Source organism: Sylvia atricapilla, chromosome 21 (genome assembly GCF_009819655.1).
Source record: "Sylvia atricapilla isolate bSylAtr1 chromosome 21, bSylAtr1.pri, whole genome shotgun sequence".
In the NCBI taxonomy this organism is placed as follows: domain Eukaryota; kingdom Metazoa; phylum Chordata; class Aves; order Passeriformes; family Sylviidae; genus Sylvia; species Sylvia atricapilla.
The window spans coordinates 3311829-3382395 of record NC_089160.1 but is presented as its reverse complement, the minus strand read 5'-3'; the positions used below and the strand labels follow the sequence as shown (position 1 = coordinate 3382395).

Sequence of the window (70567 nt, the reverse complement as noted above, 5' to 3'; positions counted from 1 at the left end):
CCTTTGTTTGCAGATTTGGGAAACTTTGCTTGCTGATTCCATCTGTGAAGGCACCAGTGCTGTGTGTTTATGTGTCAGCTGCATTTGCACGGGGAAAATGCTGAGCTGGGAGAGAGATTTGTCTCTGCCTGGGTCTCGGAGCTCCCGTGAGATCCTGCTCAGGGCTGCAGGGTGCATTTTTTGGTCTCTGCTGCAATGAACCTTCCTACATCTTGTGCTGTGGTGCATCATGGAATTCACCACATTGGATGAATGATAAAATATCCTTTAGCCTCAGTTGCTTTGGTGACTGCTGGTGCTTTGTGTAGACACTGGTCCCACTGGGAGGGTGGCAAGCCCTCATCTCTGGCCTCCACAGAGCTCTGTGGGGTTTAGTGCTGCACCAGGGCAGTACAAGGACAGCTGCCTGTGGGCCTGAGGGATTTTTAGCCTGCTGGCAGCTGCTAACCTTTTCCCAAGGAAAAATTTCTCAAGAAAGCTTTTTCTTAAAACTATCTTGACAAACAACTCTCCTTTCTCAAAACAATCCTTCTCCAGCTGCTGTTTGCCGTTTCTCTGGTTTAACCAATGGCATTAGAGAGGGGTTGTTCCTATTCACCAACCATGTTAAGTCTGTATGGGAATACCTTATAAAAGATAGTAAGAATTTAGACAATAAAGCCTTCTTTTTCTATGCTCTTTGCCTTCTGAAATATTTGGAGTCTTTTGTGTCCTATGGTGACACCTGCCCAGCTCCTCTGTTGGGCTTTGGGAGTCTCAAATAATGACAAGGTAAGGAAAGGACTGGAACAGGGAGGCAAAGGCAGGTCCCTGCTCATCCCTTCAGCCCTGTTTGCATCCCGCAGGCACCAGAGGCTTGGCCTGGCCCAGGCTGAAGAGTCTGTGCTGTGCTCCACCCCTGTCCTGCCGAGCAGGTCCCCTGCTCCTGGGGACAGCCACCTGCTTTCTCATGGCCTGAACCCTGCTGCTGTGGGGGGCTGTGGAATGCCCAGCACCACGGAGCCACGGAGAAAGTGTGTGCCACCAGGTGCCTGCCTCTCTCCCGCGGGCTCAGCAGGAACCTCACGCTTTGGAATTAATTTCAGGATTTCATTTTTTCCCCCCCCCCCCTTGCCGATTTATCTCTCGAGTTTTCTAGGCCAGCTGTCCTCTTTTATTATCCTCACGCTACCTATTTATCTCGCCCGTCCCTTCTCCTCCCTGCTGCTCTCCCTTTGCTTCGCCTGTCCGTGGCTGAGCTGCTGCCCGCCAGCAAAAACAAGGCACGGCGGCGGAGTGTGACAGCTCCTGCTGGAGCCACCTCATCGCGACTGGAGCCGCCTCATCGCGACAGCCGGGGCCGACTCAGCAGCGCCGGTCCCCGCCCGGAGCGGCAGAAGGTGCCCCAGCACCTCGGACAGCGCTCGCTGCTGTAATAAATACATGTTTTATGACTGGCTTTTCGCGAATAGTGAAATGAATACTCTGTGTGTGTTGTGTTAGGAAGTTGTGTTTTGTATTAATAGAGTGTGTTATTAATGTATGTTGTATTGATATAGTGTGTATTGACATAGTGTGTTATAAATGTATATTGTATTGGCAGTGTGTTATTAATGTATATTGTATTGATATAGTGTGTATTAACATAGTGTCTTATTAATATATATTATATTAATATAGTGTGTATTGACTTAGTGTGTTATAAATGCATATTGTATTGATATAGTGTGTTATAAACGTGTATTGCATTGACAGAGTGTGTTATAAATATATATTGTATCGATAGAGTGTGTTATAAATGTATATTACATTAATATATATTAATATTACTATTTAGTGTGTATAAATGTATATTGTATTGACATACTGTGTTATAAATGTATATTGTATTGATATACTGTGTTATAAATGTATATTGTATTGATATAGTGTATTATAAATGTATATTGTGAAGTTGGCTTCTTGCAAATGTTTAAGTGAATGCTATATGTATAAAGATACCGTTTTCATTCCTACTATTAGCAAACCCTATACATGGCAGTGATATGTAGCCATAAACAGCCTGTTTGGTTAAAATAACACCCAGCAACCATCTGGTGGAGACCCTGCTGCTGCCATGCCAACTCTCAACACCGAGTGTCTGGGGAAGGTGGGGCCAAGGCCCGAGCTGGAGGTGATAACAAAGACACAGCCAAGAAACAGGCATGCTCCAAAAAGGCAGACCCAAGGAGGTCCAGTTCCTGGAATATAGAAACTAGTTTGTGGAAAAGTTCTAATCTACAACAGACTGATGCAATAAAAAGGGTATTTAAAAAGGCCTCTTAAATAGCAGGGTGTGCACTTGGCCAAGTCACCGGGCCTGGTCATGCTTTGCTTTTTTCTATCTCCTAATTGTCTTATTATTTTATTTAACCTATTTCTTAAAATTTACTTAGAAATTTAACCTTGATTTTCACACTGTGCTGCTCAGCTGGGGCTAAAATTGAGGGGAGGAAAGAGGTGCCAGCCTCTCTGCCTGGCTGTGTGCTCAGGACAGCTTGTCCCTGTGTTGGAGGTTTGTGCAGAAATGAGACAGGACTGCTGGGAGACCTTCCTTTGAGCCTTTATTGCACCATCAGCCTCATAACAAATTGGGATAACTGAAAGATGGCAGCGGCTCATGTCTTGCCAGCAGTAGCCAAAGATCTCATTGTTACAGGGCATTTTAAAAGTTTTCCAGCCAACAGCACATTGCTAATTACAGACATTGTTCTAGCCAGTCACTAAAAGCACACGTACACCTGTTTGAAACAATGCCTGCTTGTGTGCTTTCTATTAACAATACACTACACTCTTATTCAGCTTAAAACTTTCTACTATCTTGCTAAACGTATTTTTCTGCTTTCTTAAGGTTTATTCTAGCCAAAACCAAAACTCAAACTATTGTTTCATGTCCTTGCTTGCTGTACTGTTGTAACTTTTCAAACTTTGCAGCTGCAGCCAGTTTTGAGTCCTCTGATCTTTCTGTTTCTGCTTTCACAGCTTTCTGAAAACCTTTTTACCTTTAGTATTTCCCCACAGTCCCCACCCAGGCTCCTCTGACAACCCCAGGGGCAGAGCCAGGGCAGTGCTGGCCCCAGTGGACCCTGCAGAGCATCCTGCCTGAAAAGTCCCTGGTTGTGGTCACTGTGCCTCTACAAGTGGGTGCAGTGGTGATGGGGCAACCTTGTTTGCTCCAATTATTATTAATAATAATAATAAAAACGACAATGATAACATTCTGCAGTTTTGTCTTCTGTCCTGAGCATTGTCTGTTCAGAGAGATGGGTGGAAGGGGTGGGGTGGAGGAGATGAAAGTCCTGGCCAAGAGTGGCTGTGGGTACAAGGCAGATCCCAGGGGCTGATAGATGGCCAACCAACAGCAACAACAGCAACAACAAAACCCCCAAAACAAACAAAAATCCCCCAAACCAACCAATTAAAAAAAAACCCAAAACCCCAGAAACCCCCCCAAAAGCCCCAACACACACACACACACAAAACCCCACCAAACCCCTCCACCCCAAAAAGCCAAACCAACCAACCAAAAAAAAAACCACCCCAAAATTCCCCCCGCTAAAACACAACAACAAAAATATCCAAACTCAGCTAGCAATAATAATAATTTTTATTAAAAAACCCTTCCCAAAAAGTCAGTCTCTTGTAGCTGCATGTGTTTTAAACACAGCCTTTGCAGCACCCTGCTTTAACCCTTACTCCTCCTTCTGCTGCCCTCCAGCCCCTGTGCCCAGCCATGAACAAACCAGATGGAGCCTTCAGGCAGAGCACGACAATGGAAGTGGGTGTAGGAAACCCTGCACCAAAATATCCTGTGTATGATTTTATTCCCTCTTATCCCACATGCCAGCTCTACCCCACAGCAGAGCTCTCATCTGAGATCAGACCTGCTGAGCAGAAATAGCCTGATGCTTCAGAGATGTGCCTTCAGAGCCTGCAGAGGAACTAACCCTTCATTGCCCACAGCTGTAGGACACAGATGTGCCTCAGCCTGGCCTTTTCCAGATCCATCTTGTGCTTGTTTTAGAGCTTCTGGGGAGCCCCAGGCTTGCGTGTGTATTGTGTGCCAAGCCAGCAGCACAAGCAGGATGCCAGAGGGCTGATGTAGGTGAGATGTTGTTGTGCAGCTGAGTTACAAGCTCCAGGCCTCTGGGGCAGGGCTGTGCACAGCCACAGCTCTGCCTCCAGATGTGCAGAACATCCCCAACCCCTCTGGCAAGGGGAGCAGGAAGGAGATTGGGATTGAACTGCATTTTCCCAGTCACACGGACTCCTTCTCCTTCATGCTGGCTCTGACAAACCGTGTCATGATCCTCCTGATGAGCTTTTGGAGTAGAGGCAAGGGAAAACAAGCAGTCAAATCTGTTTTAACTTCTGGAAGCAACAGGAAGGTGGCAGAGCCTTTGATGCCTTGCTCAGCTTAGCAGGCAGAGATGTTCCAAAAAGGCTCTGACTCAGCACAGCTGGAGAGCTTTATGAGCCACATCTGGAGTGTTCGGTGAGGCCCTCCATGGAGACCACAAAGGGCTGTGGGCTGTGTCCCACCTGCTTGGGGACTTAGAGAGGTAGAGGAAGGTATCAGTGTGAATCCCATTGGAAAAAAATAAATTCAACAAAAGCCGTTTGGCAAAGGCCTAAATGGTGGTTTGGAAATGTGAATGCCTCCCTTGGATGGGCAGAGAGGGTGTGGGAACTCCCGAAGCATTTGGAGATCTGAATTGTCCAGCGGGAAAAGGACAGTCCAAGCCAAAAACGTCTGGAGGGGAAGGTGACCTTGTTGTGCTTAAATCTGCCGGGATGCTAGAAGTAGAGAACAGGGCAACTGTGCTTCTACCTCCCAAAACAGAAGAAAATTTAAGATCTGGAGGGAGAGAGAAAGAGAGCCAGAGGGGGATTTTTGAGAAGGAACAACCTTAAGCTGAGGGAGGGTAGATTTAGATCAGACATTGGGAAGAAATTCTTCCCTGTAAAGGTGAGGAGGTCCTGGCACAGGTTCCCAGAGAAGCTGTGACTGCCCCAGATCCCTGGGAGTGTCCAAGGCCAGGCTGGATGGGACTTGGAACAACCCGGGACAGTGGAAGGTGTCCCTCCCCATGGCAGAGGACCTGGACCAGATGGTCTTCAAGGTTCCTTCCAACCCAAACCATTCTGTGATTCTCTAAATCTTCAGGTTAGACTGTGCAAATGCAGTGAACCATTCCAGCAGGCAAATTCCCCAGTGCTCCTGATCTTATCTGGGATGCTACAGGAGAAAATCGTCAATGAAATGTGTCTCATGCAATGCAGAAAGCAGGACCTGCACCTTTTTGTGTATGGGAAAAGGTGCCTCCATCTTTGTCCTCAGGGCCTAATTCCATCTCCAGAAAATAGGCTGAGTGCACCAATGAAGACATCATTTTTCAGGAACCTTGCACATAATGGCCTGGTGAAATTGTTATTTTTAAGACAGCCGAACTTTTGGAGAGAAAGATAGCAAATTTTATATTAGCAGGGGACTGCAGAGGCTGTGGGTGACTGCACTGTTTGATGGTGTTGTGCTGGGCTTGGGGCTGGAAGGGACTAGTAACCTTTAGAAGGATTAGACGGAACATGGCAAGGAAAACCCTGAATTTGGATTAAAGATGTTTAAAAGTCTCTTGTATCAGCAAGCTCTTTTCTCCAGCAGAGATTAGGAGTGCAGTTTCTCTCCACAGTTCTGTTAATCTGGTCTCCATGGAAACAGGATGATGTTAGTGGTGACACACTCCCCCAAATGGCTCCTCAGCAGCTGTGTTAAGGGGGGACACTGGCTTTGGTTTGTCACCCACACCTGGTTAGTTTGTCCCCTGTCAGTCCCTGACAGCTGCTGCTGGGGGATTTAATTTTGCTGCTGGTTTTGTGCTGCTGGGACCTGCAGCAGTGCCCTCGTGCTGCAGAGATTTTGCTGGAGGATTCACAGGCTCCACACCGAACCCAAGCAGCCCAGAAAAAGCCACAGGCTTTCACACAGTCGTGGTTTTGCTGGTGTCCCTGGACAGGAGGACAGCTTGTGGCTGCTCTGCAGATGTCTTTCCCGCCCTCCTACTCCACCCAGGGTGACCAAGTGACCTCCTTATTGTGACACCATATGGGGCCTCTGGGCTCTGCTGCAGTGACCACTCCTGGACCCACTCATGGGCAAGGCATTGAGCAAGGAGTTGGGAAATTTGCCGTGTCTTAGAGCAAACCCAACCTTGCAATGCCCAGCCAGCAGCAAACGCTGAGGCAGAGCTGGTGCAGCTTTGCTGTGGCTGTGCAGGGGACAAGAGAAACGCCTGTCCCAGGGATTTGCCTCAAAATGCAGCCTGGACGTGCTCATGTGGCCATCCAGGCTGGGGGTGAAACTGTGGGTGGCTTGTAAACGTTCCCTGCATCTTTCTAAATCCCTTTTCATCCTGAGTCACACGCAGAAGAGCGTGGGTGAGCGCGAGTAGGCAGAGGGAGAGGGGTGGTGGGGCTGCATGAATTTGGATATGCACATCAGCTATCAAACACAGTGCAAAATTGCTGTGAAAGCAATGAAAAAAAGATAAATTTCGTGTCACAGTGAAATGATGATGAGCTACTGCTGTTACTGCTTTCTGTGTTAGTGGAGTTAAAGTGGGACTTGCTTGTTCAGATTAGCAAGGAATCTTCTGCACCTCTTCTCTCCTCTTCCTAACTCTTCCCTTTTTCTCCCCCCACTGCTCCAGTTGCATTTCCCGGTGGATCTCAGCCAGGTGAGTGGGACTGCTGCTGCCTCTAGTCCTTTCAGATCAGTCATGGGTCTGGCTAAAGAAAGTTGAAAGAAAGAAAACAAAGTGTAGATGACCTTTATGTCTGTCTGACTCCAGCTCATGCTTCAAAAATATTTTATGCCATCAGCTAATTCCACTTGGACCTGCAACTGTGTACTTAAAAACATCATGAAACTGAGGAGTCAAGGGAGAGACTTTATTAGTGGTCCTGTTGGCCTCACTTTGAGCTCAGCCCTAAATCAGACCTCAGGGATTTTAACCCCAGAGACTCCACAGCAATCCCAGCTTCCCTGGCTGAGCAGCTCACTGGTTTTCCTGGGGCCACCTGGAACTGCACCAGAGCAAATCCCAGGGTGTTCCCTGTAAATCCCATTGCTTTTTCAGCCTATGTGACAGTTTTCACAGAAAACAGGTCTAGTCCAAACAGCCACTTCAGATTTAATCAATGAATGACTTGAAACAAAAACCAGCTACAGCAGCCCAGTGCAACTAACCCCATGAAGCCTATGGAAACCCTGGTGTGGCTGTGAGTGACAGGGCTCTGCACACCTGCCCAGGGGGCCCTTTCCCAGCTAGAGAGCCCTGGGGAGGGGTCCTGCAGCATCATGGATCATTTAAAGAGCCATTCTAGTCCAGAAAGCAAGCAGCAGCTCCCATGTGGGCTATACCTCAGCAGTCATAATTTGTCTCAGTTCATAAATGAGATGCTTTTTCTGGACTGCCAGGTCCCAGTGACATCTACATGGCGAGCTGTGATCTCTGTGGCCTGTGAATCATCTCTGATAATGGAGATCCTGCTGCCTGGCTCCTACTTTTGTCAGCTGTACAGTGCCAGGGTTTGCCAGAGAGAGCTCCCTGGCACTGCAGGAAAGGAAATGATTTCTTCCCTCTGGAGCAGAGCCCTGGTGGACATCACCTGGGAGGGATGCTCTTAAGGACAGAACAAGGTGGTACTGTTCAGCTTTGCTTTCCCTGAGAGGTATTCCATCCTCCCTGACCCAGCCTGGGGAAGATTCAGCCTTTTCCTTCCTCTCACCTCACATTCATGCCTTTTCCCAGCACTCTCAGGTTTTTTGCTCACCCAAGATTCAGGTGGTTGAGAGTCTTTTGCCCTCTGAAGGCCCTGAGCCAGACATGAGGATGAAACGGAGTCTTCAAGGTCTTGTTTTTCAAAGTTTCTTGTTTCTTATCTTACAGTTCTCTCTGTGCCTGGCCGAGGTCTGTTCAGCTTCTGGGACACAGGACAGCTCTCCCCTCGATGGGAGGTCACAGCCTCTTTATTCAGATGATTACATATCACTTATTTACAATAATTTATATATCACTAATTTACAATAATGTGCCAATATCCATCACCTATACTAAAGGGGTCCCCTCTACTCTGACCCAATCTTGTTGAATTACTTTGTGCCACCATCACAGGAAGAGGTGGAGGCCAAGGGAGAAGAAGAAGAACCCAGAGCACCACCCTAAATCCTCCATCTTGTTCCCCATTCACCTCCATTCTTAGAACCCCAAAACTACAAAATTTTTCACCCTGTGATACACTACACCACTGCCTGTCACACCTCTGTGACTTGTAATTCTTCTCTCAGTGTTGGAGGTTTTTTCCCATGGGCTGAAGTCAAAGGTTGTGTCCTCCTGGGCTCTGTGCCAGGGTCTACAACCTCCCTGTACAGATCCCAGACCCCCTGTACAGATCCCAAACCCTCTTGCTCGGGTCCCAGACTTCTCTGCCGAGGTCTGTGACCTTCCAGGTCACCCAAGGGATGCCCTGGACTCTAACACAGCACCAAGGCCGTATTAAGTCTGAATTTTCCCCTCTCTTGCCCTTGGAACTGTTCAGTGCCTGGCTCATGTGCAATAGCCTGCAGCAATAAGGGGAAAACTTCGGCTCTCAGCATCTACTTGTGCTTCTCCCTCTGGAGCATCAGCATCTTGGCTTCTGTCCCTGGAATGGCTTCAGAACCCAGATAAATCTGCTCACCGGAGTCCTCTTTCCTGTGGTCACAGCAGCGTTGCCCTCTGTCAAAGTGAAGATGGCATCAAACCCCCGGGAATCAGTGAGCTACACCCTGGAGGTGACACCCTGAGAGCCTTTGCCGGGAGCAGCACCCAGGTGACGATGCTGGAGGCGCTGGCGGGTGGGTGAAGTGTCTCGGGTGCTCTGCCTGCCTCCACTCCACCCGTCTGGCACAGCTGACAGGGTGTTGTTTCCTCGCTCTGCATCTCCTTTGCAGCCAGGATAACAACACCTTGTGGGGCTGAGGGTGGATGTTCTCTGGCATTTGTCATCGGCTCGCCTGCGAGCGCCCTGGGGACGCCTATAAATAAGTGAGGGGCTGTGATTCAGCAGCCACTGGAGGAGAAGCAGCTGCCACCGTGTCCATGTCATGATCACTTCAAAAGCCTCCAGTCCTTCTTTGATTTGTGATTTTTGCAATAAATTTGCAAGTGGCCCCAGGTGGAGCAGGGGAAGGCGACCTGCAGTGGCCCTGGGAGGGTGGGAAGGTGTAGGGGCAACCACTGCGGTAACTCTGCAGCCCCTGGGAGTGAAAACCTCCCTCCTCAGTGATGTGCACCTGCTTTTGTGTTTCTCTGCCCTTATGTTTGCTCCGGTGGGTTTTCCTGATGCCTGTTCCTGCTGGGCAGAGAGAGGCAGTGAGAGAAATCATTCAGGCCAGGCTCGTGGGGAGACAAGCAGGTGTCTGGCTGTGTTATCAAGGCAGCAACGCTTTTGCATCTCAGTGATGGGAGCAATATGAGACTGAGTGATCAGAGCAAAAAGCACAACTGTGTTCACCTCGAGGCTCTGAGCAGCAAAACGGCAGCTTGGATTGAGGTTCAGCTTAGTTTTACTTATTTAATTCACCGAGTGCTTTGGGACTTTATTGGCAGTGTGGTTTTGTGGGGCTGTGTGGAGCCAGGACATGTTGGGATGAAGGTCTTTTCCTGTGTGTATGTGAACTTTTGGATGAAACTACGGAACTGAAGCAGCTCTATTTTCTGTAAGATTTCTGTGCTCTGCCCTCTGCTAAAATAGCCTTAATTTTGGCTATTTAAAGGCCTGGCTTTGTCTCTGTTTGGGAGGGAGGATGTTTGTCTGTCCCTTGTGTCAGGGTGGGTTATAATGTGCTGAGCAGGGTTGTCCATTTGCACACTGATGTTCTGTGGGAAGGGAATCACTTGGCCCACAGGGTGATGAACAGTAACCACAGGAGCCTGTCTGCCCTGGGAGATCCTACTGACTCCAGTGGACCCAGAAGCAGCAGCACTGAGCTCCACTGCTGGCTCAAAGCCACCTGAATGTCAATTCTGTCATGTCTCTGCAGCTTGGAGAGTGACAACCCCCTCTGAGCCCGGGATGTGAATGTGGAAACAGCCACAGAGGCACCACAGGCTTCTTCTGGAGGGAAGATCCCTCAGCCCGGTCACCCTGCAGCTCTCCCTGTTTCTAATGAAGCCTCATTCCTGATGGCCACTCAGCCCTTTCTGCTTTCAAGTCAACAAATTACAAATTAAAAAAAAAGGAAAAAAAAAGAATAGGAGGAGAAAAAGACAGAATGATATATTTTTGTTCACTCTCTCTCGCCTTCTTCATTCCTTTGAGCCATTTTTAACCCAAGCTAATTCAGCTGGAAATATTAATAACCCTGTGAGGACGCCACCTCCTTGTAATGAAGTGTAAAGGTCACTTCTGCTCAAATCACACAACTCTTTCATTTTGTTCTCTGCAAGGAACAGCTCCTCTCTTTAATTATTCAGTTTGCTTTTATACTGCAGCCGCTGCTCTCTTGTCTCTAATCCCTGACACTTCCCCATTACCCAAGTCCCCAGGAGGCTGGGGGATGTCACCTGCTGGGTCACCACCAGGGCCTGGACATTGTGAGCAGCAGTTGGGAGGGGAAGGAGAGGCTGGATGTGCAGAAGAAGAGCTGACTCCTGGCTTTCAGTGTTGTTTCTTTGATGGTGTGAGCTGGCTGGTGTTTCTTCAGGGTGTAGGCATTGCAAGAACCTGTTAATTTTTGGTTGGGTTGAATCCTCGTGCATGAGTGCCAGGTGATGAGGTAGAAAGGAGAGAAGCTGGAGGGGAGCTGGGGCATTCCTGTCCTGATTTACCTGATGGGTGGATGGAGGTGGGAGACCGTGGGATGGGAAGTGACCTCTGTGTGGTCACTCCTCACTGAAGAAGGCAATTGCTTGTGAAACCCTGACACGAAGCAAAACCTCTCAGATCAATATCCTCCATTCTCAGATGTCTCTTGGGCAGTGATGTCCACAGCCAGGGAGAAGAGAGGGAGGAATCACAGCAGCACTGCTGCAGACATGAGGGCTGCTGGGACAGCCCACGGGAGTCACCAGCACAGAAAAGGGCAATGGATTTGGAGCAAGTCATTCTCTGGTGATGAATTAAGGGTCACATATAAGTTCTCCCTGGACAGATGCCCGAGAGGGCTGAGAACAGGGCAGTAGGACCTTGCTGGTCAGCCTGGAGGAGGGAAGGCTCAAGGGAGACTAAAGGGGCTCCAAAAGAGCTTAAGAAATAATTTGGACAAGGATTTTTAGTGATGGGGTAAGGGATAATGGCTCTAGTCTGACAGAGGGCAGGTTTAGATGAGATTTTAGGAAGAATTTCTTCCCTGTGAGGGTTGGGAGGCCCTGACACAGGTTTTCCAGTGGCTGCCCCATCCCTGCAAGTGTTCAAGGCCAGGGTGGATGGGACTTGGAGCAACCTGAAAAATGTCCCTGCCCATGTCAGAGGGGTTGGACTGGATCATCTTTAAGGTCCCTCCCAACCTAAATAATTCTGTCATTCTATGAGTTCCGTGGCTGAGGTGATTATCGCACTAATTATCACTGTAGCATCCTAAATAATTAATAACCGTAATTAATTGTCTGGACCCAAGAGAGCAGAAAGAACTTTGGTGGTGGCTGTAACCCTTCCCTCCCTCGAGCACTGCTCACTCCAGAACCTCTCTGCAATATTTTTTTTCTCCCTGAATGTTTAAATGACTTGAGCAATTTGGGGTTTCCTCTGTTTCCCCGTGGGACTCCTCACTCCCTGCTCTAATTATAACCACAGCAGCTGCTAATGCCCACAAACAAACACGGGTCCTGGGGTAGCTGCAATGAGCTAAGGTTTATATAATCATGGGAAGATTTGAGAGCTGAAAAAGCCATTCTCTGTGCACTGCATTAATCATTTAAAAGGAGCCTGACTGATGATTTTTGCATGTGTGTGTGTGTGGTTATTTCCTTTTTTTCCCCCTGTGGAGTCCAGCTGTTGCTGGCTATACGAGGTGTGCTCAGCACCAACCAAACCATTGCCAAAGCCACAGTGGCTTCTGAAAACTCCTGTTCACGTTCATCTGGTGAATTCATTCGTGCAGGACATGGGCTGTGCTGGCAGGGAAGAAACATATCTGGCCTTCTGATGAGGATGTGGAGAAGTTTTGCTTGTTAATGCTGAGATGTGTTCTGTGGTAGGAGAAATCTCACACTGAAAGGGCAGAACTGACACAGTGATTTCCAAATTACAGCTGGCGAATGAGACACAGAGACATGAGAAGTCTAATCAAGAGCATAGCACTGATCAGCTCTTTGGCCCAAGCACGGAGACATCCTTTTCCAAGCTGTGCTGGTGCCAGGGGTTTTCCCTCTCATTCCCCCTCTTGGACATGCTTTGGGAGCAATGGTTAAATGAAGCCACCAGTTTAAGCTTTGGAGCTGTTTTCTCCGATGTTGCCTGAACGCTGGGCAGCCATTCCTCACACAACTGACACCAGAAGGAAAGTGCTGGCCAGTTTTTGTATCAGCACCATCCCTCACTCCCTTCCTTCCCTTCTGTGACCACTCCAGTGGATCAGTACCAGCAGTGCAATCTGCAGGAGCACACACCAGAATGTTTGTTCTGTGTGCAGCCACAACTGCAGCTTGGCTCCATCTTATATGACCTCATATCTATAAAACCTGATCTTAAACATTCATTTGAAAACCTCACATGGACATAAACCCCAGAGTTCACGAGTTGCCACTTTTCAGACACAGGGGAGGGGAAAAAAATAGCTGTGAGGTTTTAGGTTAAAATGCAGAAACACTGAGCTGTGGTTTCGCAGATGTGATTTCCATGCTGCCACCATCAGTGGCAGGGACAGTTCAGCACCTCTACTGCCACCATCCTCCTCCCAAGCCCCTAAGCATGGCTCAAAGTAATGAGATTTAAGGATGTGAAAAAGTCCTGGAAGAGCTAAGGAAAGATAACCAGGGCTAGTGTGCCAACAGTGAGGGAAGAGGCTGAAAGGGGCTACGGACTGGATGGTTGAAATTCCACTTTCCAGAGTGAACATTAAGGCAAATGAAGTCTTCTGGTTGAAGATGTGGCTGTTTTAATCATGCAGACACTGGAATTAGAAAGAGGAGCTAAAACAAGGGGACTTGTTTGGGTCTATGAGTAGCAATGCTGTGGGTGATTGCTGTCCCAGACCTGTTTATTTGAAAGCATCTCTGCAGATACCAGCAGGAATTCACTGGTAACTCTGTGTGCTGCAGCCTTCTGCCCCCACCCAAAGGCACTGCAAGGAAAGGAAAAAAAGTCAGCTTTTCCTCCTGGTTCTCCTCAATCCCCCAGGTGCCTGGAGCAGCGCTGTCCTGCCCTGGGGTGTCTGATCTGTGCTGCCCAGGGACAGCCCTCAGCTGTGTGCAAGCCCTGAGCTCTGGCTGGGCTCTGTGTAACCCAGGAGCAGATGGCACCGCCTGACAAATGCACCCATTTCTTGCACTTCCCTGCTCCTTTCCGCTGCAAATTGGGGCCTTAAAAAGGATTGATGCTGCTAACAACAACCTCATCTAGGAGGACTTTTGGAGGGATTAATGGCTAGTCGCTGGGGAAAGGTTTAATGGTCCGGAGAGATCAGTCTCAAGCCAGTTTATCCATCAGCTGGGGCTAAGGCCATTACCACTTAAAGGCTCAGCCTGGAGGGGGAGAGGAGGGGAGGGGTGGCAGTGATCCATCTCTGCAGGGAAACGAGCCAGAGGGAATGAGGAGATCCCTGGGATCCAGTACATGAACTCACTGGTCTTCATTTGGTGTGGGCAAGGAAATGCACAGAGAAAAAGGAGTAATATCCTGGCTCTATTGACTCCTGAAACACTGCAACCCATCTCCTGCTCTCGTGGCCGCAGCAGCTCCTGAACAAGCCCATGGGCTTCCAGCCAGCTGTGTCTCTAGAAGTGACCATTACACATCCCTAAACCCTGTGCTGTGGCCTGGGCAGTTGAGGACTACTGTTGTGAGAGGAAATTTATTTCTAACACCTTGTTCAGAGATCATTTTTCTGCCCTGGAGCGTGAAAAACTGAGATTCTTAGTATTTTTATCGCAGCAAGTCAAAGTGCAGGAGCTATTCTTACTCATATAAATGTCTAATCCTACTCTGATTCCTTCTGAGCTGTTGCATTTGCTTTGATTACTTTTTTCCAGTTATAGCTAAAATAAAATTTGCAGTGTAATGATCTGCCTGTCCAATAAGCAGGCGCTGAGATGAGGAGATGAGGGTCCTGCCAGAGACCCTCTCCCATTTCAGGGTGCAGGAAAAGCTTGGCTGTGTCCTGGCTGACCTGGATTGTATGGAGGAAAAGCAAAGTGCCTCAGTTTATTCATTTCCTCTTCACTTGAGACCCCTTAGGGGTCATGTGTTGCAGGATGTCTGAATGCAGCACGGGTATAATGTCATTTCCTGGGGCCCGCTGTGGGAGAACAGTAGGATTTCTGGTGAAGGAGACTTGCTCCCAGGTATTGGAGGTTTCTGGAGCAATTTTCCTCTATGCACTGGGACTGTGTAGGGCCAGGCTTGGCTCTGGGAAATGTTACAGCAAGCTGCTGTGGGTGACTTGGGGTCAGGAGGCTTTTTAATTGCTTGAAAGTGAGGTCCTTGTGCTTTATCCTCACAGAGGTTGTTTTGGGCCACCAACAAAGGATCTGATCTTCTGAGGAGAGCTCTGGCTTTGCTCTAGAATCTGATCACAATGAGAAGCTGTTTCTGTTCTGATACATTTTTAGGTGGCTGAAAATCTATATTATTTTTGGATTTTTTTTTCTTGCTTTTCTTTTTTTATTTCCCCCTCCATCCAAAGTCATGAACTACATGTGAGGTGAGGCGAGTTACCTGCATTCATCAGCTGCCTTTTGGAGTAAAACCTCTTCTAAAGTCACATCCTGCTTTTCTTCCTTCTCCCTGCAAACTCATGTATCAGCCATAAGAATTTCTGCTCCTTTGGGACACTGCTCCTGGAGAACCTGGACCTCTGGCTGGCCTAAGATGGCAAAAACCAGCATGGTCCATATACTCCAGAGCTCCAGCACTCCAGGTCTCCCCTCCTTTCTTGGTGTTTTCAAGACAAACCAACCCCCTGGAGAGGAGCTGGGACAATGCAGGTGAAAGCTGTCACTGCAAGAGGTACTTGGTGTGAAAAAAGCAGTTTTGTGTGTGTAGGTGGCTTAGGGAACAAACCCCTGTGTCTTTGGATCATTTCTGCACATCACTTAATATAGATTTTCCAGTCTGCAAGGGCATCAGCCTCGGTGTAAGGATTCACAGAGCAGAAGGGAGGTGGCAGACACCAGGGATGAGCTGAGCTCATGGCATTCCCTGGCCAAGACCTCACTGCTTTTCACCCCTCTTTTCACAAGAGAGATGGTGTGTGTGGACTCAGTTTTCTGCAGTTTTGGATTCCAAGAGTTCCAAACTAGATATTTCTGTTGCTTTAGCTAATGAAAGATGGGGATGGTTTCAACCTGCCAAGTTTTCCCCTAATATACACATAGATACTGACAGTGAATTTGAATTCAGGTCCTAAACACTGTGGGAATGTTGGCCACCTCTAGGTCCACATGGAAATGTGACCTTACAACCCCTAAACCCAGCAACATTTATTAATGGCTTATCTAAAAATCTCTGTGGCAAACATTTCATTCCCTTCAGCCAGGGAGAAGTGGGTTACTTTGTGAATATCAATGCAGATCAAATAAAACATATCTCAAGGACAAATGTATTGGTTCTGAAAATTTGGCCAAAGAAATCAGAAACGGTTCTTTAAAATACAGCAGCCTAGAGCAAATTTTTATCTCCCTTTCTGAGCAGTGAAAGTTGATGATCAAGCTATAATTTGAAATACGTGGTTGGATACAGCAAAACCAATGCCACTGAAATTACCTTGCAGTTTGAACACAGGGATCTGAAGGTTTGACAAAAACACTTTCTTTGTTCTGCAGACATGAGACCATTTTCCATCCTTTCATCTGTAGCACCCCTGGATTGTTTGGCACTGATCACAGCCGCTCTGGTGTTCTCTTTGATGAATCCACTTGTTTGGTTTATTTTGTTTGGATTTTTTTATTGTTGTTGTTGATTTGGTGCTCCTTTTTGGGGGATGGTTGGTGGGTAAGATCTTATTGGGCACGATGGGAAAGGGACAGTTAATTTCTGTCGTGGATTTGGCATAACTGGGCCATCAATCTCAGCAGAGCATGTACAAGGCGTCTGAAGCAGAGACACAAAGATCCAACTGCTGCTTTCTTCCTTTCCTTATGTGAAATGAAAGCAAAAAAAGAGAGCAGGAATAGGTATTTTGGTTCCAGGCTTCATGGAGCAATCCTGAGGCAATCAGCAATACTGCAAAGGGAGAGGGGAAGGAGGGAAGATGATGACTCACCAGAAGTTTCCCTGTCTGTTATGATTTTGCTTCGTCGCTTTGTGTTCTCTGGATGACTTAGGGAGAGACGCTTTTCCCTCATCTCTAATTTGCTGCCAGATGAATATATTGAGTAGCAGGATATTGAGAAGTCATGGGAAACTAATGAGAAATGCCTGAATGAACTCAGCATGTTCCCCCACTCGGCTGGTGAGCTTTAATATCCCAGTGATGCTGGGCAGAGGGGAGACAGGAGCTGTGCAGCTCCTTTTGCTCTTTGGTTTAGTGCCAAACTGGGACCAGGAGTAATGGTTTTACACTAAAAGATGGTAAGTTCACACTAGACACAAGGACAATTTTTTTTAATGCTGAGAGTGGTGAAATCCTGGCATAGGTTGCATGGTAGAAGCCCCAACTTTGAGAACATCCAAGGTCAGGTTCTGAGGCTCTGAGCTACCTGATCTAGAGGAACATTTCCCTGCTCATTGCAGGGAGGTTGGACTGGATTGAATTTAAACATTCCTCCTAACCCCAACTATTCTTCAATCGTATGTTTGTACCTGTTTGGCCAAAGTGTGCTCTTACTTGGAAATTCAGTCACCTAGAATGGTTTTTTACCTGTTATTTTGAGGTGTGACAGTTCTGGCTGACTAAAAATCCCTCCTACAGCTTTTCCTTCTCACACCTTGTCTTGACTTCCTCCCCTGAGCTCCTGATCTCTGTTGGGTGCTGGGGGGGTGACAGAAGGGCTGGTTGGTGAAGGATGTTCCTCATGGAATGTCCTCATGCCAAGGGCCACAGCAGACACTGAGCATTTTCAAGATGCTGGCTATAAACTCTTGGGCAGGGATTCCCTGTCTTTCTGGCCTGGTGAGTTTCTGCTGCTAGAGATACTCTTTAAGGTTACTGGGAGTTTCTGTGGCTAAAATGGGAGGAGACTTTTGGCCCCTTTCCGCCTTAAATTTTGTATCAGAACTGCCTGAACCCGGTCCAGCAGTCAATATGGCAAAGGGCTTTTTCCTTTGTGATGGGCACAGCTGAGAGCACGGCTGCCTGGACTGCATCATCTTAAAAAAACAGATTGCAGTGTGAAGGACTCAATTGCTGCCATGGGTAGTTTTTGACCAAATCTAAAGATATTTCTCCAGGAAGAACGAAGCATAGCAGGAAACTGGTGCTCCAGTCCCAGATGGGCAGCTTTGCCTTCAGCTCTGATTCAGGTAATGTTTTACCCCGAGGAGATGAAAACACCCAGAGAAGCAGGATAATGTGAGGGAGACATCTGTGTTTCACCACACATTTGGCAAGGGGAGGTGGCAGCAAAAGTTCCTGAGGAGGTTTGTCAGGGTCAGTAACACTCCAGAGATGCAAATCAGCCCAATGGCAGCCTGGCAATGACTCAACCTTTCCCTACAGCCTGTTTTTGCCCATGTGTGTGGTACAGGCTGCTGCAAAGATGGGTTTCATTTTTACAGACTTATCACCTTCCTTGGGCCTTTCATACAGCAGAATGATGAAAGGCAGGAACCTTATGGCAGCCGAATAAAATTTATATCCCAGCAGCTGTGAAAATGTCCCTGCCTTGCTTTTCCAGTGAGTCCATGGAGGAGCACAGTGACACCCGTGGCTGCCACCTCCTGTCCACAGTGGCTGCTTTCTCCTGGGGCTCTTCAGACATCCACGGCATGTGCATCCTCCCAAATCCTCACCCAGCACACGCCCTGTGGGTTTCACACCACGTGCAGCTTGTGTTGACAGGATGGGTCTGTGCCTCTTGAGCCCAGCAAAGTGTGGTGTGAGCACAGGAGAGGGGCAGCAGAGCTGTCCAGCAGCCAGGGAAGGGCCCTTCCCTCAGAGATGGCTCTGCCATCTGATTTCACCACTGTCAGCCCTGCCACGTGGAATCCTGCGCCTTGTGAAGGAGGCAGCCGAGAGCCTTGAGCTCTCTCAGATAAATGGCTCAGCCCAGAGCACTGTGGCTTGATGTTCCTGAAGCTGCTAATCCTAATTAACAGGCTTGTTCTGAGTCCGTTTTATACCACTCCAGAAGCCCAAGTGGGCTTTAAAGTGAATGGAAATTACCCCATGGAGCGCTCTCCCTGGAGATGTTGCTATGCCGACCTGCTCAGAGCAACTCTTGAGGCTCCCTTAGCTCTCCCTCATCCTGCATTGTTCTTCCTGTCACAGAGGCTCAGGTGGTGCCAGAAGGGTGGCAGAGAGGGTCCAGAATCTATTAGTTACTTTTTCTGGAAGATGTAGGTAGAAGGGGAAAAAACAAGTAAAGAGGAGTAAAATCGTGTCAAGCATGAGCAACAACAACCTGAAAGACTTGAGAGTCCTTCTGACAGAAAATTGAGTCGATTTTCTCATGCACAACCCTTTAAAAAATTAAAAATGAAAAAAAAAATAATTTCCCCCCTTGGGTTTTTTTTTTTTTATTTTTATTTTTTATTGGAGGTCTGCAGGCAATAGGGCATTTCCCCTGGGTTTCTTCACCCACTCTGATTTCAGCAGTGGGAGACAAGGTGCGGTCTATCTACCCCAGCCCTTCACAGCAGGTGCCTCCTGCCATCTACAGGCTGCCAGAGGCTGTGTGGTGCTGTTGGGTGATAGAGCCTTTTCTCCATGAGGATGTCACTGTCTGGAGCTGTTGGGTGATGGAGCCTTTTCTCCATGAGGATGTCACTGTCTGGAGCTGTTGGGTGATGGAGGCTTTTCTCCATGAGGATGTTGTGTGTGGTGCTGTTGGATGATGGAGGTGATAGAGCCTTTTCTCCATGAGGATGTCACTGTGTGGTGTTTTGTTTGGTGGAGCCTTTTCTCCATGAGGATGTCACTGTGTGGAGCTGTTGGGTGATGGAGCCTTTTCTCCATGAGGATGTCACTGTGTGGTGTTTTGTTTGGTGGAGCCTTTTCTCCATGAGGATGTCACTGTGTGGAGCTGTTGGGTGGTGGAGCCTTTTCTCCATGAGGATGTCACTGTGTGGAGCTGTTGGGTGGTGGAGCGTTTTCTCCATGAGGGAAGGCAGGTCCCATCCCATGCAAGCAGGAGTGTTTGGAGGGGGACAGGGGACAATCTTTACCCTCCTTACAAGGTGCAGACACAGTGGATGGGCAGTGTATAATGTTGTTTATTACGGCTTATAAGAAGCATCCAGAAATCTCAGATGAGGACCAAGCCCCAGAGTGCCAGCCCCTGTACAGCCCCCTCACCCTGAGGCACACAGCTTGGAACATTTTTGGCCACTCTCATTCTCCTTAAATTCAATCTTCCCAAGGCCTACAAATCCGAGGCAATCAGAGGAAGACAAATTATAATGAATGTGTATTAGGAATATAAAAAGTAACGACTTAATATAACTTTCTCTTGTCCCCTTCCCTCCCCCTTCGTGACCTCATGTTTTTTAATATTTTGGGAGCTGCTAAATCTTGGAGGGATACAGAGTGTGCCAGGGAGAGGTGGAGGTGCTCCATTTGTGGGCTGGTGCCTCTGCCCCAGGGCACAGGGAAAGCAGCACCTTCCCTCCCTGTGCCTCAGTGACAGATAACATCTCCACTAGCACTCCAAAGTGGGGCAAGAAAGGGGGACAAAATGATTAAAAGTGCCACAAGTGTGGCTGTGTGGGCTCAGGGTCGCCCTTGAGTGAGGCCATCTCCAGAGCTGGGGTTGTCCTTTGTGTTATGGTGGCTCCAAAAGTTACCAGAAGCAATGAAGATATAGATAGGCTGAAATAAAGCCCACCAAATATTACTGCCAAACCTCCTCCCCGCCAAGACACTTGGGGAAATATAATTTACTTTATTTACAGCATCAACAGACTGAGGGGAACAAGCAAGGCCTTCTCCTGCTTTACAAATAACGACTTTAATTGGCTGAGACTGTTCCTGAGCAGCGCTGACTTGAAGCAACTTTTCCCTTTCTTAAGGCAGAATATGGGGTTTTTAAACCCAGAAATATCCACCACCCATCAAAAACATCAATGACATTTTTCCCTACTTTCCAACAAGACAGTTTTCACTAGGGAAATAAATTAACCAGCTCCAGTAACCCCACCAGGAGAGGGACAGGGGACAATCTTTACCCTTCTTACAAGGTGCAGACGCAGTGGTGAGGATGGGCAGTGTATAATGTTGTTTATTATGTCTAATAAGAAGCATCCAGAAATCTCAGTCAAGGACCAAGCCCCAGAGTGCCAGCCCCTGTACAAACACACAGTAACAGAATCCCTGTCCTGAAAAGCATACAGGCTAAAAATGGTTCCTTTTGCGGCATGATTTGGAGGGGAAGAATAGGAACTGGAGGCAGAGAAATGAAAAATCAACATTTTTCCTGATTTCCTTTTATATTCCAAAGGCCACAAGACATAAACGCTGAGATCATAATTTCCAGTCCCCATCATTAGATATTAGGATAGCAGAGTGATAGAATCATCGAGTCATTTAGGTTGGAAAAGACCTTTTATGATCATCGTGTCCAAATGTAAATCTAACGCTGCCAAGAACTCCATTAAACCATCTCCCCAAGTGGCACATCTGCACGTCTTCTAAACACCTTCAGGGATGGTGACTCCACCACTTCCCTGGGCAGCCTGTTCCACATCCTGACCACCCTTCCAAGGAAGGAATTTTCCCCAATATCCAACCTGCCCTGGCACAACTAGAACATATTCTCTCTTAGCCAGTTTCTTGTTATCTGTGAGAAGAGACCGACCCACCCCTCATCACACCGTCCTGTCAGGGAGCTGCAGAGAGCAATAAGGTCTCCCCTGAGCCTCCTTTTCTCCAGGCTGAGCCCCCCCAGCTCCCTCAGCTTCCCCTCATCAGGCTTGTGCTCCAGACCCTTCCCCAGCTCTCTTCCAAAACTGACCCCAGGAGTTGAGGTGTGGCCTCAGCAGTGCCCAGCAGTGAGGGACAGGTCACTGCCCCGGTCCTGCTGGCCTGGGATGTCCCAAATGTTTGTCCTGACCATGGCAGGGGGATTGTGAGGGCTGGGAATGTGACCTGCTGCTTCCTGGGAAGGGGAGGCAGGAGGTGAGGGAAGCCCAGTGCCCACTTGGCTGGTGAGGCTGACAGCGTGAAAATCCTCCACCAAATCCCTGGAGAGGGGAGGACGTTGAGACCTCCATGAGAGGAGCAGGAGGCAGCACATCCACCCAGGTGTTTGAAGAACCCAAATGCTTCACAGCAGCCCTGGTGCCTCTGTCCTCCGTGCCCAGAGCAGCACATTTCTGTGTCTAATGCAGCCTAGGAGGGCACAGAGGGGCTCGACTCTTAGAGCCACACTGAACAAGACAACTCACAGTTACTGTGTGTCTCTGCGTCCTGGGCTCCATCCCAATAGCTGCAAAACCATTTTATAAGGAAACGGGAGCCTTGTAAAATAATTCCAGAAAGAACAGCAGATTTTTCTTTTTGGCTTTTCTTAGCTTTCTTTTTTTTTTCTTTTGAGATACTATAGAAAATTAAAAAAAAAAAAAACATGATTGAATTTGTACATGCCTTTATTTATTGTGCTGTGGATGATGGGCACAGATTTCCCTAAGCCAAAAAGCCCCCTCCCTCCTCCTTCCCCAGCCTTAGTAATCAGCTTCCTTGTGCTCCAACCCACGCTAGACTATTTTCCTCTGTCAAATCCTCCATCATTGGTTAAATTACCTAGGTGTGTGTTGGCTTTATCTTTTTTTGGTGAAACTGTACAATCTTTCAAGTCTACTTTGTCCGAGTCCCTGTCATCCTCTTACGTTTTTTTTTTTTTTTTTATTTTACACCCTGTTTCTCTCCTGGCTGATTTTGTAAAAGGTCTAATTTCAACAAGTTGCTGCTCTCAGGGCTGAAGTCTGCTCTCCAGTGCCCATGATAATCATATGTGTTCACCAAGAGCTTCCAAGCTCCAGCACATTGCAGCCGGTTTTGGGCTCCATTGCACAGAGCTGTTAATTTTTCCCTTCCACCCTCCCTTTCTCAGCTGCTCCCCCTTCCACATTTTGCTCCCTGTGCTCAGTGCAGCCTCCACTGCCTGCACACCTTTCCAGCCACCATCCTGCTGAGGAGATATCTGGCACAGGCCCTGGTTTGCCGTCGGGGCACACTCCCACACACCCCCCGACAGCTGCCTTGCCAAATGTGAGGACGTGCTTCACTCGGAGTCTGTCGTGTGAGCCAGTTTGAATCCAGGATGCTCTTTCCTTTTGGCTCCCCACAGAGATCACAGGACCCTGGTTAATCCAGCTCCCTGTCGGTGTAGGGCTGAGTCATAGGAGGTTTTTCTGTTGCTACATCTAATAACGCTTTGCTACTGGGAGCAGAACATCAACCAGCTTGGCTGGGAGTCGGCACTGTCACCCAGCAGCTTCCCTTGTCTGCAAGTTGTTTTGATTCTTTTCTTAGACTTCTCCCTCTCTGTGTCTTTCTCTCTAAAACATTAATTTCCTCTAATTAGAGCTTCCTTAACAATTCTTTCCCCCCCCCTCCTCAGTTAATTTCCTCTAATTAGAACCTCCTTAATAATTCTTTTGCTAAATCAATTTCCTCAGTTAGAACCGCCCGCCACAATTTCTTTCCTCCCTTTCAAGAGCTGTCGGAGTAGCTAAGCAAATTATGCTTCTGAGTAACCTTTATCTCTTACTTGGAATTTTAAAAGAACTGTAACAGGTTAGACAGGCACAATTTCCCCTTTCAGAGCTCTGCTGGTCTGACCCCATTAGGTTATACTTAGCTGAGTGTTGTACTATTGTATACTTAATAAGATGCTCTAGCTGTTCATCTGGAACCCAGGTAAGGCTGCATTTGTGAATGAATTAAACATGACACTTCATTATTCAGATCAGATTTAACGGCGTCAAAATCCGTCTTTAAACCAGATCAAATTGCTCTCCAAGAATATGTAAAAAAACTCCTGCTCCTGTTAGCTGTCCTGTGAGCCAGCCTTTCCTAACTTTTCCTCTGCAGCCATGCCAGCTTTCTTCTCCCGACAAGCCTTTTAAGTTCTAATTTATTTTTTTTTCTAAAACATGCTTGTTTTAAAAAAAGATCTTTTCTGTTTCTAATTTACACAGTAAGTAACTATTAACAGCCCACTGCTTTTCACAATCATGCTGTGGGCCACATCAGCAGCTGGTGTAAATGGGGAGGCAGCCAGTTGACACATTATAGACCTTGGGCCTGAGTTTCCTCTCCTTTATTCCTCAGTCACTCCACTGCTGTGACTGTGTTATGCACTTCTCCATCTCTTTAAGATGGGACCAGCTCACTGTGTTTGCCCTTAAAATCCATCAAGGACAACTCACTGCATTTCCTGATTTTAAGAGGAAACAGGCCAAGTGATGATGGCGATTGGGAGGGGTCATCCAGTTAGAGGGAAAACTCTTGTTTTATGCGGTTATGAAAGAAATAAAGAAGGGAACACATCTGAGCAGCAGGAATGCACTGGTAGCTGTGTGTTCCCTTTCCTATACCCCTTCCTCAGTTTGGCACCGACCACCCAGCACAGATCTGATGGCATCAAGGGGTGTCACTGCCCCTCTGTGAGTCAGCCCGTGTGACACAGGCTGAGGAGAACTACCTCACAACAGGCTCAGGAGCCTTCTTCTGGCCTTTCCCACAAGGATTCCTCCCTCTTTTGGCTACACCCAACTGCAGAGCCTGCCCAGAGTCCTGGTCACCCAGCAGAAATGTCACCGTGGGCCCTGCAGAGTCTGCTCCAGTAAGGCAAGTGGGCTCTTGCAGCTTGTGGAGCGCTTTTCATCACTGTCTGAGGGGAATCAGCAGTGCCTGGGTGGGTGGGTGTCCTGGAGTGATCCATGAGGAATGCTTCAGAGATTCTCTGCGGGGAGCTGGGGGAGGCTTGCAGCAACTCCGTCCTCGTCAGTGCCACCAGCATTAGATGTCTGGGCAGGCCCAAAACGTTTTAGCCAAGCCCAGCTTCTGTGGGAAAGCTGCACTGCTTTTCCTTTTCCACACTCTTTCCTTCTGACCTTTCCGAGCTTCTATCGCCCCACAAAGTCCGTTCTGGTGGAAGTGGTGCAGAAGTCATCAGATGTATTTTGTTTCCTCGCAGTCTTAATAACTATGCAGAAAACTCCATTTGCCATCACTTCCCTTGAAGTTTTGAAGTAGGACTGGATGGAAAAATGAAATGCATTAAGGTTTTTGTTTTTGACAAAATCCCTAATGCTTGAGATGGGAATAGGATGTTTTTGGGCAATCTTACAAGGAGTAAAATGCTGGTGGTGTTGGAGAGAGGGTTGTCTGGGGAAGGGTTGATTTTCTAAAAAGATATGTTAGAAGGCTAAAAAAAAGCTGTTTGGTTCTTCTCAGAAGAGATGAGAGCGCAGGAGGAGGGAATCACCAGGTGGGGTTGTTCAGACTGACAGCTGACTACAGCAGGAGAGATGCTGTTCTCTATGCCCCTCGAGAAGCCCCTCTTGCTGGTGCCCAGTCCATTCCAGCTGAAGGAGGGCTAGAGATAGAGATAGGCAATCCAGTAGACGATGTTGAAGAGCAGGAAGGCAGTGGGGAAGAAGACGCGGGAGTAGGAGTCCAGGCGGGATATGTGGATGCGGACCCGCCCCTCCCGCCACATCCCCGTCTGGCAGTCCTCGATGCAGCAAAAGAACCTCTCACATTCCTTCCCCTCCAGGCACGGGGAGCCAGGGTCGTCATCCTCATCCTCCTCCATCTCCGGGGGCCAGTGCATGATGTGGTTGATGTTGATGGTGGTGAAGGTTGGCATCACCTGTGCACCAGAGGGTGGCTGGGAGGGGGGGACACAGGCAGGTTAAAAGAGAGGAAAAGGCAAAAAAACCCACCAAACCCTGTTCCCCACCCGACTGGCAATAGATCAGATCATCATGGGTGCAGTTCAACGGAGAGGGATGACTGATCATCCCAAATCTCTGCACCTGGTTGTGAATCACCACTTTTGAGTGCTGGGGGAACTGGCAGCTCCCTGCATGACTGTGAGTGTTCTTCCTGGCACCCCAGGGCACAGCCCTACTCAGCAAAGGTCTGATTGCCCTGATTCCCCATCTGTGCCAATAACAGCCAGTGCAGAAACATGACCTGTTCGATCTGTTCTGGCCTCTTCCCCGATTTCCCTGAGCTCAGATATCACTGAAGACACAGCACACAGCCCAGATGTGTCTGCTGCTTGCTGCCAGTTACTGGAGAAAAGCTGGGGACAGGCTGTGTGCCTCTTGGCCCATCATGAGCCCCAGGGAAGAGCTCTGTCCACCCTGGGATATGAGCATGGGGGGATATGGGGGATGTGCTGGGAAAGGAGCCTGGCCCAGAAGAGAAATGTCCTTTTCTGTTTCAGTTCTGCCCCAGTTCAGAGGCCCCTTTCAGTTCGTGTGCCAGAAGTACCTGCCATGAGCTTGGGCAGATCTCATGACAGAGGATGAGGATGAAGAGAATGATGACCACCACGGGTTCACTATCCCCACACTCAGGAGGTCTTCTGATAGAAGACCACCAAAAAAAAAAAAAAAAAAAAAAACCAAAAAAACAAAAAAACAAAAAAAAACCCCTGTTGGTTCCTGCCTCCCTGTGAACTAAGATACCTCTGTAATGCAGAGACCAAACTGATACACGTATCTTAAAGTGGCATTTACACTCAGTCCTGTGAGCCATTCTAAACTGTTCTGATAAGCTCTCCAGCAATTCTGCAGGGTGTCTGGCTCTGACAGGGGTTTCCTCATTTTTAGGGAGCCTCAGCTGCTTCCTCTGGTTGTGTCTCACCCCTCAGAGCCAGCACACAGCGGTGGATGAACTCACTATGGGTCAGGCACTAAACCACACCGGCAGTTTCCAAAGCAGGCTCAGGAAGGATATTTTTAAACAGCTTGGGGTCATAACAGCATCCACCTCTGCTGGCCCCTGGGACCTACCAGCCGGGTTTTCCTGTGGCTGTGCTCCAGTGGTTTCTTGTTCCCCACCAGGTAGTTGAGTGTGGCGTACTCCATGAGCGCGGCGAAGACGAAGATGAAGCACACGGAGACAAAGAGGTCCATGGCCGTGATGTAGGACACACGGGGCAGGTGCTTGCGGGAGATGGTGCTCAGGGTGGTCATGGTGAGCACAGTCGTGATACCTGGGAGAGAAAACAGCTGCCTTAAGTACTGACAAGCAGCATTTCTGTCTTCTACACCCCTCGAAACAGCCCAATTTTCCCTCTGCTCTGGTTGTCTGGTCCCATTTTTGCTCTGCTCAGCCAGACTCTGGTCTTGAGGAACCGATGCTCTATGAAAAAGAATGACAATGTTCTATGAAAATAGAGCTCTGACAATGCCCTGTGGAAAAGAGTGATGTTTGAAACTCAGGTTTTGAACATCACACAGACCATCAATGTGGACTGGTAAATGAGCTGGAAACTCAGACTCTGCATGAGGCTGGGTTGATCATGCAGATGAGGTTGATCCTCATCTCCTGTCCTCCATGTGCCTCAGCACAGCTTCTGGAAGGATCTGTTCCATGATATTCCCAGGCACAGGTCTGTAGCTCCTGGGGTCCTCCTTTCTACCCTTTGAAAAAATGGGTGCAATATTTCCCCCTTTCTTGTTACTACCGTGGCTTTTCAGGTATCGTGGAGAGTGGCTTGGACACCACATCAGCCATGCTCTGGGATGTATCTTGTCAGGTCCCACGGACTTATGGATGTTCAGGTTCCTCAGGTGGTCTCAAGGCTGATCTTCTCTTGCAGTGAGAAGGACTTTGCTGCTCTAGTCCCTGTCTTGCAGTCCATCCACTCTGGAATGTGGGGAGAGAAGCTGCCAGTGAAGATGGAGGCAAAAAAGTACCTCAGCCTCCTCCTCATCCATTTTTACCAGTTTTTTCCAGCTTTGACTTTCCCTTTCTGGCTGACAAACCTGGAGAAGCCCGTGTTAGTATCCTCTGCACCCCTAACCCCATCCCTACACAATTGGGCAGAGTCCCTGTGCTCCTTCCAAGATACCTGTCCCTGCTTCCACTGCCTGTGCATTTCCTTTCACCCTTCAGTCTGACCAGAAGCTCTTGACTCATCCATGCTGTTCTCTTGCCTTCCTTTCCTGATTTCTTACACCTGGGGATTGAGAGCCCTTGTGCTGTTTGGAAAATGTCCTGAAAAATCTGCCAGTGCTGTTCTGCTCCCTGGTCATCAGGCTGCCTAGATAACAATCACGAGGTTCCCTTTATTTCCTTGGTCTGATTCCTACCCATAAATTTCCAATCTGCTCCTGGCTATTCTTCAGAGACAGCTCTTCACGATCTCTCCCTTCCTTGATGCAGAGGGCAAGTGCGTAGGAGGTGATAAGGAATTTCTTTTGACATGAGTGGGGCTTGGAATTGTTTTTTGCAGAAGCAGAAATGCTCACGTTTCTGCTTCCAGAGATGAAGTGTCAGGAGCCAGCGGAGGGTCAGCTGCAGGAGCTGGTACTGTGATCTCATCCACTGATTTTCAGGATGTGGGGAAGAAGCAGGAAGTCCACTTGTTTCTCCTCCTTTAGCATCCACGTAAATCCACCTGCCACCCTTTCCTGAGGTCACCTCAGTGGCTCTGGGGGTGAGCATCACAAAAGATTTTCATGTTTTCCTGCCGTACTTGCATTAGCAGATGTGATGTGACTTCCCATATTTTTGAAGTGCCAGTGGAACTGGTCCAGTTTACATCTCCCTAATGCAGGCTGGCAGGCTCGAAATGTGCTGGGGATCATTTGTATTAAGTACAACAGGGGCTGTGGAGAGAATACATTATTCTTCATGAGCTGCAGTCCCTTCCCATAGAGAGGGGCCCCTCTCCTGGGGAAACCTGCCTTTGTTTTTTGAGACAGTCACTAGAGCTGGGCACATTTTCCCTTGCTGTTCATTCCTTTCCCAGCGACAGACTATGGCACACCCTCACCTTCATTGGAAATGACACCCTTTTCCTCCTCCTCTCTCCATGAGCACCAGACTAATTAATTTGGAGAGGGAGGTGGGGAGACATGGCCATCATGGATGAGCTCTGAATAGCTGATGGCCCCTCCTCTCCCCTCCATCCCCACAGAGACCTGCAGGCAGGGCTGGGAATGCTACCTCCAATTAAAGGCAAAGTCAGCGGGGCTGATAGGAAGGACAGCACTGGGAATCACAGCTTGCTGCAAAATGCAGATACAGCCAAAGTGTATTAAAGCCTTGGGAAGATGTCCCCAGCACCTATCAGAACAGCATTCAATCAACAGGAGCGTTTCTCCCACCCCAAGGAGCCACTGCGGTTTACTGAGAAAATCTAAACAATAGGCAGAGCTGTTGTCACTCTCTGGGTGCTTTGGGGTGACTGACATAAAAAGGTTGTACCCACAGGGCTTCCAGCTCCCGTCAAAGCCTGGGGCTCTGTGGATGCAGCAAAACACCTCTGCCCATTAACCCTACAACCTTCCTGTCAACAGTCCTACACAGCAGCCTTGAAAGGTTGTGAGGAAATATGGAAACTGTGCATGGGACAGGAGCCCTTAGGGCAGCACTGCAATGCCACAGCTCAGCCTCTCCCTTTTAGTGCATGAGAAGATCCCATTGCCAGCCTGGGAAAGGCTGTGCTTGGATTTCAGGAGAAGCCAGGAGAGTGAGGTGCACTCCTGAGATAATCCAGCAGCCCAAGCCAGCACAGCTGGAGATTTGGTTGAGCTGTGGAGTGTTACACACAGCAAGCTGAAGGAGTGGCATATTCTCAAAAACACCAGAAAATGGCCAGGTGCTGCAGGAGATTTTGTAGACCAACACTGCCAGTCTGCTTGCCTGGCAGAGTTTGACAAGCATCAGACATGCATCATCCTGTCTCTTACCCAGAGATGTCCTGGCTGGTGTAGAGTCTCTCTTGATCCAGAAGGAAACCCAGGAAAGAACAACAGTCAGGATGCAGGGAATGTAGGTCTGAATGGCAAAGTAACCCATACGTCTGCTTAGGTCAAAAGAAACTGTCATCACCATGTACTCCCCTAGGAAAAAACAACAGAGACATTGGAATTGTAACATGGGGCTTCCTAAAGCAGGAAAATCAGCAAATATTCAGAATTTGGAGTTTCTGGTGAGATTTTCTCGTTGTTTGAAGTGTCTGTCCATCTGGTTTTGTAGCTGCCCAGATTGTTAACTTCACGTGGCTGGCTGAGTAGGTTTGGTGACTCACTGGTTTTGTGGCCAGTGGATTCTGTGGCTACCTGGCTGGCTCTGTAGCTGTCCTGTTTGGTGTCTTTGTGACTAATTGAAGAGCTGACTTTGTGGTTGCCCAACTGGCCCTTTGCCTGGCTCTCCATATGGCCACCAGGCTGCATTCGTTCTGGCCTGACTGAGGACACTGAAAAGCACTCAGTCTGGAAAAGTTTCAGGGAAGGGACTGCAGACAGCATTTATCTTCAGCTGATTGCTGCAAGGGTTTCTTTTCTGTAGAAGCTCTTTGGCTGTAACAGGCTGCATGGCCTGGCTTGCTAACGAACTACCTGAGCTGTGACAAAGGAGGTGTCCTTCAATCACTTCCACTGAGAGTCTGCTCCTGCCTCTGGAAAAGGCATGTGGTGCTGTACATCCTAATTGCTCATTTGGCGACTTACAGCGGTGGTTCTTTCCTTTTTTCAGGGGCTCACAGTAAGTGTTGGAAGAAAGCCACCTGACAGCTCAGGGGTTAGGATGGAGCTTGCAAGCAATTACCAAAAAAAAGAGAATTACAAACATCAGAGGGCCGCTGGTGCATTCAAGACACTTTCACTTCTTATCCCAGTTTGTGCTGCCTTTCTACCCTGGCTGCTACTGTAGAGAGCAGCAGCTTTCTGCAGAGTGGGAGAAGCACTGCTCCTTGCTGTTTCAGAGGGCTTAAAAGTATGAGCTCACCCCACCTTCAGGAATCCAGAGGCTTTCCTCAGTTGTCTGTGGGAGGGAAAGGGGATGTGAGCTATTATGAGGAGGAGGAGGAGCTGAAGGGCTTTCATTATTTAGTTTCTTCACACATGCAGCCTTCTCCTTGTCTCCTAAAGCAGAGTTTAGGTGTTCATCAGCCTGACACGAGTTTACAGAAGGAAAGATTGGGACCTGCATGTTCTGCTTTCTCCTGTTCCAACCATAAGCATCACCCAGAGACTACACAGAGTGCACACACACTGGAGCAAGAGGAGATTTAAGTTTCCTCTTCTCTCCCTCCTGACCCATCAGTTAGGGATAGCTTCATTCCCATCAGCATTGTAGCTTCGTTCACATCAGCATTGTCACCCCACAGGTCACAGACATCAGTGGTTCTGGCCTCTCCTTGCTCCATCTTCCCCTCACCCTTCATCCCTATCCCTTCTGCTCTCTCCAGCCAAGGTCCATCCCTCCATTCTTAGTTTTTTCCTCTGACAATGCTGCCGTAAGCTTTCTTCCCCACTCCTCTGCCACCAGGTCTCCATCACAGTGTGCTCCTGAGGGCTGCCTCCCCTTGCCTCACCTGCCCCAGTCCTGAGCACTTCGGAGGTGTTCCTCAGCCCTGTGAAGTCGAACTGGTAGAGCCTCCAGGTGCGCTGGTCAGAGACCTCGATGGAGTAGCGTCTCCAGCGATAGACGATCTCCTCCCGGGGATATCCATCTGGGGAGATCCAGACATGGGCATCACTGAAGAGTGTCCCCTGTACCCCCACCCCGGGCACCAGCCTGACTGCAGAAGCACTGCCATCTCGCCAGAGCTGTTCTGCAAACGTGATCCCTCCAGGCAGGAGTTTCTGGTGTTTGGTTTTGATTCCCTGAAGCTTTCCCACACAGGATGGGAGTAGGGGCTGCATCTCCCCTCGTGGGCTGCTTCAGATCCTGGGGATGGGGAAGGTACTGCCAGTGTGGGAAATGGATTTGTAGAGAGTTCTCAAAGCCTGACCAAAAGCTCACATGGTCTGCATCTGTATGCAAACCTTGAGATCAGAAATGCTGACTTAGAGATGCCATGGGATAACACGGACATTGTTGAGAGAGAAATGGAACTGGAAACAAGTTTCAAAGGATGGCCTTGCAAATAAGACTGGATACTTTAGAGAAATAAAACTATGGAAGGTGCATTGTAGAAGGACCCAGGAGGGGTGATTTTAGATGATTGGCTTTAAGGCATTAACAGCATTGTGTAATAGAAACTAATAGGCCAAGAAACACTTATAAAGTTTTGTAATTAGGAAATAGTTTGGTTTCTGATTGTGATGGTGTGAATTGTAACATCTGTATTGTCTCACCCTTCACATGAGACTGAAAACGGAATAAAAGTTTTTAAAACACCTCTCAGCTGCCCTATCTCTAGGTCAGAAAAGGGTTAATCCAACACGCCAGAAAGAAGGCACTGCCAGAAACAGAGCCTTTCTAAGGACTGCACTGCTGCGGATGAGACGTGGGCTGGTCCAAGAGGACTCTGCTGGATTGAGGAAGAACTTCTTAGAGGGTGGCAGAGCAATGGAGCAGTGTGCCCAGGGAGGTTGTGGAGCCTCCCTCCCATGATTCTGAAATCAAAACTCTGGATTCAAACCCCCACCTCACTGCCTTCCTGTGTAACCTGCTCTAGGCGACTGCCTGTCAGTGGGACTGTTATAGGTGATCTCCAAAGGCCCCTTCCAGCCCTGACTGTTCTGTGATTCTCTGACTCCACCAGCCTGAAATCTTTAAGGGTTTCATCTCCCTGGGGCAGCTGGCACCAGCAGGATTACACCAGGAATACAAAGCTGCCAGCATGGTTCTGGCTGCTCTGTGTGCTCCCTGTACCTCTTGCCTTGGGAGCTGATCTACGGAAAAAAAGGGGTTCTTCACTCTCCGCAAAGAAGAAAATCTGGCCCTGCAGGCTGCAGCACAGCTTCTCCTGCCTCTGGCATTCCTGATAAAGAAACAAGCCTGCTGTAAAGCAGGGACCTAGCAGAAAGTCCCTTGGAGGAGGATGGAGTAAGAGCTTGGCAGCTAACTAACAGTGTGTTTCTAATTATCAAGCGTGTACGGCATGCACCATTAATTAGCAAAGAATAAGGGGTGGTGGGAGATGAAGGGATGAGATTTCCTCAGCATGCTGCCTCCTTCTGAAACATCTTAGAGCTCTGAGCTGCATCGCTTCAGAGGCAGGGGAAGCAGGAGAACCCAAGCTCAGATGATTAAATCAGATTTCCCACCCACGCGCGAGGACAGGGATCTCTTGGCGCAGAAAGGCTCCCTGCAAGATTACCAGAGGAGAGGTGATAACATCAGAAGCCCTCTCTGCTGAAGAGTCTGGATGAGCAGTGACTGAGAGGGGAGGTCTGAGTAACCCTTCTTTGGAGCAGAACATTTCCAGACCTCATTCAGAGGGTGGGAGAAGAGGGAAGATGTAAAGCAGGACAGGCGTCATTTATCCACCAGAATATAACCGTGTTCTGTCTGGAGTGACCAGGTGGTCAGTGAAATAATCTCCAACCATCCACCCAAATTAAGGAGAAACTCAGAGATGTTGTGAACCTGTCCCTGACAACCTCTGCTAGCCCAGGAGTGGGAGGATGCTTCAGGCCATGAAGAGTCATGGCTCAGGAAGGGTGTCACAGAAATTAGGTGAAAAAATGTAGCTAAAAGGGAGGATGGTTTCCCCAGGAAAGTATTACTCCACTGAGGTTTCTTTGCTCACCTTCTAAAGCTATCTTTAAAATATGTATACTCACAACTGGAAAAAACCAAAGGGCAGGAGTGAGTGTCCATTGGGAAATTCTGCAGCTGGAGCAGACATTCAGCCTCGATTGTCAGCCTGAGACACACAGAGAGAGAGAAAGTGATTTTGAGCTGGGGAAGTTGGTTTGGTTCCAACACCTAAATGTGACAGAGGCATTCTCACTTCCTTGAGAGCTAATTTGCTGAAGATCAGTCTGTTTGCAGGAACATTCCAACCAAAAATATATGTTTGGATATTTTCAAGGTAAGGAAAAAACATCTAAGTTTCACCTTCAAAAAGCCCTTCTGTTTAGTCAGTTTTTCAGATCCGTTTATGGAAGTGAGAAGTTATGGGAACAAAGGACTGATTGTTTATTAACAGAATAAAACAGCTGGACTGACCAAAACAACATTTTAAAGGATTTTAGCTTAGGGAACTGTTGCAAGAGGACATGAAATAAAGATGCTTGACTCCAGTCAGGAGGCAGTAAAAATCAGAAGGTTTATTTACAATTCATTCAGCCCTTTTATAACACGCTGTGCTAAAAGTCACGTTATTGGTCCATAGGGCTGACACCTCTGCCATTGGCTCAGTGACAGAAATAGCAAACAACACCTGTTGTTATGGGGAAGGAATATTGTCTACACAGGGTTGTTTTGGGAAAAAGAAAACCGTTGAAAAGTTTCCCTTGAGAAGAGCTCAGGCTCAGAAAAATCTTTGTTCCCTCCCTTCAGCAGAGCCTGCTGGATGTACCTGAGCGTGTAGAGCACTTTTCCATCATTCCAGATGCGGAGGAGCTGGTTGGGAGTGGTGATCCAGTGGGAATCAGCCCGTTTGGAGTTCCTGAAGAAGGTGTCAGGGATCCAGATGCGGCTCACCATGTTGGTGTTCAGCGTCAGCGCCTTCAAGGTGCTGTTGAAGCGCAGGCGCCGGTCGTACCACGTCTGGGCAAAGAAGATGTCAATGGTGTATTCCTGGCAAAGACAAGGAAGAATGGGATTGTGGAGCCCCTGGAACCCCTCAGGGGAATTTCCAGGGTCCTGCCCTGGAAGGATGCACCATAGAGTTTCCACTTAGACTGAAAAAAAAAGGCTTCCCCCATAGTGCCTTGCAACATTGTGTTCCACCCCAGTTTGCTTTCCCCATAAGTCCCTAATTCTTGTGGTTTCTCCTTTTCCTGTTTCCCCATTGGTTGTGGTATCCCTGGTGGCCTGCCCCATGTCCTCTATAGGGCACTGCCCTTTGTACCACCCCTGTGCCCTCTGACCATTGATCCCAGACCACTATTTAAACTGGTGCACTGCACATGACAAGGTCTTTGCTCCTGGTTTCCCTTTGGCATAAAGGAATAAACCTCATTGGAACTCATCATACAAAGGACCTTCTTGCCTCTCCTTGCTGAGCCTAGCCATGGTGTGTGCGATGTGTGAGCTTGGCTGCTTTGCCTAAATTCCCCCCAAGTGGCTTTTCCATAGGAGATGCTTTTTGGGATATAGGCAGCAGCTCTAGTATCTAAAATGCGCACTGCTAGATGGGATGTTCTGAGAGGGATTCAGGCCAAGCAGAGCCTGCTCCTCTGGTCTGCAGGCAGTCACAGCCAGAACATTTATTTTCTCAGTCTGGGAGCAGGTGCTGGTGACCACTGACACCTTTCCAGGCTCACCATGTCCAGGCCAGGACATCCATGGCACCCTTAAGAAGAGCCAAAGACTCTGTGTTTACTGGTGGGCTGAGCCTGGCCCTTGGCTGGAAAACCAGGACCACACAAACAAGACCTTGGGCTTTCTCTTGGCAGACAACTCAATACTCCTTTTAAGCACAGGCATGAAGGGGCAGTGTGGATGTTGCCTGAATCGAGCCTTCAGTTCAGCTACACCTTTCAATCACAAGCAGGGATAGCTACTCACTAGGCAAGCAGACAGCTCTTTCTGTTATTTATTAACAATATTTATTTGTTTATTACGTATTTATTTATTTATTGGAACAGCCAAGCCCTGTTCCACACACCTAATTTGTACACAGAGCAATAGTAGTGCTGTGCATAGTGACAATCTACCCCTGGCTGCAGAACACACTGCAAAGGGCTCATATGAAAACTCGGAGCACTCTGGGTCCTTGGGCAGATATCCCTTGCCGGAGATTAGGAAAGAGATCTGGGGCTGCATGGTCCCAGCTCTGGGTGCAACCACCTAAAAATCCTGACTCTTTCGCTGATGGAAAAGAGATTTTCCACCATAGTAAGGACCTTCACTTTTGGTAAGAGAGTGTGTCCTAGCTCATGGATAACTGGCAGTTCTGGGAGGCAGCTCCTGCCTGGATTGGACTGGCAGTAGCCCACACCATTAGCCCACCACTCTGCTGCTCACTGCTGCAAGTCAGTTTGCTCCTGAGAAGGTGCTAATTAATGCCATGCAGGAACAAGTCTGGCACCCAGCAGCTGTCTGAACCAGACCCCAGATCCAGTTCCACCCGTTCATGCTACAGTCAGTCACCTGCTCCTGAGAGCTGCTTGACGTGACCTTTGGTCCCCTTCACTCCCGCTGAACCCGCATGACCCCCGCTGCCTCCCCCTCTTTTGTGTGCAGAGATGAAGAAAGCCTGACTTTGCCATCCCTCCCTCTCATTCTCCTCCTCCCTGTATTGATTTATCTCGGTGGAATTTTTTTTTTTATGACTGCAGCACATCCTCCCTGCTCTGCCCTCGCTGCTGGCTCCGAGCGCGCTCCTCCAGCCGTGCTGCCAAAATAGCTGCAGCCTCCCTCGGACAGTGTGTCCTGCTGGGGACAGGGCAGGGCAGAGCAAGGGCCCCACTTCATCTTCCTCACCCCTGCTCCCCTGGCAGCCAACAGAGAGCAGTGATGGGTGCCCAGCACGTCGCTTGCATAGGAATGAGGTGGTGAGGGAAGAGCTCAGCCGAGTCGCTCTCCAGGCTTGATGCTTCACCCTGGTTAGACAAGGGGATGAGGAAAGGGACAGGGTCCTGATGGATGTCCAAGTGGGGAGAATGGGGACAGGTGCAGCATGTTCAGAGGGGTGGCCTTGCCTCTACAGTTCATCCAAAACAGACATGAGCAGGCACAGGGCTAAGGACAGCAGCAGCCCTCACAGCCAAGGGCACAGGTATGGTCACTCCTGGGGCTTGGGAGAGCCCATCCCAGCACCTGAATGTGCTGGATCACACTGGGTACTGCTTGGATATAGGGTATGTGGTGATGGAGGCGTATAAAAATGTGAAATAAAAGTAGCATTGGCAGAGCATTGGGGCCAAAATAGCACAATATTTGACATATTCTCCCCCATCACTGCACACCACATTTGAGTTCATGTGAGTTTACTTAGCTCCTCCTAAGTAATATCTCTGGTGTAGGAGAAAGAAACCAAAAATGCAGTGATAAATTCATGTTAGATGTCACTATCAGCGTTTAACTCCCAACTGGAGTCACTGGTGACATCTCACTTCTGGGCTGGCTGCTCAGTCATGTCCTGCTGTAAAGTTCAGCATTCAAGTCTGGGACAATCAATGGCAGCACTCTGGAAGAGTGGAGGGTCAGCTGTCCCAGGGGCTTAGCATTTGTTGTCAAGCTCAGATTTTCACGAGGGATCAGCATTAAAGAGCTCCTCTTGTGCCATTCATAGCCAGCCTTTGCAAAAGGTGTGGTGCACAAGTCATTCAGCTCTTCTGAAAAATCTGAGCTGTTATTGTCACTGTCCTGTGGTTTGATCTAATTTCAGTGGCTATTATTAGCACAGCTATTCACGAGGCAGAACTTAGTAGCTGAGCTGGCTCCCTTGCCTCTCTGTAGGGAGCCCATTGGGAAATTTTGGCATTTACAAATGCATTTTCTTTCAGAATTATCTGAGGCAAGATTTATACAAAAGTGCTCTGGCCTTTGGGAGGACTTTTACCCTTCCCACTTCCTCCTGCATGCTGCTGAGTGAGCGAGTGAGCAGCTGTGTGGCTGAGCTGCCAACTGGGGTTAAAGCACCACAGCTCCTGAAGAACTGAGCACCTGTTCCCATCAGGAATCCCCACTCTGATGCTGAGGAGCCTTGCATGGCTGGGTTCTGCACTGATCAGCTGTGGGAAGGTGCTCAGACTTTTCTCTGGTCATTATTGAGATCCCACTTAGCTGTAGGCATCTGCCAAGGTGATTAAAACAGGAGGTGCTGGACCATGGGTTTCCTACAGCCCTTAGAGAGGGGTAAGAACTTCTGGAAGGAGATCTCCATCTAAAGCAGTCCAGGTTGTCTTCTGGAAATACCCCTTACTCTTCCTGACCTTGGCAGTGTCCCCTGATCAAAGCTGAGCAGCTGGAATTTGGCAGGATGAGCTCAGCCCCTAAAGCTCAGGGCGCAGTTTCTCCATCTCCTGCACCCCTGTAGTTTTTCTCTGCCCTGACACTCAGCCATCAGAAAGAGACTTCTCAATGCCTCGATTTCCCCACGTGGAAAAGGGTTATTGTAAAATACGCCTCCACCATTACTGTACCATCTGCTGTGCAGCACATGGAGGTTGTTAACTTCTCTGTGAAAGCACAGGCATTTTTAGTGTTCTTAACAGAAGGAGCTAACGAAGGAAGGAGGAATTGCTGTAGCAGTTTGGCCACACCATTTGGATCACACGTGGGGTAGCACACACATGTTGGCACGAGCGCAATATTACGTCAAATTTCAGTCACGAAACAATAAACCAAACTGCCCATAAGGCAAACCCTGAGGGTTGCCTGCCCTAAATACTGTCAGAGGAGTTTCTCCCATGCTGAGGGATGCCCTGCAGCTTTGCCTCTGCTGCCTGAGTGTGCTCATGCCCAGCCTCTCAGCATGTCCCTGCTGGCCCTTGGTCCCTGCCACCACCTGGCACTGCAGCAGATCCCTGACCAGCCCTGGTTTTCCTCATGTGGGCAGCACAGATGCTGCTGGAAACACAGTTCCAGAGGACTGAGAACCTGAGAACATGCAATGGAAAGAATGGTGTTCGGATAAAAGAACATTTGTGAGGAATAAAAATATGGGGAGCTGACAGAGGTGTTTCATATTGAAAGAAAAAAGTAACAAGAAGAAGATTTTATTGTGCTCTCAAATCCTTTCATTTTTTTCAAAAGCTACGAGTTTGCTGTGTGAAAATTAATTTCTAAGAACACCCCCAAATGTTTTCAACCGAAAAGAAAAGAGACTTGTTCAGCAGCACAGGAGAGCTGGGAGCTGGCCTTGTGTGCTACCCTGGCGCCTGCTCCTTGGGTTGTCTCTACTGCTCTGCCCTCACAGATGGGGAACCAGCCCATGTCTCCACTCTGAATTGGCTTCAGGAACTCTGCTCTGGACCCAGTTCCACCCTGGCTTCAGAGCAAATATAATTTAGGGCTACTGAGCTTCAGAACGACAGCTTTAACTCACAGGGTTTGCATGCCAAGATTTGAAAACTGTGTGTTTTCAGGTTACCTTACACACCAAATAAACACAGCTGGGCTCTGCCAAAACGTCCTTTTCAAATGGCTTTTATCTAGTTTGTGTGTTCAGTTCAGCTGACCCCTCTCAAGGGTGCAATTAGTGGGATCCAGAGGGGCTGGGACCCTGTGGCTCCTCTGTTCCATCTATGAACTTCTTTTCCTCTGTTAAGAGCTCAGCTTTCTGCCAAATGGCAAAGAGAGGAGCAAAGCCATGAGATGAACATGTGGCCTCCTAAATTAGGATAAAATGAAGGATTTAAACGTGGTTTTTGCAACTTCACTTGTATTCAACAGCAACAAGAAAATCCCTGAACAGAGGGCTCAGAGACCTGGAAACACCTTCCTCAATTTTCCTCTGCTGGAGGGATAGTTTAGTCTCTTCCAACTCAGAATACTCTGTGAAAAATCCTAAATAACAGTGAGGCTGAGAGATTAATATCCTAGAGAGTCGCTTTCTAGCTTTCATTCTTCTGATATTTGTTTTTACTCATAGAGCTCCCTTCCCTCTTCACCTCCAAGCAAATCCCTCACTGCAGTCCAATAAAGCAGGCTGCTTTTCCTGGGAAGCAGGGACAGCATTTCAGGTGCTCTGACGTGAATGTGATGTGTCCATGCTGTCAATCACCAGCCAAGCAAAGGAAATATTACAGGCAAACTCTTAAGGATGCTGCAATTCAGGAAATTTTCAGAAGTTCTTTCTTGGAGGAGACCCAGGAATGGGGTGTTTTATTTTCGAGGCTTCGGGAGGACACTGTGCAAGGGAAGGCAAGCCAGAAAGCTTCTCCTCTAGTCTCCCTCTTCTGCAAAACAGGGTCTCCCCTTCACTCACAGCTGTGCTCAGCATGTCCACACCCCCACAGCCCTGCCCAGGTGGGCACTGTCCTCTCCAGGACACCCCACACACCCTCCCAGCCTGCCAACATCCCAATCCTGGCTTGCACCACACATCTGTCTCCACATCCCAGCAAACACAATCAACAACAGTAAAAAGTCTGGAGACGCCTTCAAGATTAAAGAAATAAATAACCTAAATAAAATCACTGTATTTTAGAATAATCTTGACATCTGAATGCACCAGTCCTTGTCCCCACGGCTGGTGGGTAGGAATGTGCTTCTAAGGCACAGAGGGGACAGGTACCAACAGTGCTGTGCCCAACACTGACCACTCCAGGGACTGCCTGGGCAGTGCCAGGCTTCTCCCAGGTCTCCCATTAGAAGTGTGGGACACTTAATTCGTGGCCACCTCCATGTCTCTGCTCTGGGTGAGATCTGCCTCTCCAACACAAAGACCAAAAGCATGCGAATATAACTTTAATTTCACTTCCAAGGTCCTCCTCCCTCCAAGTCAGACCCCAGAGAGATTTCTGGACATGATGAGGGGAGCTCTCAAGGACGGCAGGAGCAGAGCTGTGATGATCTGTGTTTTCAAGGTGACACACTGAACTTCCCATCTGTTTCACTTCTGCAGCAACACGGGCAGCACTGTCCTTGCCTGAATGTCTTTTGCCTCTGTCCAGGGAATCTCAGTTGAAACAGAGTTCTTTTTATAATACAAACGTGCTATTAAAAACCATGTCCATGTCCTGTGCTCGTGCCAGGAGCTGTCAAACAAGTCATGCTATAAATGCTGCTCTCCCGATTGCCAGCTCCCCCAGTCACAGCTTGCTCACCCCTGGAGCTGGCAGATGGGAACTGGACAGGGCTTTCAAAACTGTGCTGCCTTCTGACATCCCTGTCTGCCTGTTCCCCCACACCTCTGCTCCTTCCTGCTGCCGTGGATGTGCAGGTGGGGATATCTAAAAGCCAGCTTTTACAGCCCTGACAGCCAACCACCCCAAATCCTTTCTTCAGAGATGTTCCCTTGTAGCATCTCTTCCTGCCCTGCGGTGATGTGATCTCCTCCCGTGCAGCCCCTGGGTGCCTGTTCCTCTTTCCATGGGAACACAGGGAGCCTCTCCCTGTGAGCCCTCGGGGCACAAGACCCACACGTGTGTGTTTTAGCAGCTGGTAACAGCCATTACCCAGAGGACTCGGCAAAGTCCTTGAGGCGAGACATGACATCAGGCAGACTCTGCTTTGCAGAAGCACAAGTCTGTCTGCACTGTCCCTGATGAGGTTATCACTGAGAAGGCAGAGATGTGGACAGGGGATGCTCTATGCAGATGGGGCAGAATTGATCAAAGGGGAAGGTACTGAACACTTCTCTGAAATATTATGCAAAGCATCTCAGGGAAGGAGCCGCCTCCTTTTAGATTGATTTTCTTTTTCCTCCACTCTCAGGACAGGACATACCCTGGGTGCAAAGTCACATGGAAGCACCTTCTGATGCAAACAAAGATGCAGCCCAGTTTTCCACAGTCTCTGGAAAATACCTGGGCAGAGCAAAGCCAGCTTTGTCCCAAGTCTTATCTACATGTCACACCTCACTGCTAAATGCTTAACTGCTCCCTACAATGTCTGGGATTAAAGGAACTTTGTGCAGGAAGAAGAAAGCAGGTGGGGAAAGAGAAGAGGTGAGGATGGAAGCACATAGAATGATTGGAGGAGAATATTTTCCTCTTCAGGCAGGTGCTCTTGTTCATTTGCCCTTTCTGGCTCATGAGGTGCTTGAGGAGACAAAAGGACATTTCCTTGTGAAGGGCTGGAAGACAAACCTTCTCACTGCACACCATTAACTGCTCGGGATCGCTCCCCCAGAGCAGCTTGGCAAGATTCAGATGAGAAGCTGGGATTTCTTTAATTGCATTTCCCGTTCCCATGCCACCCACTGTGACTAAAATGAAACGCTGGGATGGGCAGCCCAGCTCTGCCCAGGACTGGGGAAGCAGCTGCTGCAGCCCTGCTCCGTGAGAACCACTCACTGCCAGCAAGCCCTGAGCTCTGTCAAACCACCTTTGCTGGCAGCACCGTGAGAGGGTGGAGGATCCAGCAGAGCCCAGAGCTGGGTCTGAGAAAGCACAGTGCACCCAAGTGCCTGGGATGTCACCCATGGAATGGAAATACCTGCACTGGCAGGAGAAAAATCACCTGTACAAATCCCTGTCTAATTCTCACTCTCAAGGAAAAAAAAAAAAAGGGCATTCAAAACATCTGAGAAAGTTCTGGTTACACAAAAGGGGAGCAGTTTGTGCCCTCTGCAGAGATCCTCACTCCTGACCCTGTTCTCTCCTGGCCCCAGATGAAGAAGGAGATGGGAGCAGTGTACTCTGCCTCACCAACTCTTTCAAGGAAATCTGTTTCATGTTGTCTCTCATGCCCCCTTGCTGTGCTTACCACCTCTCTCTCCCTGCCCTGCCAGTTCCTTGATATTCCTTCTCTCTGCCTGGTTTTGTTTTACCTTTCCGTTCTTTTCAAGCCACCACACAATCACAGCCCAGCCCTAATAGATTTCAAGGGAGCACCAGGCTGTGGAAAGCAGCTGGGAGAAGCTAATCAGGTTACAGAAAAAGAACAATTTCTCTCTGCCACCCCCCTTGGGTCCTGGGAGGGCAAAAGCAGCTGGAGTGCAGTTGCAGAAGGGTTACCAGGCCAGCTGATTCTCCTCTCCAGGCAGACATCCACACTTCAGGCCAAGTGGGGAAGTCATTTGGCAGCCAAGCCCCCAGCCCTGGGCAAGCAGGACCTGCTGAGCTCTGCTCCTGAGGGCTGCTCACTTCCCATGGCACCTGGTGGGTGCAAATGGTTCTCCTCAGGAACGAGGGATTGATATTCCCAGATTTCTTTTTTCCAGCTCCCAACTGCTTTCTACAGTCTCTGCCTACTGTAGATCCCTTCTTTGAGACTCAACCACTTGACCTTCCCCAGCTCCCCTCAAAGACTTGAGAACATCTTTAGGAAGTGGTGAAAAAGATAAAGGCTCCGTTTTCTACACATCGGTGTAAGAAATACTCCAGCAGATCTTGGACATCTCAGAATCACACACAGAAAGAAAGGAAACAATCTGGGATCTTTGGCTTAATCCAAAGTTCCCAGGAGTGAGACAGCACATCTTTAACTGCTCCTTATCAAATTCCAACACCTGGGCTTTGGCTTTTTGTGAGAGGTACAGAGAGAGGAACCAGGGCCCATTGTGCCTTCTCCCGAGGTACAGATCCATGTAGAAACTAAGGCTGCAATCCCTGGACATGCCAGATCATGGAAGGAAATGATCTTTCATTTCATAGGGTTAGGGTTTCCTTTCTTCCACGGAAGGAAATGGTTTATCTTGAGTGGTACAGGTCTCTCTGCCTTCAGCTTTTCTTTTCAAGAACCAAATGAAGATCGCCCAGTTATCATCTTAACTTCACCCCTGTGGCTGTAAACAACCAACCTAACTCCCTGAAGTTTTTCCCACTCCTCCAGCCTGCTGCTCTGCTCTCCTCGCCCTTACAACACTGCCAAGGTGGCTTGGGGTGTCTGTGGAGGAGAATGACAGACTAAAGGCCACAGTCTGGTGTGGGAGGCATCACAGGCGGCAGATTCGGAGGGAGAAAGAAGCTGATCGAAGGGAACTGTCAGAAACAAAGCTTCCAACATTTGGAGAATCCCCGCTCTGACCTCTCCTGTTCCCCAGCCACATGGAGACAAGGTGTTCCCCCACCCACACTCCCAAGTGTTTTGGTTCACACCTCCCACAGGCATCTGCTTGGGGGGAGCCTTTACCACTACCTGCAATTCCCCTGTGGAGCAAAGCTGATCAGATGGTTGGAGCCATTCCTGGTGCAGGTCAGGGAACACACACACAAATCCTCACCACGAGGTTCTCTGGCCATGGAGATGGACACACGAGGTTTATGCCAGGGTCTCCAGCCATCATGCTCTTTTATTTCCCCACCCACAGTGCCCCAAGCAGGCAGCATGATCCCTCTGCGGCTGTGACAAGCTGGCAAAGGGAGTTGGTGGGGCAGTCAGCAGTGCTGGTGTGGAGTGGCTGCAATGTCCACTTGCCCACTCACTGACTGATGCCTTGAGTTTTATCTTTCATGTATTCCAGGTTCTGTGGTGCCCAGGGGTGCAGCTCTGAGCTCACAGTCAGTGTCACTCAGCTCTGCACACAGCAGGGACACAAAACAAATCCTTGTCCTGCTGCACACCAAGGACAACTTTCAGCCCCAAAGCACAAACAAGGGTGGGCTGGAGGGAGGAACAAGAAGGATGGGACCTCACAACCTGAAGCTGGAATGGGACAATTAAACCCCAATATACAAATGGACCAAAACTTCTAAAAATGTGAGACCTCGTGACCTCTTGTCCATTTTGTGACCATTTTGGGCCCACCTTGGGTGCAGCCCTGGCCAGGCTCTGTCCTGTCCAAGGTGGATCCTAAAGGCATTTTAATAAATATCTCCTTTATTCTCTGGCTCTGCCCAGTCTCTGTTCCAGCTCAGCCTTCCCAAGGCATCAGTTTGTGGTGACCCAGAAGGGACAATGAGGCATCAGACCATGAGACCACATCTCCTATGACAGGCAGTGTGTGGGGACAGGGAGGAGATGTGAGGAGATGCAAAACCCCAGGAAGGCTCACCCTGGCTCCTCGCCTCCAAATTGTACCATGGGCAATTAAACCCTTCCTGTGCATGGAGATGGGATGCAGTAATCGGAATATTCTGCCTTTAGCACTGAGGCATGAAGAGGTCCTTGAAGCAAATTGATTGTGGTCACCCACAACCACTGAATTCTGAGAGATGGTCTCCATTTTGTGACACATTTATAGCAGGCAGATTTCACAACAGCCTTTTAAGGGAAATGGTAGGATGGCTTCATCTGGGAATGCAAGAAATAAATAGAACTGATTTCTACTGGAAAAAAAAAAAGAAGTTTTGCTCAAAATAAATTAAAATTGTCAAACCCTAAAATGAATTACTTCAACCTTATAATTTCATTCAGAAAACTTCTTTTTCTTCAGTAAGCTAACAAAATATTTCCTTTTACCCTTATCTAGTTGATGCACTTCACTTTGACGTTTATTTCCAAATACTCATTTTCTTGCTTTACTTACGCAGGACAGAATTTATCACCATATGAAGAGCAAATCAAAACAATCTGATGAAACTAAATGTAAATGTTTTGATTCTCCCTGAACCCATTTCTCCTTGGATATGCTTAAAAATTCTGGCTATTTGTCCCAAGTGGGAGGGGAGAACGGGAGAACGAGCCTATCTCTCCTGTGATGCTGCTTGCTGTCTGTCCTAGACCAGAAACCTTGGCCTCAAACCCTGGCCTCTGACCAGCTCTTTGACTTGATTCTCACACACCTGAAACATCCCATCCTCTCCTGCAGAGATATCTAAACCCTTCAGCTCAGATAAATCAACTCTGCCTTAAAAATCATTCAGCCCACCGAGTGACAGCTATTGGTACAGCTCAGAGTCCATCCATCTTTCAAATTTGACACAGCAGCGCTCTCCCTTTGACTTGAAAGAATCGATGTAACGAGGGTCAGAGCACAGATCAGTGCCTGGATCACACACAGCCCTCCTGCCCTGTCCCTGAGCACAGCCTGGGGATCCATCTGCAGGGCAGCTCCTTCAGGTGATGCTGGTGGGACCAGCCGTGCTTTGCATCCCCACCGAGCAGCACTGCAGCCTCTGGAGCACAGCAAAACCTCTTTGGATGCCCTGCCAGACTGAGAGCCAGCAGCCAGCACGGCCAGGGCACAGACATCCCTCCAGCCTGGGTCACATCTCAGTAAGGAGCATCCCCTGGTCACTGGGAAAGTGTCACTGCGGCCCTTTAACAAGCAAGGAGCTGGCAGAAACCTCTGGAAAAGGGGGACCGGGTGCAGCTGCTGTGACCCCAGACTGTAGGAAAGGTTTCCTGAGCCTCAGGGTGAGGAATGAATGCTCTCAGGTCAGGTACAGCCAGCTCCTTGGGAAGCACCCACTGGCAGCATCCTTCCCAGGCTGCCTGCAAAAAAAGGTTCAGGGCGAACAAAACCCCTCCTGCATTCAGCCCAGCTGAAGAAACAGCGAGTTTCCTCCGAAGGCTGGCACAAAATGAATGAAGAGATTGAGTCATTCGTGCCAGCAGAAGGACGGAAATGGGATCCGTGAAGGAATTTACAAGAGCCGATTACTTCATTATGGATGTTGATTTATCCCGTGTTGCCCGAGGGCCAGAGGCTGCCCGAGCTGCGGGCACCTGTGTGCCAGGACTGATGCTGCACTGTAAGAAACCTTTAACTACAGCCACATTCCCCATTTAGCACCAGGCTGCGACCACAGATGTTAATTAACTTTAGGGCTCTGCTCTCCAGAAACCTCTCCCAGGAAAAGCACTTTCCCCTGCCCCCAGGAGGCCGCTGTCCAGATTTTCATGTTTTATTTAGCTCCAAATTTCAGATGCAAACCTCCAGCTTTTCACTCGTCTTCCCTGATAACAGACTCCTTGAGTTTTCTGCACAGCCTGTAAATAAAATACCAACATGGATGTCACACAGAAAATATCTGGAGGGGATTAGTGTATGTTCTGGATAATAAAAGGAGCTGGCTGAATAATTCATAGTGAATAAATCAGCTCTTTTCCGTTTTGGAAGCAAACTTTGACAATTCCGGGAGCTCTTGGGATATGTTTAGGATGGGAGCAACTTATTTCATTTCTTTAGAGCTTTTGTGACAGCCCATGTTTTGTCCCACAAGTCACACGTGGTTGGTGGCAGTCCTCAATGGCCTGAAGGGGTGGTTTCATAAGGAAAGACAAACTTTTCACGCTGCCTTTCCTGTAGCTGACCTCACTGCTGTGTCAACACCAGCAGGAGGGACCCTGAGCCCCCCTGAACATCAAGGGATCAGGAGGTGTGAGCACTCTCCAAGCACAGGAGCATTTTGTGAAGATGTAATAAATGCGGCAGCGGCTCCGAGCCGTCACTCAGGCATGGAAAAATAACAGCCCAGAAAAAGCACTGGGGCTGCTAGTGAGTTCCCAACACTTTAAATTCATTATCGAGGACCAAAACCCCAGCCTAGCCCATGGGTGTGTCGTGCAGAACCTCAGAGCAGCTCACTGCACACGGGACAGGCCAAGGAGAGAGAGGCTGCAATCCTTGGCACAGCGCTGCAGCGTGCTTTCGGCATTGCCATCCACCCTAAAGTGGGTGCATCTGGGCTATTGCCTCCCAGACAGATGATTTGTGAAGGATTTTTAAGTCCTTTCAGTTGAGAAGTGCTGTGCAACTGCTGGAACCTATTATTATCAGGAAAGGAGGGGGGAGGTGGCAAATTTCCTTTACCTATAGGCTTATCTTGTGCTCCAGAGGAACACAGCCGAGCATTTTAAACAGTGTGCCATTTTCAATTCATTTCCTTCCTACTTATTCCAAAGCAGCCAAAGCTAAGTATAATCAAGACTTAAGTGTTCCTCGGAGCCAGACAATTATTACTGGGCTTGGTTTCTCCATCTTTTAGGGGGAGAAAGGAAGGAATTAACCCAAGCCTTGCAGCGGGACAGTCACCCAGGGCTGTCACAGGAGCTGCCTTCCAACACAGCAATTTTTGGGATGTGGGATATGTGTCCGCAGCCTCCAGCTGGCCCAGGGGTATCCAGAAGGGTGGCTGAGCTCCTGCAGAGCCCTGCTCCCCTCTTGGGAGTCTCTGTTCCTGCTGCTGGGGGAGCTCAGCCCTCCTCAAGCAGCTGCTGCCTTGCTGCACTCTCTGATAAGGCACCATCGGCGGGTTTTTCACTCCCAGAGCCGAGATCCAGCAGCTCAGCCAAAGAGTGTAGAGCAGCAATCCTTGGAAAACGGGCTCTGCAGACACCCACTGCCTCCCTGCCCCGCTCAGCCATCTCCCCACGGGCAAAGATGAAGTGCCCGAGATCCCCAAGCTCTCTCTGTGGCATCAGCCCCCCTCCCTAAGCACCTTCGCTTGTCAGCTTTAACTTTAAAGCCAAGCCTCCTTCCCTGCCTCCTCGGGATTTACATGAAAGGAGTCAGTGGGGAGTTCTCTTCATTCATGCTGGGCTTATACTTCTAAATTATAAAGTGTGTCAAATGAGGATTTAATTTATATTTAACAAGACAATGTTTGTGAATTAATTATTCATCAGCTGATAACGAATAAACATTTCCCTCTTCCCTCCCTCCCCCCCTTTTTTTTTTCCACTGTGTTTCCACAAATGCACCCTACGTGCAAATCTATTAAACGCTTTCTGCAGTACTCCAGATGTGGGAAAATATGTTCTTCACCCTCAATTTCGTGAGTGTGTTGCATGGTAACTAATGTAGCCAAGCAGAGCATTATGAGTTTAATGGTGTGCAGCAGCTCCTTCCTGGAGAGGCAAGGGAGAGAATAGCCAACACTTGTATTTGGACATATCACCCTCTTCGGGTTCCAGCCCCCCACTCACAGGCAGAGATAAGAAAACAATTTGCTGTAACAATTGAGATAGGAGCTCAGAAACCCCGCTGGAAATCACGGGTGCTTCTGAGACAGCAGAATCTGGCCCCTGGTGAATGATGGAGGCCAATTTTACTCTTCCCATCTTTATTATCATTAAATAACGAGATTGAGGTGGTGTACACCACCAGCAGAAGGGCTGTCATTCTGTTTTGCAACAAAATTTGGCACACAAGGGCATCTCCTCACACACAGCAAACAGAGAAGTCTCAGCATCCAAACTAGCCCTTACTGCAGTGCCTCTGACCCCGGACACCTGAAGCAGGTAACCAAGGCAGGTCCCTGCATGACTGGAATGTCTCCATTCACCTTGGCCAGGAGGCTGCCCCAGTGTCTGCAGCATGCTCTCAGCCTTTGGCTCCTCGAGCCTGATTTTTTGGTAAGAAAGAAAAGGGCATTCAGCTCTGGCCTCTGGGGGGAATCTGAGAAGCTCTGGGCAAGACTTGCTCCATCCCCAAGCTCGGAACAGAAGCACTTCTCCCCTTCTCAGTCATCCTGTCCCTCACAGGCACGTCAGGGACATCCTCAGGGCTGAAAGACACTCAGCCCCAATAGCTGGCACCCGCTTTACTTCTACAGCATCATTTCCTGAGAGTTAAGCATCCCTAAAGGAAGGTGATCCAGAGCTCTAGGTGCCCTTGACACCGGTTAAAGCTATAATCTATAGCAATAAAGCCATTACAAAACAAGACCAGGAGCAAATCCCTCCAGCAAACAACTAGTCAGCGAAAAATCTGAACCCAGAGTCTCCTCCCTCGCCCCACGCTGCTGCAGGCACCTCTCCCCACAAACATTCCTGGAGAATGAAGGTGGCTCTTTGCACCAGGCTGAGCTTCTGCTAATCCAGGGACACCTCAATGCTGTGTAAGTGAGGATTTAATTGGGCATCCAAGTCCAGCACACGGCTTGGAGAGCTGCAGGCTGTGGGTGATAACTCACTGGGCTCCAGGGGCTGCTGGCCAGTGCTCAGCAACAGCCAGAGCTCTGGAGGGGCTCAGTGCATCCTTCCCCTGATGGGGTAAACACAGCTTCCCACCTCCCTGAGAAGTGCCAAGTGCCCCAAAGGTCCACAGGGCTGGGGAGGAAATCCCAGTCCACACAACGATTGGAGTCTTCACTCCACCGATGCTCCTGATGGCCCCACTTTCCCCCCTTCTTATCACTGAACCATCTTCCAGCTCTGTTTCTGGTCACTGCCACATTTTGCTTGGACAGCACAGAGGGTCCTTTCCCCAGGGAAAGGAGAATGAAATCTGCTCAGCCACCTCAACGGGAAACAAGCCTGCCATTCTGCTGTACAAAAGGTATCAGGAAATCACTTTACATTTCTTCCCGCTCCAAACCTGCCCACCTTCTGCTGACTCCTGAATGTTAATGTTATTTATGACAAGTGATTGATGAGGGAGACGCAGAATTCACGCCCAGCACGGGCCATTTTCAAATCACCTATTCATTTTTAAGGACCGGAATCAGTTTTGTGTCCTGACGTGATTTATCATTTGGAGGCTGGGCAGTGGCTGTGCAGGGCCAGCTTCCAATCCCTGACAGAGCACCAGCAGGATGGAGACAGCAGCGACTCATTAACCCTTTGAGGGTGAGCAGAGGACCACAGGAGACCAGAAGTTCAACCACATCGCTGAAGTTGGAGCCTTCTACTCCGGCAGCATGTCAGGCCATCCTGTAGCCTCCAGCTGCAGATTTATAGGCCACAGTGGCCCAAAGTAACAGCCACAGTAATGCTGCTGTGTCTCCTAGAAGCAGAACTTGGGTGTTTGTCTTCTTCCCTCTATGTGAGAGGGAAATATTTATGTAAGGCGCTGTCATGGCAATGCACCTAAAAGAGATCAATGGGACATTTCCCCTCCAGTGGACCTTCCAGCCTACACAAGCCTCTCTGTCTGTGGCAGAGTGAAATGTCACCGTGGGCTCCAGAGAGATCTAGCTCTGAGACAAATTCTAGCTCCCTTCCCTTGGAAATGTGCATTTCCTCAGGTTGTGTATGGGAAAGAAGCAAGATGAGGCACGTGGGATGGGCCAGGCAGCTGGGAGAGGGCAGAGCTTCTCAGGGTGGGAGAAGCTCCATCAACAGGGGCAGGGTGGGAATGACATGTCCCCAGCAAAGACCATCTATCATCTGTTTGGTGCCAGCCTGCCAGGGGCTGGCACGACCCACAGAATGACTTAATGCACTGCATCAGCATGGAAAAGCAAACAAACACAAAACGACTGGGTGAAGCAGCCAAGTCCAGAGGTGACACTGTGGCAGCTTTGTCACTGCCCTTCCCTCCTGCTTCACGAGACCACGTAGCAGGATGCAGCCTCTGTGCAGGGGGAAGTACACAGGGTACAGATAACAGAAATTTGAGGTTCTGACCTGGGTCTAGCTGCCCTCAGTAGCTTTAATATCACCTCATTCTCATGGGAAAAGGTTTCAAAGTTCAAGGGCATCACAGGTTCAACCTTAAGAATTTATCTAAGGGAACAAGGAAGGAGAGATATCCCTAGAGAGTCTGCTTGGGGTGTCATAAAGAAGTGTCTCAAGATCACAGGTGACTGCTGGGACCCTGCAGGGCCCCTGGACTGGCAGCCCCAAGGCACTTCAGAGGGACAGCACAGCCAGTTGTGAGTGATACAACAAACCCCCTCAAAATTGTCCCCACTGAGCAGCTCCGGGCTGTGCCATTCCCACAAACAGCAATCCTTTCCTCAGGTGGGAAGGCTGCAGATGGGTGGACTAGCCCCATGGCAGCAGTTTCCCCAGCAGAACCCTGCAGATGCTGGCCATTCCAACTCGTGGAGCCCCATTTCACAGAGAAAAAGCTTCTGCTGACTCCTAGAAAGAGCTAAACCCATGGATTGAGCCCTCCCACATGATTTCCTGGTCTCTAGTAAGGGCTGAGTTCACACAACAGCTTTTCCCCTTGCTGGGGGTGGCTCTTGTCACTGCCTGGCATTTTGTTTTCCCAAAAATACCAGAGACACTGAACGTGCCTGAAGCTCCTGTACCTGCAGCTGTTTATGGCTGGAGTTAGCCCAGCAGATCCCAAATCCTGAACGCCTGGGCTGGACGTAGGTACGTTCTCACATCCCCATCACCATGGCATAAGCTGTGTTTCTTAGGAAACCAGCCTAGCAGCAGCATCCCTGTTTAGGAGGAAAGATGAACTCTGGATGCAGACTGGATTTTAGAAACCACTCTCTGCTATGCTGCTCCCACCTGCATGGTTCTGCAGTGCTGCCGTGGCAGTGAGGGGAGCAGAGCTTCCAGCAGGGCTGGGAAAGGGTGATGGAAACGGCTGAGAGGGAAAGAGGAGGATGAGGATGTGCTCCAGGTTTTGTGTGGGTTTCTTGGCACATCCTTGTGCAGTGCAAAGCAGGCAGAGCAGTAATGTGCCCCTGGTGCTCTGTTGGAACCCTGGAAGCTGAAAATTTCAGGCTTTTTGTTCTAAAAGACTCTGACCCTCAAGCAAGCGCTGCATTTGACCTGAGGTTGTGGAACAGGCTTCTGAAATTGAGTGATAGCACGGGGGTTGTGGGTGTGCAGTTTGAATAGAACTGGGTGATCTCACAGGGTAAAAAACTAAGATTTGAGATTTTGGCATAAAGTAATGTATGGGGCGAGATTGAGGAGTTTGGGCATTGTCTAAGTCCTTCTTCTTCACCACCTTCTTCCTTCTTCTTCATGGGTTTGGGTGGTTTTCTGTAACTGGGTGGAAAAGGTCTGCATTGCAGGCCTTGGGTGGTCATCATTGGGTCAGAAATATAAATAATAAAGGTGTCACCTCTCTATTGGGTGACTACTGCTTAAATCACCTTGGAAAAAGTTAGAAGGGCTCCATTTTACCTCATTTCTCTGACTTGCTAGTTAAGAGCTCACGGCTCATGAGTCTGTAAATAGATAAGAAAAAAGAAACATCCAAATCTGAACCCAAAAACTGCGTCTCCCATGTATTAATCCTGACCTTGGCAGAGAAAGAGAAGCCACAACCATCACAGTGCTCTGGCTGCAGGCACAGCAGTGCCTGGAAGGGTGAGCACACCCAGCCCCTGCACTGCTGCTCTAGTGTCACTTTGGCTTCACGGCCACGTGTCCCCACGGGCTGGAGGGGCTGGTGGCACGTGCTGGCAGCCTGGGGTGACACCCACACAGCTCTCTGTGCCTCCTCTCCTCCAGACTAGCCCTGCTGGAACAATACAAGGAAATTCTGAGCCTCCAGGCCGTCCCTGCTGGGCCTCCTGATGGTGCCCTCATCGTGCCCATCTGGTGGCTCGTGAGCAGGAGCTGCTTGGGGGCACCTCCTCGGCGGTGGCCGGCCAGAAGGGCTGCTTCAGCATGCTCCTCAGAGTGGAACTGGTACTACAGCTACTGTTCCATCCCTCCATCCCCAGAGGAGTTTGTTCCTTGGAGATTTTGTACTTTGGAAACTAATTAACTTGCCCATCCTGGGAACTTTTTTTTTTTTTTTTTTTTTTTTTTTCAGTTTAATGGGGCTGGTTTTGCTCCTGCTTTGTTTTGCATCGAGGGGAACAAGAAAAGCCAAATTGTCCTGGCTGTACCTTGCCTTTGTCCCCTCTACCTCACTTGCCCAGTGGACTGGAGAAGCCTTTCAAAACCTGACAGCAGTCAGGTTTGTTCCTTGCTAGAAAAGGGAAAAAAAAATGACTTGCAGGGAAAATAATGATAATGATAATAATAATAATAATAATGGCAGTTTCCTGTGAAAATTAAATAGTCAACAACAGTTGCTCTCTGGATCAAAGAGTGTCTGTGTTAGGTGTTTTCACAGCTCACAGTACAGCTGGATACTGCTGGGTCCTGAGCCATGAGGAGAAATTGTCACAGTCCTGGTGAGAGCTCTCTAAGGTGCTACACTATGAAGAAGAAACATTGGACCAGAGGTCCCCCTGCTTTCCCCTTGCTCAGCACCACAGGCCAGGCCTGGGCACTCAAGTTTGACCCAAGTTTCACACTGCCATGGGAACCATCTCTAGGTACCTCTCTCAGTCCTTCTGGAACACACTGCCCCTGTTCCACCCTGCCCTCAGTATCCTGGTGCTCACGCTCTTCCCAGGGAGGAGAGGGCAAAGCCAGCAGGCAGAAGTGTCTGCCAAAGCAGAGCCCAAAGAGCAGCAGCAGCATCCCACTCCTGAGCCCTCAGGCAGGGAAGGGTTGCTCAGCTCACCCAGGGCACTTGGGGACCTTGCTCCTGACCAGGGATGGTGCTCAGGTCTCTCCAGCTCCCAGCAGAGCACCTCTCACTAAGGGAAAGGAAACCTCCTCTCATGCCAACACCACCCTGACACCAATCCAGCCAGCATGACACAGCCTGGGGCAGCCCTGCCACGGGGAGGGGACACGGTGGCCCTGCAGCCAGGCCAGCACTCACCATCTGGATGACAGACACGGGCCCGATGCTGTTCACGTAGATATCCACATCAATGAACGTGGGCTTGACTGCAAAGACAAGAAAACAGGCACCATCAGCTGGGGCCAGGAGCATTTGCAGAGGGATGAAGACAAGGGGAACATCTGGGATGAGCGTGGCTCTGTGATAACACTGATTAAAATCCCAGCCACAGCAGGCACCAGTGCATGGAAACCACAGGACACAGCCAGGCCAGGTCACCCCCCGTGGCCACAGGGAGCTTCAGGGGACACTTACTGCCAATGTCAGGCCTCAGCTTGTTGTCATAGTTCTTGAGCAGCGAGTTGAGGATCTGTGTGGCATCAGTCTCCTGTGCCTTGGGGGTGAGGACCCAGGTTTTGTTGATGCTGAGGTAATCGTAATCGTATTCCTCTGTGCTCTCACACCTGGAGAGGAGACACAAGGGGCAGGGACGTGGCTGTGGCAGTTCTCTGGCACTCCCTGGCGGCAGGGGCACAGCTGTGTTTCACAGATACCAAAGGAGCAGGATGCAGTGCAGCTAAAAGGCAGAGCATGAGGAGCTCAGGGATCTCCTCTCAGCCACACTGCCAAGAGGACACAACTCACCGGCACCTTTGCTCACTTCAGGGTCACCACACATGTCACCAGTGGGAAAGACTGGCATGGAGTGCTCCACCTCCTCCTTAGCTCCCTTTGGAGACACACTGCTCACCCCCGAGGTGTGGGAGCCAGCCCCTGCTTTCCCTGCCTTCCTGCTCATCCCACCCAGCAGCTCCTGCTGCCAGAGCTGCCTGTTCACCTCAGATACCTCCACTACTCTGCCTGCTGCTGACACCTGAAGCAGGCTTCCTCGGAGGAAACAGACAGTGACAAAACAGCGTTTTTGGGGAACAAGACATTTGCGATAAATGCATTTCAGAGAAAATAGGTCCTAACCCACCATGCAGGCATCGTGCACGTCGGACGTGCCAGGAGCCCAGCCATCTGCCCTGCACAGATCCCTGGAAATTAAAGCCTTATGCAAACTTCTCTGCCTCCAGGCCAAGACCTGCCACAACCCATTCCCTGCACTCCTCACGCCTTCCTCCCCAGCCAGTGGTGTGAGCTCCCGTTTAAAGATGACCTATCTTCCCAATCTCTCAGTTCCAAGCCAGCCAAGGAAAGCTCGTATCCATCCTCCTTTGGACATGATCCACTTAGCAACAGCTTCTCTCACGGCCTTTCAAATCTGCCCTCTCGAAACCTTTCTCACTCCTCCCTTTTCCTGAAGGAGTTTTCCTAAACCGTCTAATTAGATTAGGTCCACACGGTCACCCGGGAGATTCCAACCACCTGCCGCTGCTCTGGGCAGCTCATTCCCAAGGCTGTCCCCGGAATGACACAGCCATACGCGGGAGAGGATGCTCCCACTGCCGCCACAGCCCCCGCACTTCTGCCCGTGTCAGCGTGTCACCTGCCCCGGCGACACGGGAGGGTCTCGCCGCCGGAGCTGTCACCGCGTTGACATTTCCCAGCTGCAGCCTGGCAGCTCCGAGGTGTCACCAAGCACCACGGACACACATCTCCCTCCAGCGCCCTGCGAGGCGCAGCCCGGCCGAGGCACCTCGAGAGGAGAGGCGAAAAAAAAAATTAAACCATTAAAAGACACGTCGCTGCCGCGATTTATCGGGCTCTCCACTTTCAAAACCCGCACATGAAAGTGGCTTTTTAACTCTCAGCATCTCGGCGGCGCCGGGACGTGTCCCCCGCCCAGGGCCGGGCTGCTGGCTGCCTGCCGCCGCGCATTAGGTGTTGGAACATCGGCTCTTTGTTCCCTGTCTGACTCCCCAGCCGTGCTTAAGGAGTGTTAAGCAGCGCTGTGAGGATGCGCTTCGCCATCCGAGCAGCGCTCTCTGGCCGGGCTCTCGTTGTGGTGTTGCTTCCCAAACGCGGGCGAGGAGAAGCTCTGCGCCAGCCAGGGGCACAGGGGACCACCGTGAGCCCACCCCGGAGTGGCACTGAGCTGATAGCGGGGGCTGGCCCCGCTGCTGACAGCGACAAGGTGGGGGACATGTGCCCGCAGCGCGGCTCAGGGCGAGGGAAAGCGATTCCAGCTGCTTCCCCTTGCTGCCAGAGCTTGGGGTGACGGAGGCTGCCGCTGGCAAAGTGGGAACAGCCACACCAAAACATCTTCTCCGTGTTCCATTGGCCTTACTTGAAGTCACCTGCCAGCGCTGAACTCTGCACATCCCCCTGCCCTGCCAAAAAATCCTCTGAGAAATTGTCAGGCTACCGCAGAGCCTGAAACATCCCTTTGGGGGCTGAGCAAACCCTGGCTGAGCTCACCCTGCTCTCAGTCTTCTGCTTTCCCCCCATTTAGTGTCACTGATTAACACCCCAAGGCTTGTGGTAGCATTTCCAGGGAGTCGCATCCCTATTACAGATGCAGGGACACTACCAAAAATATGCTTTTTGCTAATGCAGCTAATCCCAGTCGACTAAACCATACTAAGCCATCTTAGCATAAGCAAGCCAGTTTTTTTTCTGGAGAAAATATGCTTTTTCTGAGTGCCTGTGCACACACAGACACACATCAGCCCTTGCTGGTCAGGAGTGTAACTCTCATGCCACCCTCTGCAAGCCACTGCCTCCTCCCCAGTCTCTCTTCTTGGCGGCCCCACTTTAACTGAGAAGGGAAGATCTATAGCAGAGGAGAGGTATTAAGGTGACATGTGCATCCCCCCTCCAGCTGCTAATGGAAATGTCACACTGCAGACCTGCAGAGATCCCCAACGTGCTGGGAACACTCGCTGGCCTGGCAGCTCCATCTCCAGGCACAAAGCGATGGCTTGGTGACAGGGGACAGCCAGTTCTCATATGTCTCTGTGCAGCCAGGGGGAAAGGCAGAGCCGTGTTTCCTCACCTCTGCTTGTTGAGATGGGAGAACACCCTCCTCAGAGCAGGGCCATGGGGCTGGGACACAGCCACAGTGCGGGCAGGGGGGGACAGCAGGGCAGGACTGGGGGCATTGCAAGGAAATCCTGGTCTTGACAGAGGAGTTGGGGCCGTGGCAGCTCCTGCTGGTGCCTTGAGCAGGAGGCTGGCACGGCAGGGAGGTGTCCTTGTGGATGTGCTCACATGTATGGATGAGGTTGGACAATTCTCCCTGGGCAGCCCGTGGCATTACAGCAGGACAGAGCCGTGTCTCAGCTCCCTAATTCCCTTTTACTCCAGCAGACACCTGTTTGGCTGAGGCTTCCAAAAGCACTGCTGGGGAAAGTCACCTGAAGAGCTGGTGGCTGGCTGCCTCCCCCAGTGCCCAAGCTGTCTGACAAGGTGTTCCCTTGGCAGAAGGAGGAGGAGGAGGAAAAGAGCAACATGTGCCACGAGCCCTTGAAGACACTGCTGCTCCTTGCCTGCTGGGGCAGCTGGTGGTGCTTGCCTGGGATGCACACCCACTATTACCCACGAGCTGCTGGTGGCCCTGAGGCAGGAACCTCCCAGCACAGATGCAGATCCCGGGGCTGTATCCAGCCCTGCTGCAAACACAGCTGAAAGCTTTCCCTGCTCCAAAGGAAAAGAGAGCAGCCAAATGCAAGAACAACGTTTCCCTTGGTTGATAAACAGTGTGGGGTCAATTCTAATTACCACATGCTAATGTGTCCTTCTAGTCACCCATCCCAATGCCTCCTAGGGTTGTAGGCACAAGGGTGTTGAGGCAGACAGCTCTGAGTTAGAAGCAGGCAGAGGATTTAAGAACAGGGGGCTCCAACTGTCCCCTCCCCATTTCACATCTTCCTACCTCTGACAACACACTCCATGAAGCCCCAGTGGTCCAACCTGCACAGTTCCTGCCAAGCCCAGCCTCTGGTGGGATGCTGTGCAGGGATCCTGCTTTCAGGGCTCAGAGTTGGCTGCCCTGGTCCCAGCAGAGGCAGTGTCCTGGGAAACGCTGGAGAACGAGCCTCTGTGCTGGGGGGACCGTCTGGGGAGGGCTGAATCCCCCGGACAAAAACATCCAGCTCTTTCCAGTGCCAGGGGAAGGCTCTTGCTGCTTGCACCAGGAGAAGAGCTCACACACACAGCTCTGCTCACACGAACAGAGCTCCTCACCCCAGCACCTACCATGAGGAACAGGGAAGAGGAGATTCACTCTCCACAACTGCCTCCAGGAAAAATGCAGTGAATGCAGAGCAAGACCCTGGTATAACTTCCTCTTTTCCCCCCTTTCACTGGATTCCTCTCCCACTCCATCACGTCCACCCTCCAACCTCCACAGTCACTGCTCCTGGCGAAGCAGGGCTCAGGGGAGAGGCAGACTTGAGACACTGGGCAGAGGAGAGGCCAGGGCAGCTATGGAGTGAACATTCCTGCTCAAGGGTATGTGAATACATGACTTAATTGCTTCTCCGTGTGATCTTGCAGATTAGAACTCACCCTGTCCAAATGCAGGGCTCGTGGCAATGCACTGAGGGGACGGTGGGCACAGGAACCGGGACCACCACGGATTCAGCCCCTTCTCAGCCCTCCAGTGCCCCCTGGATGGATCCACCGGCATGGATCTCCTCCCGGGAGGTTTTCTATCAGGGCAAGGCAGAGGCTGGGTGTCAGGGCACTAGCAGTGCTCCTGCTCCTGGACCCTGGGAAGGCAAATCCACGCAGGACCACGGCACGATGGACTTCGTGCCCACCCCCGGGGTCGGGAAGCATTGGCAGGGCAGACCATTAGTAGCAGGATTCATGCTCCCTGTCCCTGACTGCATCTGTAATGGGATTTGATCGGCTTTAAGGCGGCTTATTCTGCCAATTAGCTTCAGCCAGTAAAATCCCTCTTCCCCCAAGCCCTGGGGGTAACAATCTGCTGACAACATGTTCTTTCCCCATCCAGCCATTAAACTCATCAGCAGAGCTAGGAATTGTAAAAAAAAAAAAAAAAAAAAAAAAAAAAAAAAAAAAAAAAAAAAAAAAAAAGGAAAAAGGAACTTGAAACCCCCTTGTGCGTGGGCCCTTTTATCGCTGTTTACAGAAAAGCGCTACGAACGGCTGGCCCTGGGAAAAGCACTGCCACCTGCCCCTGCCTCCGCTGGCCTCCTCGCCCAGCGCGCTGGGGGCACCGGGCTGGTACCGGGCCGGTACGAGGTTGGTACCGGGTTGGTACCGGGCTGGGCTGGTACCCAGAGCCACGACCTGCCCCAACCTGTAGAGCAGGGCAGGAGCTGCCCGGCTGCACACCCCGCGGGGGCTCCGGGGGCCCAGGGGATGGAGCGCAAGGAAGGGGACCCAGAGCTCCTTCCCACCCAGCCGCGACTCCACATGGAAACGCCCCGCTGATGGATGGAGCCCCCCGAGGTGCCGGGCTCCCTCTGGTCCTGCTCCGGGCCCCCGGCAGGATTCGGCAGCGGGGTGACGGCGGGATGGAGAGCGGGATGTCCTCTCGGTCCCGGCGTGCGGAGGGGACCCGGGGTGCAGAGGACGTGCGGGCTGCACTCGGTGCTGCCGCCGCGACGGGACCCGCTGGAAGGACGGCTGGGGGCACGGATCCGCCCGGAGCCGGCGTGGCCAGCCCGGGGACACCCGCTGCCACTCCAACCCCATCCCACCGCCCCGACGGGCAAACTGAGGCTGGCAGGGGGACTCCCGGCCGGCACGGGGGGGGACTCACCTGGCTCGCAGGACCGGCCCGAGGGCCAGGCAGAGCAGCAGCACCGTCCCGGACATCTCTGCGAGGCGAGCGGCGGCCCCGGGGCCGGCGGCCGTGCTCCCTCCCGGCGGGGCTCAGCGCGGGGCCGGCCCGGGGGCGGCTCCGGGACCCCCCCGCCGCCCGCTGCGCCGCGCTCCGGCCCCGCCGCCGCCCGCTCGGCCCCGCACCGCAAAGTTGGGCATCTCTTGTCCGGCCGGCGGCGGCGGGGAGGGGCTGGCGGCGGCTCCTACCGCCCCGCGCACGGCCCGGCCTCCCCCGCAGCCCCGGGGCTGAGCGCCGCCGGGGGGAGCGCCCAGAGGCACCCGCGCATCTGCCGGAGCCGCGCTGCCGCGGAGCGAGCATCGTCAGCTGGTGCGAGGAGCTCTCGCCTCCCCTCTGCGTAACGAGGCGTTTGATTTCTCTTAATACTCGCCTTTTTTTTTTTTTTTTTTTTTTTTTTTTTTTTTTTAACTCTCGTTCCCATGCACAGCAGTTGGGGTGTTCGTCTATAAAAAGAAAGAGTGGGTAATTATTGCTAAATTACGCAAGGCGTCGGGCCCCGCCGGGCTGAGCTGCCGGCGAAGATGCAGTGGGGAGAGGGTCTTTTCCCACCTGTTGGGGGTCCTGTCCCGCAAAAACAGGCGGGAGGGTGTGTGGGGAGGAGCTGTGGGGCTGCTGGGGATGGAGGGTGGGCTGCGGGTCCCTGCCTGCGGCTCTTTCCTTGTCGGGCTTTGCCGAGCTGCACTCGGGCGTTTCTTCACTCTGCCGACACCCGACTGGCAAACAGCAGTGACAGATTCCTTCCTGAGGGGGTTTGGGTGAGAGCTGCTCAGAAGGAACTTTGTTAGACCTACACGAGGTCCCAGTAGTTGTCCCTTATTGTTTAGTGACAGGCTGAGGGGCAGGAGCTGCTCCCCGGCCAGACCTGGTCCTGCACCTCCCGGAGCTCTGGGAATTCTGATGGCAAACCCAGCTCCTCTGGACCAGAGCAGGACCATCCCTTTCACCGAGAGCTGACTCTCTGCTCGCACTCCTGAGCCTGTCGCAGCCTTACCCACCCGAGCAGGGGCAAATCTCCCCTGTGCTCTCCCCTGGTGCTGCTCAGGGTAAGGAGATTCCCGTTCCCCAGGCACACCCAGAGCCAGGACCAGTCTCGGCGGCGATGGGAATGCCACGGGAGCACACTCAGGCAGTAACAGCAGCACACCCGCGTGGTTTTTCGAGGCTCTCTCCCTTGCTGATGGCTGCAATGATCACCTTAAACCCTCGGGCGTGAGATCTGAGCGGCCCCAAAGCCACAAGAGGCAGCTGCAGGCATCAGGGCTCTGGGATGGAATTTCCCTGGAACAAGCAGCTACAGATGATGTTGCCTTCACTTCATGCAAAGAAGCCGGCTCTGGATGTCAGAGTTTACAGGAAGCACATGTCAGAAGAGTAAATAATGAATATCAAAGCAGCAGTGAAGGTGGAAAGAGCTCTTTAAGCTTCAAAGCAAGCCACTGGATTGTTCCAGAAGTTCTTCAGGGATCCGGATGGAGCTGAAGTTGGGAAAGGTGCAAGAATAGCTGCAGGGAAGATGTAGCTGTCAAGGATTCTGGTCATGAGCAGGCCACAAAAAATCCAGGGGTTCATATATGTGCTTTCAGCTCCCCCTCAAGACGCAGGATGTGAAGTGGTATGTGGGGAAATTCACAGGACTGATTTCTTTTGACTACCCCGTTCTGCTGCTTGAGAAGTGACAAATCTGGGGAGGGCTGTGCTCAGAGCAGTGCAGATGGGCCGGGAAATGTTAGGGCATCTGTGATTCCCTAATCATGATGCTGTTTTGGGGACACCTTCCAGGCAGTTTTATGCACCAGGAGCTTCCCAGCAGTTCTTCTCTCTGGTCTTCTTCATTTTCAGGGATTTCATTTCGTAACTGGTGCTGAGTCTTTTCCTGGAACCAAGGATAAGAATGAAGCCTGTTGATGGTGTTGAAGAGCAAGGGCACTACTTTTCAAGCAAACACCTTATTTATCAGCAGCATAGGCTCAGCTGGGGACAAATCCATTTCAAATTCACAGTGAATGGTTCTGACCAAGGAAACCACCCTCAGTCTAAAAGCCGAGAAGGACAAAATGTCCTGCTCTTATGTTTTTGGAGGGAGCAGGCCCTATTTTCCACTTTGAAGAGACATTTGTTTTGAGGTCTACTGTCATGAGATTCAAAACTTAAACAGGAGATGCAATGTTTTATTCAAGATGTTTTTTATCCCTTCTGGTATTGCAGTTTAACCAGCAAACTAATAAAACCTATTATTTACAGAGTCCTCATGAGCCCAGAGCCTGGGGGACCAAGCTGCCACAGCAAATGAGGGTTTGGTTGTGCAGTCCTCAGTGCAGGATTTAGCTCTGGGAGACAAGGAGACAATTCCAGCCCTGGCCCAAGGATCCCAAACCTTGAAGGATGGCAGTGCTCTGGTGGGGGATGAGGCTGGTCACATCTGCAGCCCTTTCCAAACCCCTCTGGGCTCTCTCAGAGCCCTTTTTTGGGGTGTGTGTTGCCTGCTCCTGCTCTGGGGGTGGGCTTGGGGCTCAGGCTGGAGCAGCAGGGGAAGGCAGGAGGCAAAGCTCTGCCTCCTCTTGCCCGTGCAGAGGGCTCACCTCAGGACACTGCTCTGCTTCTGGGCTATATCAGAGTGGGGAAAAGCGTTATCCCAAGGTGTTCAGGAGCTCATCTGTGAGAGAGCTCAGGCTCCTGGCATTTGCAGGAGCTCCCTCACACAGATATGTCTCTGTCGAGGGTGGAGGAGCACCTGCAGCAGGGCAGCAGGACCCCAGGCACAGACAGACCCCACGGGGCTCTGCAGGGACAGGTGAGGTTGGAGAGCACTGCCGGCAGAGCTGGGCACTCCAGGACAAGGAGCTGCCAGGGCATTCCCAGGCAGCAGTGCCAGGGCCATGCAGCAGACTGCTCTGAAGGGCTGCATGGAGGTGAACTCGCCTTCCCCTCCTCCCTCACTCCGCGCGTCATACGGCTGAGGACAGAGCACGGGCAGAGCCGCTGTCCTTGGTGCTGTCCGTCCTCCTGGCAGCGAACTGGTCCTTGAGCTGTCACCGAGCCACAGCATCCCCTGGGGGCAGCGCAGGGTCAGGCCGAGCCCTCTCCGCATGGCCAGGGCCCTGTGCTCTGGCAGAAGGCAGGGGCTGGTCCTCTCCTGACACACCTGGAGGAAAGAGGGGAAGGACAGCTGAGGAGAGGCTGTCCTTTTGAAACCCCCTTGTGCGTGGGCCCTTTTATCGCTTTCATCCTGGAGGATGAAGAACCCTGCATAAGGCTTGACCCTGTTCTCTGACTTGGGGCATGTCCTGTGCAGTAGAAACAGTTGTTTACTCTACCAGGGCATTTGTTCAACATAACACAGGTTTTGTCTTTTTCAGGCTCGCCAGGGACAGCAGCAGATGCTGTATCTGGGCTCACATGACATCAATAACAGCTTCAGCTGGGCTCTGCCTCCCCACCTTTATGGACAGCAATGATAGATGAAGCAGACAGGGCACAGTTTGGTTTTTAGGTGCTGGAGTGAACTTGCATTGCTGACGGATTTAAAAAAAAAAGAAGTGTTTGGAGGCTGAACAAATGTGACGTGAGTATTTTCCAAGGAGAGTGAAGGGTGTGGGAGGACAGCCCAGGCCGTAGCAGGAGCTGGTGCAAGCTGTCCCGGGGGTGATGAGAGCGTTGACGGGAGCGAGAACTTTAACTTCATCCTCTGCTGCTGTGCCAGGCCTGAAGGAGCCTCTACTTCCCTCCCATTGCAGGCAGTCCCTCTTCAAAATTAGTTTCTTAGCGGAAAGAGATCACCAAATGCTAGGTGATCGGATCCTGTGTGTCAGAAGAGCTCTCGCTGTCACCCTGGGGATGGGAAAGGTGCCATTTCCTGTGCTTTTATGGCTCTGCTTTTCTGAAACCCTCCCCAACCCAGCGCTTAACGTGTTACAGTTCTCCTAGGGATTGAGATGCAAAAAGAGAAAATGTAGATGGGAAAGGTTGGGAAGGGAAAGAGAACTGGCAGCATTTGTCAGAAAAAAAAGGGAAAAATCTCAGTAAACTGAGCACCAGGTGTTTCAATACTTTTTTCAAGTGGAGTTTGCAGCTATGCCATCCCTACATCCGATGTGACACGTCCAGCACAGGACCATGAGCTGGTAGTTTAGACCCCAGAATAACTCCCATCCTTATTTTAAATACTGTGCAACTGCTGACACAAACTTTGGGGACGTGCAGCTGCAGGAACAGGAACAGCTGCTCCTCTTCTCTGTAGAAACATGGCTGCTTCTGGATGGAGGTGCACTACTCCTTATCACCCCATGCCACAGGGGTTTGGGGAAGGGGAAAAGCAGCCAGGAAGGTTATGGATCCAACAAAAACTGTCATTGGGATGCAAACCGCGTTGGGCACAGTGATTCCTGCCAGGGTTGCTCAACAGCTGGGAAAAACTTGGGGCTCTCCAGAGGACAGGCTGGGATTCAGAGCAGAGCCAACACGTGGAAGGTGGTGCTGACCATCAAAACCCCGTGGGCAGCAGTGACTCTGCCTGGCCCTTCCTCTGCTGCAGCCCTGAGGGCACAGCCGAGGCCACATCAGCACCTGCTGACCCCGAAGGATTTAAGGAAAGGAGAGAGGGAGGCACGGTTACCTTTTATTGTTAATACCTATAGGCATTGCTGCCCAGGGGCGTGGGGATTTCGATGCCTCCTCTTTACATTGGCTCGGGAATGTTTATACACCAGTAAATAATGGGAACTGCTCATCTGTGTCCGAGTGTGGATGTTCAATTACAGCCCTCCCCTTTCTGCTGATCCCAGCCGTGCTCTCTGCTCTCCTCTCGCCCCGGCTCTGTGCTCTGCTGGCAGTTTGACATTTTGTCAGCCTGAGGATAAGGCAGGACTGTTGACAAGCGGAGAAAACCGGGAAAGGAGCTTTCCTCGCGGAGCTGAGGCAGAGCACAGCCCCTGCTGCAGCAGGTGCTGCCTGATCTGGGGTCCCAGGAGCTGTTCTGTGCTGCTTGTGATGGAGCTGACTCTGAAGCTCTGTGACGGCCGCCTGCAGCAAGCCCGTTCCTTCACGCCTCTTTCCTTCTTGGGAGATCTCAGGCATTTTCCAGGCCTCTTTAATTTCCTCCTGCATGAAGCTCCAGTGCCTCCTGTGCAAAAGAAGGAAACACCTTTCTCTCTCAAATGCCTGAACTCGAGGGACATATTTTAGAGGGGCTGGTTTTTGTTGGTTTTAGGGGAGGCAGTGCTTGGGACCATGGCCCTGAGTGTCACCCCAAGAGCAAGAGCTCAGCAGGGCAGTGACCAGCTGAGAACAGGCTTGGCAGACCCAGCTTTGCCCACCCAGCCTCTGGCTTCCCCAGCACGCCTGGCTGAGGGCAGGGGCAGCTCCTGCTCCTCCCCTGGAGCAGCTTGGCAGATCCTGCTGCACCCCTGCCCCAAAGCACCATCCATGCAGGGAGAAGGGAGCACGTGCTGTGCTGCTGTTATCCCCTCCCAGAACAGGGAATCAACGGGGCTGTCTCTCCTCAATGCTCTCTTGGCCCGGGTGGGACACAGCAGCACTCAGAGCCCCACAGCAGCCCTGAGAGCCCCCCAAGACTCTGGATTTCTGATCAAAACGAAAGGATTTTCTTTTAATTTTCCACATGTGTACCGATGTAAAATGCACTTAAGGATATATCTACAGACAGATGTATATTTTGTGTTTTTCAGAAGATAGGTATTTGGTAAGATCTGTTTGCTATAACTGGAAGCTCCACAATCCTGCCATCAGGGTGTTGTCCCTGGGCAGAGCTGCTGCCCAGCCCAGACCCCACCCAGCTGCTGTCTGTCCATTGCTGGACCTGCCATTCCCCCATCCTGGTGTTCCTCAATCCATGCTCGCAGGAGTTTGTGGAGAAATGCCAGCACTGCCGTGTTCCTCAGCTCCTGGATCCCCTGTGAAACACTGACCTACATCAACCCTGTGCTGCACAGGGCTGTGCTGTGTGTCTGCTGGGCACCGTGAGCCTCACCCAGGTATCCTTGCTCTGGAATTCTCCTTCCCAAAGTGTGCAAACCCGGACCAAACCACCAACAGTCGGTGCTGCCATGTCCAGCACCCACCTGCCCTGTCCCCTCTGGTTTCCCTCTCCATCCCAGCCCCTGTGCCAGCAGCAATCAGAGGCAGCTGAAGTGCAGAGGAGCAGACACTGCCCTGCAGCTCCTGTGCTCCCAGAGCCATCGGAGCAGAAACGTCTGCACACGCAGAGCCTCTCCAAGAGAGGGATGCTGGCACCGGGATCTGGCAATTGCCAGCACGTCAGGGAAGGAGAGATCGCCTCCTAATACTCTCTAAGCTCCAATCTTAATCTTGTTCATTGCTGTTAAGTCTCGGAGAAATCGGGCCGATGCGTTGAAAGGAGGCAAAATAAAAAGATTCAAGAGGAGGCTGAAGTCTCTTCAGAAAACTGAAGAGAAATAATCTTCAAAGGTTCCCTCGAGCCTGTGCTCCCCAGCCTGGAAAAGCAGAACAGATAAACACCGAGCCTTGCTGGAGCTGTTTTTCAGTCTGGTGTTTTCTGAGGAGATAGAAGTGTTAAGGTTGGGATATCAGAGAGCAGTTATGGGATCTCAGCACACAGGGTTTGGCCCCTTCCCTGGGGTCTCTTCTGCCTGGCAGGCTCAGGTCCCCAAGGCTGGTTCCCCTTTCCCCGTGGAGGTGAGGGCCAGACAGAGCAGAAGCACAGGAGGGGCTGGATGCTTTTCCCTGGGTGACTCCCTCCAGGTGAGGCTGCAGCCCCTTCCCACTCCCCAGCTCCGAGGGTGGTCCAGTCGGGTGGGAACAGCTGCAAAGAAACTGCCTCTGCCTCGGGCTGATGCCTCTGCCTGGGTCCCATCATCAGGGCAAGGAGCCAGGGCAGCACAGCACCTCGTTCCTGTCACCCCCCTGCATCCCCCTGCCCTGCAGCACCCCCATGCCAGCAGCCTCTCATCCCCAGACAGGGACATCCCTGGAGGGCTCTGCCCTCCCCTAATACCCTCCCCTAAAGCCTGGGAGGTTCCTGCAATGGGAGCTGCATTCAGACTCTGCCTTTGTCACTGCCGGCTGAGCTGCTGCTGCTGAATCCCTTCCTCCAAACTCACTTTGAGCCTCCCTGACAGCCCAAGGCAACACGTGCTGCCGTTTAAAAAGGCCCTGCTGTGAAAAGCGCTGCCTTTTCACCTTGCAAGGAACGCTTGTGTTTGGAGGAGACCAAGGATCACCCATGGCATGCTCCAAATGCACCCCAGTGCAGAAAACAGGGCACAAACCCACACGCTGCAGAGGGACATGCCCAGCCCCGGGGGTTTGCCCTGCAGAGATGAGTGAGCTGAGCCCAGCTCCTGTCTGTGCAGGCAGGGTGGGCTCTCAAGAAGGTGCTGCAGGCTGGGGGACAGTCTGTCAGTCTGTCTGCAGGCTGCTGGCCAGAGCCTGTGTCAGGGAGGCAGAGTGCTGACTCCCCAGGCAGCTCTGCCAGCTCCAGCCTTTGCAGCAAATTTTGCCTTTGTCATTGCCCATGTGCCTGGTGGACTGGGGACTCCTGTCTTCCACGAGGGTGTTAGAAAATGCCTTTCAACCGCAGTAAAAATTCACCCTCCTCTCTCCCCTCCACCCCCCAACAAAAAAAGAGTGAGCCATAATTACACCCACGCAGCTCTCCACACTGCTTCACCCCCCTCTCAGAGAGGCACCCGCATCTACAGAGTGGATATGTTGATTAAAAGTCCCCCAAAATGACTAGATCAAGCAAAGTCTTCCATACCCCTGCAGCAAGGGTGAAGTGCTTTTTAATTAAGGACAAAGACATGCAAATGTCCTGAATCATCACAAGCAAATAGCAAAATAGCACCTGTCAGAATATTAAAAAACAAGCACTCAGCGTTCCCTTGTGATCAGCTTGAAGGAGGACTTGAGTTAAAAAAAAAAAAAAAAAAAAAAAATTCCACCGAGAGTTGAAAAACGTAATAGACTGGGAGTGAGCAAAGAATATGGCTCAAAAAACTCCTGGTGGGGAGGACTTGACGGTGGTTCTGGCTGGTGAACACATTAGGGTGGTCCATCCCCAGCCCCAGCAGAGCCTGGGAGGCTGGGATGGGTGACACAGGGCACTGCCCCTCTTCTCCCAGGTGCCAGGTCCTTGCCACCACCCCGCAAAAAAATCTGTAATTACGAGCACTCAGATAACCCCAGTCAGCTGGGCAAACACAACGTGATGCGCTCTGAAGTGTTTGCTGGAGGAGCAGCCTCAGGCCCTGCTGCAGCCGCCCCTGTCAGACCTGCCCGTGCTGAACGAGGGGGATTTCAGCCTCTGTGGGTAATGAAGGTGACAGGGCTGCTGCGTCCCTGTGACAGCACCCCGTGTTCTCCTCGTGTGCGTTTGTTTGTGTGGCAGCCCAGGAGCGTGCAGGAGGAGCCCTGGATGTGCCCAGAACCTTTATTATTAGGGTTGATTACAGGGGAAAGTGGCTGGAAGGGGTGACTAGTGCCAGGGCTGCTGGGCTGAGCAGGCAGGTGCTCTCAGGCTGAGCAGGAAATTGATTTCCTACAGTAGGGTTAAACACGGGGGTTCGAGCAATTCTTTTGCGTTTTTTGGGTGTTTTTATTGCTATCATCATTGGCTTGTACCTAACCCCGTGTGTGCCCAGGTTAAAAACCCAGCTGAGGGAGTGACCCCACACCAGGAGCCTCCCCTCTGCCTGGCTGCACCCCAGAGCAGTGGCCTTGGGTGCCCCTTGGCTCGGTGACACAGCTGAGGCCACCGCTGTCCCCAGGGTTGTCCCAGAGCCAGCAGGGAGGAGGAGGAGGAGGAGGAGTGGGGAAGGCAATGAAAGGAAGGAGTGTTGGGAAGGACAGAGAGAGCCAGCACAGCCCAGCAGCAGCGACAAAGGGCTGTGAAGGGAAGGCAGGGAGAAAGGGAAATGCCTGGAATAATAAGTGACGGACGGATGCCTTTGAAGGGGACTCGGAGATCTCGGGTCTCCCGCCTGACCTACTTAAAACCAGCGTAATCTGATGAAGGAGCAACCCCCAGCTCTAAATAGAAACTTGTCTCGATTTAAATTCCATCCCTCTGCCACCCAGGGATGGGGCTGCGGTTGGCAGCTGGAGACACCAAACAGAATATGGTGTGAATTCCATCGGTCCTGGGCACCTTTTCTGGTGAGGAAAACCAGGAGGGTGCTGCTGTCTGCGCGGGTTTTCCTGAGTTGGGAACGGCAGCAGAACTGCCCGTGGGGATTGGCAGGAGGCAGAACCAAAAAAAAACCCCTGCACATCAGGAGCCAGAAGTCAGGGGACCTTCATTAGCTCCTTGTATGCACATGATTTGTGAGCAAAGATTTTTCATTTCAAATGAACCGCAAGTCTGGTGAACAACCGAGTCCTGGGGCATCAAATTAATTGGCAAATATAGGCAGAATTTGGCAATTAGTTTAAACGAGAAGAAAGACAAACGAAACCACAGTCCAAGCAAAACCAGCTGCAATCAAAGCACTTTTTCCCCCTACCTGTTTTGAACTAAAATGTTCTGCTTAAGAATGCCAAAATGTTTCATCGATCCATGTTCTAAATTAAATGTTTCAAGTTTTTCCACTTCAGCACACCATTGTTCATATAAAACTTGACTTTCTTTAAATAAAGGAACAGAAAAAGAACCACTGTTTTGGTTTGAACAACATACTGAAATGACAAGATGAATTTTTTTCATTTTTCCTCTTTCGCTGGAAAGCCATATTAAAAAAGAAAAAAAAATTATTCAATATGAACCAAATTTAATCCATTCCTCACTTTGCTCCAAAGCAATTTTCCTATCTGCAGTGTGTATTGCAGGGCATTACAGGCTCCAGGTCTCCTGTTGCCACGTGGGGAGCAAGGTGTGCTTGGTGGGAACTCCCAGCAGATCAGAGAAAGATTCTCTCTCGTTTTATCAAGAGCTTTTGTCAAGCCCTCAAGGCTCCCTAAGGACATAAAATTTCCAGCTCACAGACTCTGAGACTGAATTAGCTGTTTAGGAACCTTCGTATGCTTTTTTTCAACTTCCTTTGCTAAATGGCAAAAATGTATGTGGGATTAGGAAAGAAAAAAAGCAATTAAATTAAAAACAAAGTCATTACCGAAAGCCAGTGAGTCTCTCAGTACCCCCATCAGAAGGAAATGAGTTTTCTCCCTTTGTGGAGATAGGCCCCGTTAATTTTCTTGGCAGGATCTCCCATGTAAAAGCAACAAGGCAAATGTTTACGTAGACTTCTCAACAGCATTTGTGAACCCTGGGGGGGCTAAAAATAAAAATAAAAAAGAGAGAGAGCGAGAAGGAGAGAGAGAAACAGAGAGGAAGAGATACTCTCTTAATCTGAAATGCTCTACCCGTTAATTTTTGCAAAGCTCAGATTTAGGGTCAAATTCAAACTGACAGAGTCTCCTTGAAGTAGGAGGAGGGGCAGGAGATAACATTGGGCAAAGAGAAGAGGAAGATGAAACAGGCAAAGTGGATTTTTTTTTTTAATTATTTTTTTTAATTCAGCTCGCAGGGAGATACTAAGCCCAAATAATCAGACAAGAAAGGCAACGAGCAGCTATCAAAGCTGTTTTAAGAGCTGTGCTCATCTGAAAGCGACTCAGCTCTTAACAGCTGGCCCAATTAAAGGGGCCGGAATTTTCCCGAGAAACCCGCGGCTTTGTCACACGATAATTCGCTGAGTCTGGTGCAGGCGAATCCATGGATGGCTGGGACAAGGAATTCTGCCAGCCTGTATATTCTAGAACAGGTGGGTTTATTGCAGGGCCGTGGGTAAAAGGGTCCTGCCTTCAGCCACCAGCCTGGGCTGGAGGGGAGCCCCAAAGAGAGAGGGAGAGAGAACAGCAGGGGGAGAGCTGAGAGAGAAGGGAGAGAGAGAGCAAAGGGCAGGGGTCAGAGCACAGGGGGAAGAGAGCAAGAGTAGGGCTAAAAGGTCCTTGTTACAATCCATTATATCTCCTTTTGTGATGAATATTCTATTTTACAGTGACCAACCAAGACACAAAATCCTATAGAATTTACATCCAGCCTATAAGAACTACTATATCACCATACTGTGTTCTATTTTAAACTCTAAAACTACTCTTTAGACTTTTCTGGTTTGCTACATTGACCTTTGGATCCCTCAGCCAGCAGAAAGGGATTGTTCAATCAAAAGAGATTCTCCTTCAGCTAGCTAGGCTATTGTTTTCAGGTTCTATAGGAACTAAGACTCAGTATCCTACAACTCAAAGTCAGCTTTCATTTCTATTTCTATTATATGTTTCATATTTTCAGAATCTTTGCTAAGCAATTATATTTACAAGGTTTCCCTGCTTCATCTTCCCCAACATCTGGGATGCTCCGAACCTGCTGAACTTCTGTGGAATGGGGGAAAAGCAAAGCTTCAACCAGGCCTGGTGCTCAGCTGCCAGGTTGGTGCTCCCAGCAGCAGTGCTGATGGAAAAGTCAATTTTTGCTGAGCAGCTGCAGGCGCCAGGAAAGCGCCTGGTTGACGTAATTTGTGTTTGGGGTTTGGTTGGAGTTGGAAGAGGGGGAGTTAAAAAAAAAAAAAAACAACCA

General features: G+C 50.3%; 1 protein-coding gene across 1 annotated transcript; it reads right to left on the bottom strand.

Annotated features, from left to right (window-relative positions):
- Window positions 1-23994: 23994 nt before the first annotated feature.
- LOC136370501 (gamma-aminobutyric acid receptor subunit gamma-4) lies at window positions 23995-53558 on the bottom strand. Its single transcript, XM_066333942.1, has 8 exons — window positions 53553-53558; window positions 53277-53344; window positions 33825-34045; window positions 33085-33167; window positions 30885-31022; window positions 29257-29409; window positions 26347-26549; window positions 23995-25211 (listed from the first exon to the last, which is right to left on the bottom strand). The coding sequence occupies exons 2-8, from the start codon at window positions 53277-53279 to the stop codon at window positions 24918-24920; spliced, it is 1095 nt and encodes a 364-aa protein (XP_066190039.1). The 5' UTR covers window positions 53280-53344; window positions 53553-53558; the 3' UTR covers window positions 23995-24917.
- Window positions 53559-70567: the final 17009 nt, after the last annotated feature.

Excerpts from the sequence above, each read along its gene's own strand:
- LOC136370501 (XM_066333942.1), bottom strand. Across the intron at positions 26,550-29,256 it reads ACCAGCCAGGACATCTCTGG|GTATCACGACTGTGCTCACC; the intron begins GTAAGAGACAGG and ends TTTCTCTCCCAG. Across the intron at positions 25,212-26,346 it reads GCCACAGGAAAACCCGGCTG|CCACCCTCTGGTGCACAGGT; the intron begins GTAGGTCCCAGG and ends CCCCCCTCCCAG.